A 72,089-nucleotide genomic window follows, 5' to 3' on the forward strand; every position below is an offset into this window, starting at 1 on the left:
TGTATAGGGTGGTATTTATGTGACCATCGCTTATTAGCACCGTAGTGTCCAGGAAGTGGATCTCTTGTGTGGACTAGTCCAGTACACTGTGTACTAGGGCCCAGATCCACAAAGGTGCTTAGGTGCTGTCATAAATATAAAGGGAAGGGTAAACCCCTTTAAAATTCCTCCTGGCCAGAGGAAAAATCGTCTCACCTGTAAAGGATTAAGAAGCTAAAGGTAACCTCGCTGGCACCTGACCAAAATGACCAATGAGGAGACAAGATACTTTCAAAAGCTGGGAGGAGGAAAAAAATAGAGGGTCTGTGTCTGTCTGTATGCTGCTTTTGCCGGGAATAGACCAGGAAGGGAGTCTTAGAACTTTAGTAAGTAATCTAGCTAGGTATGTGTTAGATTATGATTTCTTTAAATGGCTGAGAAAAGAACTGTGCTGAATAGAATGACTATTCCTGTCTGTGTGTCTTTTTTGTAACTTAAGATTTTGCCTAGAGGGATTCTCTATGTTTTGAATCTAATTACCCTGTAAGGTATCTACCATCCTGATTTTACAGAGGTGATTTCTTTACTTCTATTAAAAGTCTTCTTGTAAGAAAACTGAATGCTTTTTCATTGTTCTCAGATCCAAGGGTTTGGGTCTGTGGTCACCTGTGCAAATTGGTGAGGATTTTTACCAAACCTTCCCCAGGAAGTGGAGTGCAAGGGTTGGGAGGATTTTTTGGGGGGAAGACGTGTCCAAACTATGTTTCCCAGTAAACTCAGTTAGAGTTTGGTGGTGGCAGTGGAGATCCAGGGACAAAGGATAAAATTAATTTGTACCTTGGGGAAGTTTTAACCTAAGTTTGTGAAAGTAAGCTTAGGAGTTTTTCATGAAGGTCCCCACATCTGTACCCTAGAGTTCAGAGTGGGGGAGGAACCTTGACAGGTGCCTAAAGCCCAGGTTTAGGCTTGAATAGAGACAGAGTGGATGTGTCATTACACAAATTAAAATTATTTCCCCATGCTTACTTCCTCCCCCACCCCCCACTGCTCCTCGGACATTCCTGTTAACTGCTGGAAATGGCCCACCTTGATTATCACTAGAAAAGGTTTTCTTCCTCCCCCACACTCTCCTGCTGGTAATAGCTCATCTTAAGTGATCACTCTCCTACAGTGTGTATGATAAACACCTATTTTTTCATGTTCTGTGTGTATATAAATCTCCTTACTGTAATTTCCACTGAATGCATCCGATGAAGTGAGCTGTAGCTCACGAAAGCTTATGCTCAAATAAATTTGTTAGTCTCTAAGGTGCCACAAGTACTCCTTTTCTTTTTGCGAATACAGACTAACACGGCTGCTACTCTGAAACCAATCATATCTGCATTATTAGTAGGGCTGTCAAGCGATTAAAAAACATAATCATAATTAATCACACTGTTAAACAATAATAGAATACTATTGATATCAATATTTTTGGATGTTTTCTATATTTTGAAATATATTGATTTCAGTTACAACACAGAATACAAAGTGTACAGTGATCACTTTATATTTATTTTTATTATAAATATTTGCACTGTAAAATATAAAATAAATAGTATTTTTCAATTCACTTAATACAAGTGCTGTAGTGCAATCTCTTTATCACTAAATTTGAATTTACAAATTTAGAATTATGTACAAAAAATAGCTGCATTCAAAATGTTTAAAAAAACATGCTAGAGCAGTGGTGAGCAACCAGCGGCCCATCAAGGTAATCCACTGGCAGGTGCCAGACTGTTTGTTTATATATTTCAGGCACTGGTTGTCTAGGAAGCTCCTTGCCTTCAGTTAACTCTTTCCTCAGGAGCTGAGGGGAGAAGGGCTGTTCTCTGGGCTCCCATTTTAAGCTCCTTCTCCTCCAGCCTGTGTATGCCTTGCAGGTATACTGGGGTGGAGTTGGCTGAGCCCAGAGCAGCTCCTTAACCCCTTGTCGGGTGTGGGGTTTGTATACCCGCATCATATACCAGTTCATATAAAGGTGCCAATACTGTTGTCAGATTAGGCAGAAATTTACCATAGTAGTTAAGCAGTCCTAAGAATGAACTTAAATGTGACACATTCTCTGGCAGGGGCACTTGAAGATCCACCTTCACTTTCTCTGGCAATTTCCTTAGACCTGGGGTATCAGTTACATGTCCAAGATATTCAACTGAAGATTTGAAAAATTCACATTGCTCTCAGTGTACTCTCAGTCCATGGTCTTCCAAACGTTGCAAGACAGTGTCCAAAATGAAAAGATGATCCTCTCGATCCTTTCCTGTAGCAAGGATGTCATCCAAATAACACTGAACTGTGTTCAGTCCCTTCAGAATCTAATCCATGGCTTTTTTGAACAGGAGAGGTGTTGAAGTGATACTAAGAGGCCACTTCTTGTAACAAAACAAGTCTTTTTGCATTTTGATTGTGACATATTTGCAAGATGCCAGATCAATCTCCCTTTATAGGTATACATTGAGCAAATCCAATTTATTGATATATTGTCTTCCACTAAGAGTAGCAAGCAAATCTTCAGTACGAAGTAGCGGATACTTGTCTGCATATAAAACTGGATTCAGTGTCACTTTGAAATCTCCACAAATTCGGACTAAGCCATCCTTCTTGATCATTGGTATGATGGGTGTAGCCCATTCACTGTGTGAAATCAGTGACAAGACTCAGAGTTCATTAATGGTCCAATGGTTAGCTTCTACCAGAGTCTTCAGAGCATAAGGCACAACTCTGGGGATTGCAATATTTTGGTTGGCTGGCAGACTTCACAATGAGCATCACTGACACATTACTCATCTGCTCAAATTCTTTTTTAAAAACTTTGGAGTGTCTGTCCAGTATTTCCTAAAGATTTTGAAGTGCTTTTGTAATTGCCTTGATCTCAGACCAATTCACTTTGAGTTTCTCAAGCCAAAGTCTGCCAAATAATGGTGAATACTTTCCTTTAATCACATACAAGGGTAAAACGACTGATTGCCCATCTAGTTGAACTTTCACCTGGAGTATTTCTTTTGGGACTAACTTTTCTCTGGTATACATTTTCAAAACTGTGGTGTTTTTTCCCAGAAGAACTTGTGATAAGTTTGGTGATAGGTATATGCAGAAATCAGTCAGATGGTAGATCCATTATCAAGCTCTATTCTTGCAGGAACTCCCTCAATCATGTGTGTGATCCAGATGCCATCTCTGACTTCAGCCTGTAAAAATACATGTAGAGCTAGGTCTTGGTCACTGTCACTAGAACTTTTGTCTTTTTCCACGTTATGAATTCATGTTTATCATCCTTTCTTAGGTTCAGTCTTCGTAGGTGTTATATTGAATATACAGTTTCTCTGTGTTGCTGATAATTGCATTGTACGACAGCTTATAGCAATATGTCTTTTCTTATGGCAATTCCATCTAGTGACCTGGCATGCCCAGCAATCTTTTTCTGCTTGCATCATTTGCAGACAGTGGCCACAAAGAAATTCTTTATGTTCCCATGGTCTTGCTGATTCAGGAGGTTTACTTCTTGGTTCACACTAAATTCCAGAAAATTCTTCTCTGTGATTTCCATGGCCAAAGCTACCTCAAAAGTCTTCTTGAATGTAAGCACTGATACAGTCAGTAACTTTTTCTTGATTGGTCACTGCATAATCCAGAGACAAATTGGTCACACACTGCATCACTTTTTTGTCCGGACTAACAATGCTTTGATAACTTACTTAGAGCAGAAGCAAACTGTGCTACCGACTCTTCACTTCCCTGATGTAACTGATGGAACCAATATCATTCTGCTATCGTTGATGGGGCAGGAGAAAAATGTTGCTGCATTGCTTCAGTAATTGCAGTGTATGTGGCAGTTCCAGGCACAGTTGCAGACAGAAGGTCACATAGCAGTCCTTATGACTTTGGACCCATCACTGTCAGTAAGATTGAAATTCTTTGTCCATCTGGAACGGAATTGCAAGCCACAAATTGCTCAAAGCATTTGAGGAATACCACCTACGATCCGTGATTTTTGAAAAACTCACAAACATTGCCCAGAAAGGTTACTATTTCTCTGCTCTTCTGTTGGACTTCATGCCCTCCCAGATATCATCTCTGCACAGGGAAACTGTTGTTGTTGTTTTTTACTGTGCACTATCTGCGCCTGATTTCCTTCTACTGGTTATGTGTCTGTACTGCAGAATAGAAACAACAACAAGGAGTACATGTGGCACCATAGAGACTAACAAATCTATTTGGGCATAAGCTTTCGTGGGCTATAACCCACTTCATGGAGTGGAACATACAGTAGGGAGGTATAAATACACAGCATATGAAAAGATGAGTTGCCTTATTAAGGTGGGGGGTCAGTGCTAATGAGCCAATTCAATTAAGGTGGAAGTGGGCTATTCTCAACAGTTGACAAGGCCAGTCCTCACATACAGACAGCCCTCCAACCTGAAGCAAATACTCACCAGCAACTACACAACACATAACAAAAACACTAAACCAGGAACCAAACCCTGCAACAAACCCCAGTGCCAACTCTGTCCGCATAGCTATTCAAGGGACATCATCATAGGACTTAACCACATTAGCCATACCATTAGGGGCTCATTCATCTGCACATCTGTAATGTGATATATGCCATCATGTGCCAGCAATGCCCCTCTGCCATGTACATTGGCCAAACCGGACAGTCTCTACATAAAAGAATAAATGGACACAAATCAGACATCAAGAATTATAACATTCAAAAACCAGGAGGAAAGCACTTCAGTCTCCCTGGACACTCAATAACAGACTTAAAAGTGGCAATTCTTCAAAAAAACCCATCAAAAACAGACTCCAATGAGAAACTGCAGAACTGGAATTAATTTGCAAACTGGACACCATCAAATTAGGCCTGAATAAAGACTGGGAGTGGAGGTACCACTACAAAAACTAATTTCTCCCTGCTGATACTTATATCTTCTTGTTAACTGGTTGAAATTGGCCACTTTGTTTACTTTGGCTTCATTAGCACTACAAAAGTGATTTCCACCCCTTCTTGTCAACTGTTGAGTATAGACGACTTCCACCTTAATTGAATTGGCTCATTAGCACTGACCCCCACTTGGTTAGGCAACTCCCGTTTTTTTCATTTGCTATGTATTTATCCTCCCTAATGTATGTTCCACTCCATGCATCTGATGAAGTGGGTATTAGCCCACAAAAGCTTATGCCCAAATAAATTTGTTAGTCTCTAAGGTGCCACAAGGACTCCTCGTTGTTTTTGCTGATACAGACTAACACGGCTACAACTGCAGAATAGATCTTTTCTGGTACTTAGGCTTCCTCTGTTGGCTATAGATGATCAGTGCAGGCTATAGGCTGTTTCTCTTCCTGCTTGTACATGGTCAGCAGTATCGCGTTTACAATGGTGGCACTGGTGCCATGGTGCCGTGCCCAGGCTCTGAAGGGCCCTGGCCCAGCCCGACCCACTCTGCTTGGGCAGCACTCTGAGGTCCTGCCAGCTCTTCTCCTTCCCCTGGCCCACGGCCCCTGCCCCTTGCCCACTCCTGTTGGGTCACAGGACGGCCGAGGGTTCCTCTCCGCCTTGGAGCTGGATTCCCATGCTGCCTGGCTGGGGATGCTGACACCCGCCCCGCAACTCCGTGCCGCTGGGAGCTGGGGCTCCCCTCCTCTACTCCCCCAGCTCCCCGCGCCGCAGCCAGGGGCTGGGGCTGACCCCTCCGGCACCTCAGTTCCCCACACTATTGCCAGGGGCTGTCCCCCAAACCCACCGCCCCCACTGAGCTCCCCGCACTCCTGCCAAGGTCTAGGGCTGACACACACACCCTGCCAAGCTCCCCACACTGCTGTCAGGGGCTGGTCCCCAACCCCCACAAGCTCCAGTCTGCACGGGGCTGGAGCTGAACCTCCAAGCCCCACTGCCTGACACCTTGCATCTTCACCTCTACATGCATGTTCCTCCATGCTCCTCTATGGGGGGGGTGTACCTGACTTTTTTGGTAAACTGGGCATTTGTTCATTTGCTCTTGCCAACTGATGAGTTGGCAAGAGCAAATGGGACAAATGCCTGTTCTTGTCAAAAAAAGTCGGGACAGAGCTTAAAAAGGGAACTGTCTGCCAAAAGCGGATGTATGGTCACCCTGCTTCCAGCCAACTGGGTCCTGAAAGAGCCTGGCCAGGGTGGGAGCAGACCCTGACCTGGCTGATCGCACTACTTCTGGAGCAGTTCCCTGCTCTGGCACTAGACCAGCCCGGCCGCCCTGCCAGCTCAGCCTGGCAGTTGCAGTCACCTCCATGCAGGGCATGTGAGTGTGGCCAGGGGGAAGGGTATGAGGAAGTGGGTCTGTGGGGCTGCTGGGTAGTGGGGGAGGTTTGTGTGTTTTGGGTGCTAGGCAGTGGGGAGTTTGTTGGAGGGCAGTGGAAGAGGTCTGTGTGTTGGCATGCTGGGCAGTGGGGGGTCTGAGTGGGGTGCTTTGTAGTTGCAGTGGTGGGGCTGTGGGGAAGTGCATTGGGCGGTGGGGCTGTGAGGGGGTGCTGGGCATAGCAGTTCCAGGTGGCGCTGGGCATAGGGAGTCAGGGCTGTGTGGTGTGGCATGGGCCCGCTCCCGAGGGGAAGGGGCACGCTGGAAGCACAGGGGTGGGCAGGCCAGTGTGCATCTGGCAACTACAGGTTTGTATTCAGTGCCCTTGCACTGGGCTGGGCGGAGCTGGGCCACCCCCGCCATGCCATCCCTCAATGCCGTGGCCAGTCCTCACTCCGGGGACCGACCTCCCGGCACCGTGCTCCATTGCCCGCATGGGGGCTGACAAATATGTTTGCCGATGAGTATCCTGAAATGAAAGAACATAAATTTTATATCCTGCTCTGTGTATGTTGTAAAGTGATAACTGTATGCAGTCATGGATTGTTATGTGGGATTACATGTGGGAGTAAATTTTCAATAGCATCTAAATTACTTATTTACTAAATTATATTTTCAATAAATGAGTGAGCAATTTAGAGCCTCAATCCCATTGAATTTCAGTGAAACTCAGGCTCCCAAATCACTTTTGAAAATTGGATTTAGGCTCCTTAATGAATGTGGCACTTTTGAAAATTTCACCAGTGGTCTTTTTATCTTATTTCTGGTCAGTTTTTTGAGCAAAGTTCCTCCAAGAGCTGTGAGTTTTGCTTGAAGTTCTGTACTGAGGTCACAAGTACAATTTTTGGATCCCTTGTAGATCTTTCTGAAGATTTGGTCACAATCTAAATCGGCAACATCTGAAGAATACTGTTAGTTTTTTCTCTTTGGACTGCTTTCCATCTTATCACTGTGGAATAAGTTTATTTTTGTATAAATGACAAAATTATAAGTGCCGACATTCCATCCAATGTCCTTTCTAGAGGTTTCTCCTTTTTGCTTTAGTCCTCCCATCCTGATCTAAGTGTTTTTCCAAGGAGGCTGGTTCTGACTTGCTGCAGGACGAGTCAGTGCCACTTCTGTATATAGGATACTTAAAGGCTCCATTCCACATAGTCGATGAGCATGTTCCTTCTACAGAGTTTTTAGATCTTGGTTTGTGGAGTGAAAGATAAGAAGGAATCCTGTATTTGGATTCTGTGTGTGGCAACTCAAAGGTGCCAGTCTGGCCCTATGTCCTTTATTGCTCATTATTTTTATAAATGCCTCAAGTATTGCTTGCAAGTGCTCTAATATTCAGCTTCATGCAAATGACACAATTATCTTTTAGAATGGTCATAATTTATATGACAGGTTTCAGAGTAGCAGCCGTGTTAGTCTGTATTCTCAAAAAGAAAAGGAGACTAAGGTGCCACAAGTACTCCTTATAATTTATATGATTATTCTGTCATTTGCAATGTGATTTTGTCAATAATTGCAGCTTATAATGATTTGTTTTTACGTGGTAAGGAAAGGTAAGGAAAGGTGCTTCACCATTATTCAGCTGTGACTCAACGTTGGCAACATAAAGTGGTAAGGAAAGGTGCTTCACCATTATTCAGCTGTGACTCAACGTTGGCAACATAAAGTGATTTTCTTTTAGAATTTCCCATAAGTCTCCACTTATAAAATGTGTTGATGAACATAAACAGTTGAGCATCTGGCTGAACTTTTGCTGAAGGAACCATGCTATAAAAGGTTATTAATGTAAAATTTGGTGCTATTTGGACGGGAGAATGCACTGCAAAATATATTATAGAGAATACTACTACACTAGCATTGACTAGATGACATAATATGTCTCTTCCATCTCAAGCTCTCTTCTAATTCGTTGATACTGGGGATTACATGTGTTCTATTATTAATTGAGATCTATATTACAGTATAATATAATTTAGTTAAACTGTGAAATAAGTTTTCAAGGTAGGTTGTAGAATCCCTGTCATTGGAAGGTTTTAAGAACAGGTTAGACAAACATCTGTCAGGGAAGGTCTAGGTCCTGCCTCAGCATTGGGGGCTGGACTAGATGACATCTTGAGGTCCCTTCCAGCTTTACTATTTCTATGATGTTCATTCAGTCCTCAGCAATTGACTCTCTAAGTTTCTGTACCACATGCTTCACCAATCATGTCTGATGTAATTATAAATCACACTAAGATAAATAATTCTACTACAGTACATTATTATAGTCAAGAAGACTTAAATGTAAATGCCCTGCAGGAGGAATGAGTCTTTTGTACAGGAATTCAAGGTGTTATCCCCTGTGTAGACCTTTAATTTTTGGCTCAGCATAGTAGCAGGGCCATGTCTTTCCTTCCATCTCTTTGTGCTCTATGCAGGCATACAATCGAATACCTAAGGTATATAAAAACTGATCTTTAAAATCTCCTTGGGTTTAAGAGTTAATATTGCATTGAGAAAAATAAGGATATTTCACACATATTGAGAAGTTATTTCAGTCTTTCTGGGTGTTACTTTGGTTCACATTTTTAAGGTTTTCTTTGCAATCAAAAGGTCTAGAAATTGATTTATTTTTAAAGCATAGAATATTCAGCAGAATCTGATTTTGTCATCAGGACATTACAAATTCAACAAGCAGGCTAGATTTGGCCTGTGGAACTGGTGTTCATCACCAGTGTTCTACTTAAACCCTGAAACACACCTTAGTCATTATTTTCTTCTGTGTATAGTCCTGTAGTTAGAAAATTGTTCCATGTTACCAAGTAGCATCACTTGAATCCCAGTTTATTAATGTATATCCTGATTAAAAGATGTGAGCAGTTTTCTAGTCAGACTCTGAGGAGGGAGGTGTTAAACACTTCATGTGAGGCCTTCATTTTATCACACAGTATATATAACATGATGATTTAAGGTGTTCTGTCATTCAGCATCAGTGATCATGGAATCATTTTAATAATTCTCTTTATGCCATGCTAGAAAATTTGCTAACTTATTAATATATTATCTTATAACCCCTTCCTGGAGTTCTGAAATTTTGTGGGAAGTAATTCATTAGAATTGCACGGTATCATTTTTATCTTTGAAGGTGTATTAGAGATGAACTATAAAATCCTATCACTTTTTTGTTAGTAGTAGTTGGTTAAAGGAGAATTATTGTTTTTAAGACTCTTAGTCATTACTATTTCATTAGATATACCTGAAAAACCACACTGAATCCTATTTCAACTTCTATAAGCCAGTAGTCAGTGATAAGTACTGTAGACTTCAAGCACAAAAGAATAAGTAATGCTCAACTGAAATAATCCTGTTTGAGATGAATGAAGGATGACATCTTCAATTGCAATATGAATTACCTTTTTGAGTATGAATGTGTTTTAATGGAAATCTGATACTCAATAAGCCAGACTTTCTTTGTGATTTGTAACAGCTATCTGTAGGTGACCCAGACTTAGTGGGATACATTATTTTCGGACATGCTCACATATAACAGATCTGAATTTGGGCCATAATTCATTGACCATCAATTGAAAGTAACAAAAAAGTGTCTGTGTTTTTTATTCTGATTCTTAGCGATGAAACATACTTAGAGTGATGTTTGGATAAAATACAGCTCCACAGCTGCCCACTCTTATTTCATTAACAGTCTGGGTTACTTTAAGAAATAAAGGGACACATAGATTTCCAGCATTGTATGTGCATGCAGGTTGGTAAAATTCATTAACTTTTGTTGAACCTTAGACTGTGGATAACACAGAACACTGAAAAAAGATATCACTGAAAATATTTTCAGGCAGGCTACTGTTTATATTGTATTATCTGACCTTTGTGCTTTAACAGTACCTGATCTCAATTTCAGACCCCGATCTGATCAGAGTTTGTTATATATAGTACTGTTACAGCTGCATTAGAGTTTCTACTTGAACTAAGAAGAGACAAACATAACTATGCACTTCATAGTTGGGATGACCCTATTCTAGGGAAAAAAAAACAAAAGAAAGTAGTTCAATTTGCAAGTTACAGGTGCTCAGGGCAAAGTGCCTAATCTATTTTCTTGCAACTCTTATTGATTAAAAAATAGCTCTTCCACATCTTCTTTTAGAGCAGTCAGAAACTTTGATTTTTTTTTTCCTGGCAGTAAGCAACAATATCAAAGCAAGTTACCTCTAATAGTGGAGACTCAACCATGCCAAGCATATACATTATGCTTTTTTAAAAACAAGTGAAAAGACTAAGTGGCATATTTATTAACTTAAAACCCTTTTTTCACCTTCCTTATTTGAGAATGCTTAAGTAACTATATTACCCAGCTCTTTGAGATATAGAAATTGCTGTCACTCCAGTTGAAATTCCTTGAGTGTGTGTGTGTGTTCTTATAGTAAGTTCTAAAGTAATGGTGATCAGTTGCATTCAAAAATTCTAGTGTCTACTCTAATTAAGATTGGCACATTTTTACTTACTCTTAAAGGATTCTCCCATGACATATACATCTGGGTTTTTTTGTTTCTTCTGTCAACAGCACTCAACTTCTTCTTACAGCTTCCCTTATAATAGAGAGTGCAAACTGCAATTTGCAAAAGATTCTGGCTATTCTCTATACATCCACCATGTATAGTGTAAGCAAAATTCAAACTGGCATCACCACATGCGTATTATTTGGCATCAGGAAAAAAACTTTAATTAACTATTAGAAATGAAATGTTGTTCGTTACTTAGCTCTGCTGCATAGGTTACAACATATCTTAAGTTGAATGGAATAGGGCTTTTGGTCCTATTGATAGTATGAGTAAAATTATTATTGCCCATAATATTAGTTCTGTGGCTGTGGGTCTGCAAAACAACCTGTTCTTGACCTCATGGTTGGAAACAAAGATTTAGAGCAACATTTTCAAACCTGGGTACCTAATTTTAAGCTCCTAAATCCATACTTAGGCATCTACATGCAACTGGTCTGACTCTGAGAAATGCTGAGCCAGCCATCTCAATGAAGTCATTGGTAGCAGTAAGTGCTCATAACTTTTGAAAATTAAGCTACTTTTATTTAGGTGCCTAGATGTGGATTTCAGAGCTCAACATTCAGCACCCAGGTTTAAATTTCAGACCTTTCCTTCTCTCACAAAGAAAGTATTCTGACTTCCTTATTCCTGAAGCAACTGGCATATTGTATTGATTTATAAAGTAATACGGTAACTCCACTTATTCAGATACGTGAAGGCGCCAATACTGCTAGGCACCGAAGACCACCTGCAAGGTGTTGAGATCTCTCAGCCCTGAAGCCAGTGGGGATGGAGCAAAACACATTGCATAAAGTGCTGTGTCGGCATCTCACAGCATCAGGCCTCTAACTGGGAATCGGGATGACTTCTGTATTGGGATGTTTCCCAGGGAATCAATTTGGCCTAATGGTGAAGCTGAATTGCTGCTTCTTAATCAGGACAGAATTAGCATAAAATCTGCTTAATAGGAATACATTCCATTGATGCCCAGTTGTGTCTAATAGATGTTAAATGTAGAGCTCCAGTCTTATAATACAGTACTAGTATTGGCACAGCCCATAGATTCTATGGGAAACAATGGTTTTCAGCAGTTAATTGCACATCCAAAATTAGAGGTAATTTTCAAACTGGAATATGGAATTACATTCCTAATGTTGTTTAATATTTTGGCCGTAAGTACCTGGGAACTGGTGATTTAATTGATTTTTCCTGTGTTTCCAAAATCTACGCTTTCCTAAAATAACTCCAATCTAATTTGTCTTCATTACACTTATGTGGGCAATGAAGAAATTATCTTCATTTTTTTAGACATTCATTATAAGTATCCACAGCTACATGCAGGTATTGAACATTATAATCCAAGGCACATCTGTATCCTCAGTTCTGATTATTTGACAGTTCAAGGCATGGATGATACTGAACCATTTATTTTTTGAGACAGCAGCAAATACAGCATACTCAAAAGCTCTGTGATGTCATCCATATGCTCCTCATTATCTTTGTTGCATTTGGATTTTCCTTTATTAACTTATATGCACTTTCTGTAATTACCTAGAATGGATATTTGTATGTTTCCAACTTTAACAATATTCCATTGAATGTCCAAATTCAACACTTACATGGTAGATTCACATGAAGAGAGAATCTAATTTCAATAGCTCAATTTTAATAGTCAAATGAAAACATTGCTGAAATTTCTTCTCAGAGGACTGGATGGTATTTTTCTAACTTGTGAAACAGACATGAAAGAGGTGAATAGTTTTGGCTGAGGAAAAATGATTTATTGAAATTAGTGGTCCTTGCCCCTCCCCCAAATTCTCCAGGAATTCCTGATTCCTGCAGGGTGCAGAGCTGGTCCAAAACTGTGGAACCGTCACATGGATGACCCTGACCAGCTGCTGATGCCTTAGGGTCTAGAGAGATAGGGGAAGCCCCAGACCTTTTCTTTGGAGGTTAACCCCACCACGCCAGTGAAATGATGTGGGGGAGTCTTCCAGTGGGAACACCATGGATTTTTTTTCCCTGTCCAATAGGGCTGATATGGAAGAGGAAGTATCAGTCTATGTCAAGACACATGGGGAAAATTGACTCTGCAGCTTCTCAGTCTTATGAAAATGAGACTCAGAGAGACTTAGAAAAATTAAATAACTTAAATGAAAATAAATTATTGTTTATGATGAAAGGTTTTCATGACAGCTATTGGGGGGTTGGATGGGTGGGTGGGTGGGAGGGAGAGGCACAGGCGGTCTCTCCAAAGACAGTAATAGACCTCATTAAAGTCAAAGGCTGTTCAAAGCATTCTTTTCTCATCCTCATGGTAAACAACTCTGCAAGGCCCTGAAATATGACTACCCACTCAGAGTCATAGAGTTTAAGGTCAGAAGGGGCCACTAGATCATCCAGTCTGACTTTCTGTATATCGCAGTCCACCAACACCACATAGTACCCACAAATTAAACCCAATAACTGAAAAGAGATTCACAGGTGTCTAGACTATTCTGTGCCACAGGCAGAGATTAGGAGGGATGGAGGTGCACCAATGTTCAAGGCCCCTGCTATAGAAGGGAAATGATTAAGTGAGATACACCTAGATAATTTTGACAAATGACAAGTGACAAGTTCCTTCCTGAACCCACATATGGTAGATGTGGTATATCTTGACTTTAGTAAGGCTTTTGATACTGTCTCACATGACCCTCTCATAAACACAACCTAGATGGAGCTACTATAAGATGGGTGCATAACTGTTCCCAGAGAGTAGTTATCAGTGATTCACAGTCAAGCTGGAAGGGAATATCAAGTGGGGTCCCGCAGGGATCAGTTCTGATTCTTTTCAATATCTTCATCAATGATTTAGATAATGGCATAGAGAGTAAACTTATAAAGTTTTTTGGATGATACCAAGCTGGAAGGGGTTGCAAGTGCTTTGCGGGATAGGATTAAAATTCAAAGTGATCTGGACAAAAAGGAGAAATGGTCTGAAATAAACAGGATGAAATTCAATCAGGACAAATGCAAATGCACTTAGGAAGGAACAATCAATTGCACACATACAAAATGGGAAATGACTGCCTAGGAAGCTGTATTGCTGAAAGGGATCTGGGAAACACAGAGGATGATAGGTTAACTATGAGTCAACAGTGTAACACTGTTGCCAAAAAAAGCAAACATCATTCTGAGATGTATTAGCAGGAGTGTTGTAAGCAAGACACAAGAAACAATTCTTCTGCTCTACTCCACGCTGATTAGGCCTCAGCTGGAGTATTGTGTCCAGTTCTGGATGCCACATTTCAGGAAAGATGTGGACAGATTGGAGAAAGTCCAGAGAAGAGAAATAAAAATGATTAAATGTTTTAAAACATGCCCTACAAGGGAAGATTGAAAGAAATGGGTGTATTTAGTCTGGAGAAGAGAAGACTAAGGGGAGACATGATAACAGTTTTCAAGTACATAAAAAGTTGCTACAAGGGGGAGGGAGAATTTTTTTTCTTCTTAACCTCTGAGGATAGGACAAGAAGCAATGGGCTTAAATTGCAGCAAGAGTGGTTTAGGCTGGACATTAGGAAAAACTTCCTAATTGCAAGTGTTGTTAAGCACTGGAATAAATTGCCTAGGGATGTTGTGGAATCTCCATCATTGGAGATTTTTAAGAGCAGGTTGGACAAACACCTATCAGGGATGGTCTAGATAATACTTAGTCCTGCCATGCGTTCAGGAGACTGGACTATATGACTTCTCGAGGTCCCTTCCAGTCCTATGATTCTGTGGTGATCAGTTAGATCCTGAGCATGTGAACAAGAACCAGTCAGCCAAGTACCTGACACAGAGAAGGGTTGGTGCCATTTTAGAGCCTTGGTCCATGCCACATCTCCAGTTGTGGCAATCCCTGATGCTTCAGAGTAAGGAGATTAAAAAAACCATCCTAGAATACACTGGGGAGAATCCTTTTCTAACCTCTGCCAGTGGCAAGCTGAATACCTGAAGCATGAGCTTTAGGAGCATAAGACATAAACTGGAAGTGATCTGAAGGGCTGTTGAGCCCTGCACCCCAACATCACAAGCAACCCTGTCATACAATTGCACTCTTAAATTTGTCCAACTCTCTCTCAAAACTAATTAAGTCATTTTCCTCCACATCTCCTAATGGCATGCTGTTCCAGAACTTCATCCTTCTGATGGTTAGAAACCTTCTTCTAATTTCCAGACTGAATTTGTTAAAGTCCAATTTATATCTATTTGTCCTTGTACCAACATTGTCCTTTAGCTTAATAACTCTTCACCCTCCCTGGTATTTCTTTCCTAATGGTTTTTATAGAGAACAATCATATTCCCTCTCAACCTTCTTTTTGCTAGACTAAATAAGACAAGCTCTTCCAGTCTCCTCAGATAAGATATGGTCTCCATTCCCCTGATCATTCTAGTACAGGGGAGAGCAACCTTCAGCATGCGGCCCATCAGGGTAATCCGCTGGCAGACCGCGAGACACTTTGTTTATGGCCTGCCGCTTCCCGCAGTTCCCTTTGGCTGGAAACAGCAAACCACGGCCACTGGGAGCTGTGCGGGGCCAGGCCTGCAGACGGTCAATGTAAACAAACTGTCTCATGGCCTGCCAGCGGATTACCCTGGTGGGCTGTGTGTCGAAGGTTGACGACCCCTGTCCTAGGAGCTCTTCTCTGTACTTGTTCCAATGTAAATTAATCTTTCTTCAAGATGGGTGACTTGGCCTAAAGAAGGAACAATATTCTAAAGTAAAAGTATAATTGACACTATGAATAGTTTCAAACTGCACAAACTCTGTGGCTTTATATATTTTTTTAATGGGCCCAATTCTACCCTCTGATACTATGTGATTTCTATTGAAGTCACTAGAGAATGTTGTCTGTGTAAATAGTACAAGTTCTAGACAAATAACTTCAGTGAGTGTTGTTTGCATATATCTACAAAGAAACTATAACCCTTAGTAAAGGAGGTAGCATGACTTAGAGGATAGGACACTCATGTCAAGGTTAGGAGACCTGCTTTCTATTGCTGGCTCTGCCACTAATCTGTTTTGTGACTTTTGGCTTGTCACTTCATGTTTCTGTGCCTTGTTATCTTTCACACTTTGTCTGTAGGATACCTCAGTGATAATTTGAAAAAACTGATTCAAGCTTGAGAAGCAAATCAGGACTTTCATTCAGACATGCAGAGCTTTCCTCAGTACAAATCATATCTTGCAAGGAACAGCTGAAGCTCTAATTATGATATCGTATCAGCTGCAAGATAGCTAACCTTCCATCAATATGAAGGAGAGAACGAGGGAAAAAAACAACCAGCAGAAGACAGTAAATGAAAAATCCTAAAAATACTAGGAATAAGAAAGCAATTTAAGGTTAAACGACATACTGCAGTATTTCACTATCCCTTTTTCATGATGCATGGTCTTGTTGAGGTTAATAAAATAGTAGTTCTTTTTAAAATTTGTAACAAATTAGCCATTTAATTCAAAAGGAAATTCAATACTGCAGTGATATTTTATACATATAATGGTCAAACTTTTCCTGAACGAGTTAAAAGAAAAAAGAGTGTAGATAATGCATTGGAATAAAGACAATTTGACTTAGGTAAAAAATTGGAATAAAGAGACCAAAATATCGTTGTTTATATAAAAGAAAAACTAGGTCAAAATTCACAATATCGATTTCCATGATAGCTGCCAGTTTTCAGTGCTTCTAAAAATCAGGCCGTCTATATAGGTGACCAAGTCTACAATCCTGTAAACACATAAATGCTTAACTTTATACTTATGAGTATATGTAAGTAAATGCTAACGTTGCTGTGACTATTTAGATGTAAATTAAAGCACATTAATAATTCTTCAGAGGACTGGAGCCTAAATATGGAATTTGGTGTCTAAGTTAAGGCGTCCACATCTGAAACATTCTGTCCCTAATTAATAGCATCTCCATAATCAAGTTTCACTTCTTGCCTTAATTCAGAATATCACTTCTCACCTCATATCTCAGTTATTTAAAAGTTTTCACTACATGTATCAATCATATGTATTATATAAGTGCATGGGAAAAGTGTTTTAAAATACAAAAATGGGGTAAGATATATTACTTCTGAATGTTTTTTAGGACAACAAACAAAGAACACATTTCTGTCTTTCCATCAGTTTTAGAAATATTTACCAAATACATGGGTATGGGGAGAGGGTACATTATCTTTTAATGCATTCACATTTGCAAGGTTTTAATCCCTGAAACAGATACATTACTGTGGGTATTCTAGAGGAAAACACCGTTTAAGACATTTCATTGTGAAAGTTGACCATGCATATATTGTGTTTTAAATATGTTCTGTCAATACAGTAAACTGATAGTTCGCTTAATGAAAAACTTTTCTGTGTGGGAATATTTTACCTAATGTCTTTACCACAGAACAAACTTTTATATGATCGTAAAACACATTTTTATAGTAGGTGTTCCCTCAACTTAGGGATGTTGCCCATGAATAGTGTCCTTATTATCAGTCAACAAGGTGATATTAAAGTATTTTACTGCAGGTCATTATTTTTAATGGAAACTTTATGTAATATCATCACTGGAACAAAATGCACTTTAAAGTGGTTGAATTGTGGCAGAACAATCTGAAAGTGTGTTCCATTTCTTCATTTCATTTCACCTGATTATGGGCCAAATCCTGCTTTCCTTGCTCACATGAGTAGTCCAATTGCTTTTAAAGGCTCTATTTGATTTCCATTTATAGAACACCGGTCATTCCACATGATCCCAAATTATTATTTAGTTTATCATTTAGTGTATGTATACTGCCAACAGGGCTTTCCAACTTCATGAGGTGAAGATAAATATATACTTATTCGTGAGGAATCAGGTCTTTAGGTTATGGCAGCCATTTTAAGTACCTAGGTAGAGACAGTTTGAAATAATTTATAGACATATAAGAAGACAAAGTCTGTGTCCTGAGGAGTTTTTCAGCTAAACAGATAAACACAGGAGAAGGAAAGGCTTGTAAGAGATGGAGAGAGATCTCCATAATTTTTCTATGGATTACTCTCTCATACTCACATCTTTACAATAGGTTAGGGAGGGCTGAAATGAGCAAGCCAGGTTTTACAGGCCTTCTTTAAAAGTGCATTTTAAGGAGAGATTTGGAAAAAAAGAGGAGGATTGGGTCATAGTGAACTGGGTCAGGAAGAGAGTACAGAGCCGTGTGGAAGGAGACTGGCGGATGAGAGTGGGAGAAGAACACATAGGGCCTAATCCAAAGCTCACTGAAGTCTTTCCATTGACTTCAATGGGCTTTTGGCCAGGTCCAAAGGTATAGCTAGCCATGCATTTTTGGCAGTGTAAAGAGGAGAAAGTGGCAGCTGAAAGAGATAATGGCAGAGAGATAGGCAGGAACCAGTGTAGGACTTTGAAGGTGAGGACAAAGAAGATAATATTTGTTTTGGGCAGTGAGGGAATCTAATTCACTGCAACATTGAAAAAAGTACGGCTTTCTTTCCTTCCTGCTTTGTGCTGACTCTGCTGGCCATACTATTGGGGTTTGCTAGCTCTGATCTCTCTTCAAATCATGTTAAAAATAGCGATTTTTTAAAAAAGTCCTCCATAATGAATTGCTTCATGGCTGCTCATAGTCCTGGGTAGTAGGCAGATGCCATCCTCAGTGCTCCTCATGGGAACACTTACTACAAAAGTAATGCTGTCATGAGTGGAAGCAGTAAAGAGGTTAAATGTCCTTCACTCCTGCCTATTGATGGTCATTTGAATTTGCATCATGTACAAGCCATGATAGTGCCGTCCCCCTAATATTTTAATTTCCTCAGTCAGCATTCTCTTGGTAGACAGATGAACCTTTTTGGAATGTCATCTGAGTAATATAAGGGAGCCACTGAGATTCATCAATTGCATTTCATGTCAAATGCAAGCAGTCATCTATCTTGTCCAATTTGATAGTTTATGTCTGAAGCCTGAACAGTGATGCTGGTAGCACCAGTATCTTATCATACCAATCAGCACTTTGACAGTGGTGTGATGCTCTTTCAACATGTATATTTTTCATCAGTTTCATCAGTACTGTGCATGAGCTATTCCAGGGTCAAATCTCAGCTATCAAATCTGGATCCAGAGATGCACAGAAATCCAAATTATCTCAGATACACACCTGTTTCATATATGTTTGAAAGATAATTTCTTTCTATAGGCTATTCCAGAGTTATTTTTTATTCCCCACTGCTAACTATGCTGTCACAAATACCAGTAAGTCTTTCTCACTGACTCCTAAGTACAGTGTCACCTTTTTACTGATAATCCTGAATTCACTTCAATAATACTGCTATCCCAGACTGAGTATTCACAGAAAACAGGCCCTATTAACTTAGTCTTATTCCTACAGTAGAAGGAAGTATTGCTCTCTACAGTATAATTTGCAATGTTTTCTGCAGGCTAGATAGCACTAAATTTAACATTAATACATTTTTTATAGCATGGGTTTTTTTAGCAAAAGTTGGATGTTCAGCCAAATGTTCAGATGTTTATGTTCATCAGCAAACCCAAGTGGAGACTTATGAAGCTGGAAAATACTAAATGCTATGTTGCCACCCTTGTGTATCAGCTGAATAATGTTGAAGCAGTTTTCTTACCACTTAAAAATAAATCACAAAACCATCTCCAAACATTGACAAAATCACATTGTAAATAAGATGATAATCATAAAATTAGGATCACTCTAATAGATAATTGTGTCATTTGAACTGAATATTAGAGCACTTGCAAGCACTACTTAAGTCATTTATAAAAATGGAAGATGGCGCACTTCTGCACTCTTTCATTTTTCAACAAGAAATATCCACTCCAAATGGTAATATTAATAAGTATTTTGAGCAAGTAACTGAAAAACTGAATGGATTTCAGTTATTGTTGCTGGTGCTCATCATTTCACGGGATCGGGCCCTTAGTTACCAGCAAAACTGCTTAAAAAAATTAGCCCATATTTCTCTTTAGATGCACAGGTGCCTGGCTTGCACATGACTCCAGAGGAATTAATGTATGTGTTCAAAGACAGAACTGGGCCCTTAACTTTTACACAGTTTCTTAGCTCTGTGTACCTTCATTATGCTTGTTCTCTGTTTAAGTTCCTGAATCTCTCTCACTCTCTCTCATAAAGCCCATTCCTGGCCCTATTAAAGTCAATGGGACTTCTGTCATTGACTAGTGAGGGGAAGGATCAGGCCAGAATATCTGCCTCTGGTTACATCATTCTTTTTTTTATCCTCCTTCACCCTAACCCTTTCCTGGCAAAACAAGATCAAGTTTTGTCACTTGGCTCATCAGACCCATTTTCATAATATAGTTAAGATACCTAATCATGCTAGCTGACCACAAACTCCATCATTGGATATTTTTAAGAGCAGGTTAGTCAAACACCTGTCAGGAATGGTCTAGACAATACTTACTCCTACCATGACTGCAGGGGACTGGACTAGATGATCTTTTGAGGTCCTTTCCAGTATTATGATTTTGTAAAACTAACAGGTTTGGTTATATGTCATGGCTTATGTGTGTGACTGAGTGAACAGTGGAAAGGATAGCCATGCATAATTGTTTTAATGTGAAGAAGGATTTTATCCTTTTTATTCACTTTTTGAGCTCTCGAGCGTTACTCATGCAAGTACTCTTAAAAATTGAATTTTAAACTTGACTACTCAGATTCATCAAAAGTGAATTTAACACTATACGGTTTCCATTTATGATATGCTGATTAGTATTGCAAGTAATCAGGTATTGTTCCTCTTCTCTGATTGGATGTCTGATGTAACCAACATGTATATTGACAATTGCAAATATTAGAACCAAGTACCCAGTTTGAAATTCTAGGTGTGCTGGTTAGCTATGTCAGTTATCCAATAAGAATGGAAACAATACCATGTGACTTACATAACTAACCCTCAACACATGAACTACAAATATGAATAATGCCCTGATCATTAACAAACTTCAGACCAAAAAATATTCAGATGAATTTGTGAATATTTTTGAATAATTAGTCTAATTCATCCGTTCTTTGTGGACACTAATTTGTGTGGACACAAACAAAGGCAAAATTAATTGAATTAACTATTCCTTGAAAATTAATTGCTATTCTGCTGGAGTGGCCATTATAGTTGTTGCCTTCTTTGTGATAGCTGGGACCTATTTAATTATGCTAATTTCTCTCTCCCTGGGTTTCATAGATTCATAGATATTAAGGTCAGAAGGGACCATTATGATCATCTAGTCTGAACTCCTGCACAATGGAGGCCACAGAATCTCACCCACCCACTCCTGCAATAAACCTCTCACCTATGTCTGACCTACTGAAGTCCTCAAATCATGGTTTAAAGACTTCAAGGTACAGAGAATCCTCCAGCAAGTGACCCATGCCCCATGCTGCAGAGGAAGGCGAAAAACCACCAGGGCCTCTTCCAATCTGCCCTGGAGGAAAATTCCTTCCCGACCCCAAATATGGTGATCAGCTGATCCCTGAGCATGTGGGCAAGATTCACCAGCCAGATACCCACGAGAGAATTCTCTATAGTAACTCAGATCCCACCCCATCTAACATCCCACCACAGGCCATTGGGCCTATTTACCATGAATAGTTAAAGATCAATTAATTGCTAAAATCATGTTATCCCATCATACCATCTCCTCCATAAACTTATCAAGTTTAAACTTGAAGCCAGATATGTCTTTTGTTCCCACTGCTCCCCTTGGAAGGCTGTTCCAGAACTTCACTCCCCTGATGGTTAGAAACCTTCGTCTAACTTCAAGTCTAAACTTCCTGATGGCCAGTTTAAATCCATTTGTTCTTGTGTCCACATTGCTCCAGTGGCTCTGCACCTGGTGGAAGAGACCCTGAACTGATGCTATTCATCAGTGGGGCTTAAATCTGCCTCACACCCCCTTTTGTGCCAGGTATAGAACAACAATGATTAAGGCTCTCAGTTGTCTTATCTGGAAGTTCTTTCCTGCAAACAATATACATTCTTTCCTTCCCCTAGGGGAAAAAATGATTTGACAAAAGTAACTGGTGTGTATGTGTTAGAGCTTCCTGTAACAGATGTAACTATAATTATTTTATATGCCATTGTCCTTTCTTATTTACTCATGGGGATTACAGATCTAATCTTGATCTTGTGCTCTTCTAGCGAATTGATCCTATTAGCCTGCCTTAGGTTCAGTTACTTTATATTTGCAGTAAATGCAGGAACATTTCTTAGAATTCATCACTATCCTTAATCTTGCCCAAATATTGTATACCAAAGGCATATACAGTAAACACCCTTTACCCACCCAGGGAGTGAAGGGTTAACAAAAATCAAATTGCAATATAAAGGGAGGGAAAAAAAGTAACCCTAAATGTTATCAAGTTAACCTGCTTGTGCAGCAATTTTGCTTGCTCAAAACAAATTATATTGTATTTCCCCAGACACTTAGAAACTGAAGCCTAGTTTCCAGAAAGGGATCATTTATTTGTTCTAATTGTTATGCATAAATGTATATTTTTGTTTACTTTGAACTTTTATTACAAAGTTTGAGTAATAACTTGTAATGTCTATGTTCATAGAAAGCCAGCACCTACCTTAAATTGATTTAATGTTTGTGAAAGGTGTTGGACTGACAGTGCCGATGACTGAATCCATATATTCAGCCACCAAAAAAAAAAAAAAAAAAAAAGGAAGGAACCTCCCTACATTTGAAATACTGACCTGGCAGTGAAAGGATCCATAGACTGTAAGTGATCAAGGGCTCAAATCTGTGTGGCTCTGGGAGCTGATTTCAGTGGGAGCTGTGGGACCATTAGTATCTTGCAGGTTTGGTCTCTTAAGTCACCTGAAAACAAACATATATGGAAATAACAACTCAGTTCAATGTTATTAGACTACCAGTTTCATTTACTAAAGAACTCCGTTAATTATCATTAGCAGGGAGTCTGGTGGTTAGAGCCATGGGCTGATAGTCATGATTCCTGGAGTCTGTACCTACCATTTTCACTGAGTCACAGTGGACCTAATTCTGCAACTCTTACACATGCTGAGTAGTACCTTATTTTGCAAGTACTCTCAAGGTTATTAGGTACCCAAATTGATTCATTTTATTCATGTCATTCAATGGGATGGGACACCTAACTTCCTTTGACACCTTTGAAAATCTCAGCCTATATGGCTATGGCCAAGGTTCAGTCTTCCCTATGTTACTGATCATAAAATAGGGATGAAAAATTACTTCCCTCATAGTGGTATGGGAAGACGTAATTATTCATGTTTGTCAAGTGCTTTAAAATACTCAGGTGAACATTGCTATGCAGATCTAAAGCATCATTGTTGTGAGAACTGTGCTCACATTTGAGAGTATAATATTTATATATATATATATATATATATATATGAGAAAGGTCATCCATTGAAACTTCACTTGACCACTTCCCCTCCCCATAAAAAATATACACATTCCTACTGCAATATACCTCTCAAAAATCCAGCTCAAAGACTCTTTAAGAAATGATTTTAATTACTACAGTCCTGTGACAGTTTTGTTCAGGATCTCCTTGTCTTTTGGAAGAGTCATACAAATTTAAACAGCCATTTGTTTGACTAGCTGAACAAAGCTAATTTATATTCATATTTCCTTTTTTTTCTTTGTAAAGAATGGTTAAACAGTTAGCACTCAAAATTCTGACTTGAGCTCAACTAATGAGTATAATAACTATAAGGCAGCATTCCTGCTTGCAGTAGCAACATATTTATATTCAAGGCAATGCCTGGGACCTGTCATTATTTGGAAATGGTTCTAATTAACTTATTCTCCAGCTCCAGGATTGTATTAAGTAAACAAAAACTAATTATGAGCCTGTTACAACAGAATTAATCTCACCCATTTCATTTAGTGCTCTTCCTTCTCACAGAGTAACTCACTTTTACCAGGCAACAAAGATATTTCAAGAAAGCTCAACCCCCTTCCTAAACCTTCAAGGACAGTATCTTTCTACTTTTCTTTTCAGGAAATAAAAACCCACTTTGAATCTTGATAGCTACATATTTCTCTGGAATAGGCAATTTATACATTTTATAGTCATGGGTTCTTTGTTCCTACATTATACTTCTTCTCACTTATACTGAGACACTTCCCCTCCCTCAACCGTTCTAACTTGACACAAGTATTTGCATGTGATACAGTAATAATGCATATTAATCATTAACTATGGTTGAGCAATAACCCAAAGAAACCTGTGTGGGTCAAATTTTGCTTTCACACTCATTGATGGGCTTTTAATTTAGATTCTTTGTGTATCAAGCTTGAAACAGACACAAATAATCTTATCTATCCTATTTGCTGTGGCAACAGAAAATTCTGTACACCTTTTCTCATTCTGTAGGTCTGTAGGCACGGAGGGGTCAGAAACAATGTAGGTGAAAACAATGATGAAAATGGAATTTATCATCAGGGTAGGGAAGGAATTATCTCTTTTTCTTTGCCCTCACAAGCTTGATGTAGATACCTCTTGAATGTGTCTTTCCTTTTCATGTCATGTACCTTTAAAATATCTAGTATTTTTAGTGGTATCACGACCCTATGAAAATCACTTTATTGGCCAGGTTACCTTACTACATCCTGAAAGAAATCTTTCATGAATTCCTTCAAACAACCTCCCCCCACACACACACCTTACCCATAATCAGAAAGAAGTTCCCAGAGATCAGGACATACCAACTCAAATTGGCACCAGATCCTGACAGACCAGACACAAAAGCTACAGAAATATCTCCATTGCTATGATAATCAGTATTCTCCACAATGCACCTTTCAAGATCCAAGGATCCTACAAATGCCTATCACATCATGTGGTGTACCTAAGTTTGCCAGTTTTGGTTGGACGTATTCCTGGAGGTCTCATCACATGAAATAATCTTTAATTGAAGATTAATCTTTCATCCCTGGAGACACCAGGCCAATCCTGGAGAGATGACACCTGCAGGAGTACCTAATCCAGTACACTAAATGTTCCAATAACAATTATGTGGATGAAACTAGAGAATCACTACACTCTTGAATGAACTCATACAGAAAAATAATAAAAGACAAATACACACTATCACCTATGGGTGAACACTATTCACAAAACGATCACTCTATATCTGACCTATCAGTCCTCATCCTGAAAGGAAACCTGTGCAACAATTTCAAAAGATGAACCTGGGAGCTTAAATTTATAACTCTGTTAGACACCAAAAATTATGGAGTTAATAAAGACACTGGATTTATGGCTCCTTACAACAATCTGAAACCCACAAACCCTTCTTTGTCCTACGACTATAGAGATGTTAACGGCCAATTCACCTTGAATAGTCTCTCCTTATCTGTTCATCATATTTTCTCCTTATCTTTTCCACTTTGTATTTAGCTGTGATACATATGTTTCCCAGATCTGAAGAAAAGTTCCATGTAAGCTTGAAAGCTTGTTTCTTTTACCAACAAAAGTTAGCCCAAGAAAATATATTACCTCAGTCACCTTGTCTCACTAATTAATTCAGTCAAAGATTAAAGAAAATTCTGTAGTGTACAAAGGGAATTTGGTAGTGCAAAATAGTGGAAGTACATCGAGCCAAGTTTTGTGCTGACTTGTCCCCTATGCAACCTCTTTAAAGTCAGTGGGGTTGCAGAGGGGTTTAAATGAGCAGAATTTTGCTCCAAGTTTTTATTGTCCCTTTTTTGTCTTAAAACTGACTTGTGAATGTTTCACACTGTCTTGACTATGCTCATATTAGCTCTGACTACTACAGGTTGGCTGCTATGTAAGAGTCCCCCATCTGTTCAGATAGTAAGGAATTATGCAGACCATACCATGTGTCATCACCCCTCATTTGGCACTCTGACTATTCCTGGACAATAAAATAATGGGCAAGTCTATGAGTTCTCATTTTGTAAAGCATGAAGATTTCACAGAAGGTCAAACACTACCAACAACCACAATATTCATTTTCTCACAGAGAAAAATTGCACAGTTCTCCAGACTATGAGCCAAGGGGCAATGTATAAGTAAAGAACACACACACACCAAAAAAACCCTTTCCAAAATGCCTATGTGACCTCAACACCTACACACTATAATTTTTCATCTTCAAAGCACTTTGCAGATATTAACCAATGCATCCTCTCCCCTCCCCACCCCAAGTCTTATTATAGCATCTTTACAGATGGGGAAACTGAGGCAGAGATTAACAGTGATTTGCTAGACAAACACACTGCATCAGGTTTCAGAGTAACAGCCGTGTTAGTCTGTATTCACAAAAAGAAAAGGAGTACTTGTGGCACCTTAGAGACTAACCAATTTATTTGAGCATAAGCTTTCCTGAGCTACAGCTCACTTCATTGGATGCATACTGTGGAAAATATAGAAGATGTTTTATACATACAAACCATGAAAAATGGGTGTTTATCACTACAAAAGGTTTTCTCTCCCCCCACCCTACTCTCCTGCTGGCAATAGCTTATCTAAAGGGATCACATTGTAAGGAGAGAGAAATATATGCTATTAACAATATATATTTTCTCCATTCCAATATCTGTTTCTGGCCAGCCAGACAAGTGTGATTTTTTTTTTCATTTTAAGGAGCTACTTGCCACTGGGGTAAAGGTGAAGTTTATGTCCTGCACCTGTAATATACCATCACTGAAGGCAAGGGATCTGCATCTATTCCATTCGGAAGCAGTGTCCAATTTATATTTGGCCAACTTAGAAAAAATAAAACAATATAGGGAGGAAGGATGATCTTGTAGTTAAGACATCAGATTGGGTCTCGGGAGATCAGGTACCAATTCCCAGCTGTGCCACAGACTTCCTGTGTGATCTTGAACTAGTCTCAATCTGTGCCTCATTTCTCCATCTGTAAAATGTAGATAATGCTCCTTTTTTCTCACCTTCTGTCTTGTTTATTAGATTGCAAGTTCTTCAGAGCAGTGGATATTCCTTACTGCATGTTTTATGGAATTTTATAGAACACTCACAGCTAGAGCCTCTATTAGCTACCATAATGCAATGAAATATTCTAATTATAAATGTCTTTCCATTTAAACATTTACATTTAACCTTCTTTGGCTGAGTAACTCAGTTTTTGAAGACTGAGGCCTGGTCTATGGTACAGAATTAGGTTGATGTTAGGAAGTTTACGTCAACCTAATTATATAGGTGTCTACGCTACAATGTTCCTCCCGCTGCTGTAACTCGCCTGCTATTGTGACCTAATAAATCCACCTTGGTGAGAGGTGTAGCATTTAGGGTGACATACTTAGAGCAACACAGTGTCAGTGTAGACACTGTGTTGCTTACATCAACTTTAGTGGACTCCAGGAGCTGTCCCACAATGTCCCACTGTGACTGCTCTGGTCACCTTTTTGAACTCCACTGTCCAGTGCACCCTCTCCCCTTTTAAAGCCCTGGGAATTTCTCAAATTCCATTTCCAGTTTGCTCGGCATAGAGAGCTAACATAGAAACTGCCCAGCTGACCATGCTGGCTGCACACAGCAAACGCGCTCCTGCCTGAAGTACACCAGAGGTGGTGGATCTCCTGGGTCTGTGGAGAGAGGAGGCTGTACAGTCACAGCTTCAATCCAGCCATAGAAAGTTAGACATCTATGGCCAGATTGCTTGGGACATGGTGGAGAAAGGCTATGACAGGGACATGCAGCAGTGCCACATCAAAATCAAAGAGCTGAGACAGGTGTTCCAGAAGCCAAGGGAAGCAAACTGTTGCTCTGGTGTGAGCCACAGACATGCTGCTTTTACAAGGAGCAGCATGTCATCTCAGCAGTGACCCTACCTCCACCACCAAGCACCGTGCGGATACTTTGGGGAAGTTGGAGTCGCAGGGCACTGTGGTGAACCCTGAGTACCAGGTGCTGGATGAGGAAGAATAGGAGGACTATGGGGGAGAGGAGACTGGGGGATCCAGTGGCGTGGCAAGCCAAGACCTGTTTTGATTCCTGAGCAGTCAAGCCACTCCCAGCAGTCCAGCAAGCCTGATGCAGGAGATGGAACATCTGGTGAGTACTCAGTTTGCTTCAATATAGCAGGGACAAATATATTTTCATATACTTTTTTTTAAAATCAGGCTAGAAGAGGTAGTGAAATAACCTATGGAGGCATAGTTGCTATCTGCTTCTGTCAAGGTTCCTTCCCCACTCTGAACACTAGGGTACAGATTGGGGACCTGCATGAAAACCCCCTAAGGTTATTTTTACCAGATTAGGTTAAAAACTTCCCCAAGGTACAAACTATTTTACCTTTTGCCCTTGGACTTTATTTGCTGCCACCACCAAGCGTCTAACAAATATATAACCGGGAAAGAGCCCGCTTGGAAATGTCTTTCCCCCCAAAATCCTCCCCAAACCCTACACCCCCTTTCGTGGGGAAGGCTTGATAAAAATCCTCACCAATTTGCATAGGTGAACACAGACCCAAACCCTTGGATCTTAAGAACAATGAAAAAGCAATCAGGTTCTTAAAAGAATAATTTTAATAGAAGAAAAAGTAAAAGAACCACCTCTGTAAAATCAGGATGGTAAATACCTTACAGGGTAATCAGATTCAAAACATAGAGAATCCCTCTAGACAAAACCTTAAGTTACAAAAAGACACAAAAACAGGAATATACATTCCATTCAGCACAGACATTTTATCAGCCATTTAAACAAAACAGAATCTAATGCATATCTAGCTAGATTACTTACTAAGTTCTAAGACTCCATTCCTTTTCTGTTCCCGGCAAAAGCATCACACAGACAGAATGAGCGTTTGTTTCTCCCCCCCTCCAGCGTTGAAAATATCTTGTCTCCTCATTGGTCATTTTGGTCAGGTGCCAGCGAGGTTATCCTAGATTCTTAACCCTTTACAGGGGAAAGGGTTTTTCCTCTGGCCAGGAGGGATTTTAAAGGTGTTTACCCTTCCCTTTATATTTAAGACAGCTTCTCATTCCCCTGATCAACTAGCTAGAGGGGGCCCTGCAGAGCTGTTTGTTTATATGTATGGGGATGTCCCATGAATCCTCCATAGAGATCTCTAGGAAACTTTCCTGGAGATAGTCTGCAATTCTCTTCCAAAGGTTTTGGGAAGGGCTGCCTTATTTCTTCCCCCCGCGGTAGGACACTTTACCAAACCAGTCAGCAATTGCTTCAGCAGGCACCATTGCAGCACACATGCCCTAGTAATGCAAAAAGAGATAAAGTGGTCTGAGAAGTAGGAGTCTCTGAAGATAATGGTTGGAGATCCGAGTTCACTGAATTTAAACTTCCAAGTGAAACTGCTAATTAGCTGCTACCTCCTGTGAACACACTGTGCAAGAATGAGTACAAGGTTCAGTACAAGGTTCAGTTTGCTTGGCCCATACCAGCCCTGGGCTATTTGGAAAAGCGTAACTGGTAGGCAGAAATTTCTGATGCAGTATGAAGAGAAAAGGAGTACTTGTGGCACCTTAGAGACTAACCAATTTATTTGAGCATAAGCTTCCGTGAGCTACAGCTCAGTTCACCAGATGTATACTGTGAGTAGTATAAGGGCCCTACCATCAATCAAACCCTAACCCGCCCCTTGGCCTATCAGCCCCGCCCCTTGACCCCCTAGCCCCACCCACCGGAAGTCCCGCCCCATGAGGTATTACTTCCGGGATCAAGGCTGCCACGTGACCGGAAGCAAGGTGTGTCATGTGACACCCACCCACCTCTTGACCCCTTAACCCCACCCCTTGACCTCTGCCCCCCACCGGAAGTCCCACCCCATGGGTTATTACTTCCAGGGTCAAGGCCGGAAGCAAGGTATGTCATGTGACCCCCTCTAACAACTCCTCCCACTGCCCTCTACCAATCACGATGGGTTTTGCCCCTGTAGGACTTCACCCAAGAGGAGCTTTGACCAACCGCGGAGAAAGCGCTACATCAGCGACAGTTCCGAGGAGGAGGAGGGGGCGATTGAGGGGAGCCCTTTGGCCCAGCCATTGATGGATACCCCGGAACCTGAAACCCAGCCGCTTGTGGGGCCCCGCGATGAGCATGATGGCCTCTTGTTGTCCACCCCCCTGGAGGAGGAAGGTGATCACAGCTTGGGGAAGTCATTAGTGGACAAGATGAACACTCAGGTAAATGAATGCTTAAGAAGTGACGGTCGGGGTGGGGGTGTAACGGGGCTAGGAACCAGGGATTGTGTAAATCAAAAACCAAACAGTGGGGTGCTTACGCTGTTTCTTTTTTGAAAAAAATCTCTCAACAGCTCGATGATGCCTTTCTAGAGGACCCGGAGACGCTGGACAGTGTTGCACCAAGCAGCGAAGATGAACCGGCCCACCTTGTTTTTGCTCAACGCCCATACAAAATGTTGAAGAGGACTCCGAGGATGACGGCTATGGGGAGTTTAGGAGGAGGCTTGGCATGGAACTGACTGAGCCAGTGCCACGTCGTGAGCGTAAAAAAGTCATGTGGACTATTGTACGCGTTGCTGTTTATTCTGTTCTTAATCACTGTCTTAGGGAAAAGCTTTTTGAAGATTGTGAGGGCTGTGTCATAGATGCACCAGGCCAGTGGCACCATGACTGCGTGACTTGGACTTCAGTGGATATAAACTGCAAGCTCTGGGGCCAGTGTGATGAGCTGTGTTTGGAAAGCTTATTAAACACTGTTATTGCCATAGGTTATGCTATGCAATGTCTGTGCCTAACCCAAGAACATTTAGCACAAGGGGTGACCTTGATAAATGCTGTGCAATTCAGTTGAGACCCTGACCACGATTTAAAGAAAATGACCAAACCGGAAGATGCCTGCTTAGAGCGTTATATTGAACGTCTGATGCCTTTCTGGAGGCCTTTGAGAACTTACACATCGGTAGCCCTGTGGGAGTAAATGTATCATGCATCAGCTGTTTTTGCTCGTGTCTGAGACACAGATCTCAAGAGGAAAAGGACAAAATGGAAGAATGAACCAGCACAGACACCCTCATGTTAGGAGTCATGGCGTCCATTTTTACAGGCGGTTGTAAAAGGTTGTGTTAAACCAGGCGATTAATAAAACTTATTTAAATGTGTAAATATGAATGTTGTCCCCCACCCACACTTGTGTTAGTAAAAGATGGTACCAGTAACAGTCATGTCTCCACAGGCGGCTCTGTTAAAGAAAATATATTACACCCCCGGGGAAGTTGGGAGCTTTGGCGGGGTGAACCCTCTTTTTCAAGTGGCCAAAAAGCACAGTAAAACTTTAAATAGAAGACAAGTAACAGCTTGGCTTTCAGACCAGGATGCTTATACTTTACACAAACCGGCTCGAATACGTTTTAAAAGAAACAAGACCATTGTTTCAGATGTGGATGCGCAATGGCAGGCAGATTTGGTGGATATGCACCAGTTCTCCAAACAGAACAGCAATGTTAAGTACATCTTAACAGTGGTAGACATTCTATCCAAATATGCCTGGGCCTTAGGCCTAAGAGACAAGATGAGTGGTGAGGTATCCAAGGCCTTTAAAGCTATTTTTAGCGAAGGGCGTGTGCCTCAAAAATTACAAACCAATCGGGGGAAAGAATTTTTAAACAAACCCTTAAGCAGATTGTTAAAACAGCATGGCATTCACCATTTTGTTACTAATAATGAAGTCAAAGCAGGGGTTGTAGAGCGGTTTAACAGAACTTTAAAAACTAGGAGGTGGAGATATTTTACAGTCCATAACACCTTTTGCTACATCGATGTGTTACCTGACTTTATAAAGAGTTACAACCAGAGCTTTCACAGAACTATACATACCAGACCCGCTGATGTTAACCCTTCAAATTCTCTGAAGGTATGGAAAATGGTTTATGGAGATAATTTTAAAATAAAACCGGTTGTTGCCCCTTTTCGAAAAGGCGACCACGTGAGACTATCTAAAACCAAAGGAGCTTTTGAAAAAGGTTATGAACAGACATTTACCGATGAGATAGTCATAGTGGATGAAACCTTAACCAGGGGTCAGAGACCTGTATACCGATTAAAAGACTACAAGGGTGAGACAGTTACTGGATCTTTTTACCCTGAAGAATTACAAAAAGTAAACCCCAAACGAGACAGGATTTACAGGGTTGAAAAAGTTCTAGCGGAGAAAGGAAAAGGGAGAAAAAAGCAACTACTGGTAAAATGGTTGGGGTGGCCTGATAAGTTTAACAGCTGGGTGAAAGCTTCTCAACTCTGTGACATTTAGACGCAAACAACAAACAAACAAAAGTTATTCCTCCCCGCAAAGTCAGAGAAGATGAGCAACGGCGGGTTTTACATTACTTTGCCTAGCAGTTTTTCCCCAAAACACAAGCTCGAACTTTACAATACGGCTAATTAAGCCCTTGGATCTCCGGGGTGCCTGGGAGGTGGGGTTAGTGGAAATACAATACCCGCACAGCTGGAACACTATCAACGAAGACACCTCTTTTGAAGTCACCTTTGGAGATATGGCATGGAGTTTCATCCTATGACGAGGTTATTACGCGTCCATACCCGAATTACTGGATCATATGAACAGTATCATAGCTCGTCACCCCGGACCGCCTGAGATGGTCATGAACTATGACTCTGTGGGTAGAAAAATTAGACTTAAATCCGCCGCTTTTACTTATATGTTTTCTACCAGCGGGGAGCTAGCTAACATTCTGGGCTTGGGCCCCAAACACAGCGTCCAAAAATTCCCTTTCTCAGCAGACATTAATTTTTAATTCCTTGTATCTGTCATAGATATCATAGAACATCAGTTTGTGGGGGACTTTTCTGTTCCCCTGTTATGTTGTGTCCCTGTCCAAGGAAGGAACAACGAGTTTGTCACCATCACCTACGATAAACCTCATTACATCCCTATCAGTAAACACCACATCGACACCATTACCATTGAAATAAAGACAGATCAGAACAAAAGCATCTCATTTCGCTTTGGCAAGGTGATCATCAAGCTACACCTACGCCCCCGGAGAGAGCGAGTTTTCTAAAAAAGCAAAACAGTATTATGGCAATCCTAAAAAATTACGGCGACCCCAATGTCTACAGGAACTATTACAAAGCCCAGGCGGGATACGCCCTTCCTGGATATCATGGGGCCCCCGTGATGTATGGGGCAGGCGTGGGTGGAATATTCCGTAGCCTCTTTCGAAAAGCCGTACCGCTTTTGAGGAGGGGGCTAGAGATTATTAAACCCCACGTAAAAACCGCTGCTCAAAACATAGCTAAATACGTGGTAGGTCATGTCTCCCACACTGTTCTGGAGAAGGTGGGGAACACAGCTTCACAGGAAGGATCAGGGCTGATGTACATTAAAAGGAGGAAGAAGAGAAAGAGAAATGCGTCATACCCGCGACGCACAGGTCCACCGAAACCCTTTAAAAGAAGGGCTTTGACCCGTAGGGTCGGCCATAAGTGAAAGTCCAAGAGGAAGCCTGGGCGAAAGAGGAAACACTCACCAGCTGATACGAGAGATATATTTTAATCAACATGGCTTTCGTTCACTGCGGGTCTGAAGAATGCACCAAATCCGAACTAGACTTGTTCCAAATAGCCCCTACGCAGACCAGCATTGAGAAAAGCATCTACATCGAGGTGCCACCTCTGTCGGCCGTTACGGAGTCTGCCCCCATTTACTTTTTTATAGCAGGGAATGGCATAGATTATATGGATTTAAAAAACACACTGCTGTACCTGTGTTGCAAGATTGTAAAAGGAGACAGAACTGAACTCGAAGCGGACGCCGAGGTGGACCTGGTGAATTACCCAGTGGCCTCTATTTTTAGTCAGCTGGATGTCACGCTCGGAGACCATCTTGTAAGCCAAAGCAACAACTGTTACCCTTATAGGGCCTTTATAGAATCGGTGCTTAATTACAGCAACGACACCCTCACCACAAAATTTTCTGCTGGTGTCTTTTACAAAGACACTGCCAGACAACAGGAAGACACAGACTTGGATGGCGAGAATCTAGGGTTTGTGAGGCGTGCAAAACTGACCACTCAAAGCAGAACAGTAGAGCTTCTGGGTCATCTACACAGCGACCTGTTTTTTCAAGAAAAACTATTGTTGAACGGAGTGGATGTGAAAATTAAACTGACGTGCAGTAAAGATCCTTTCTGTTTAATGGGCAGCGGAACCGAAGGCTTTAAACTGCGCATTCTATCAGCATCCCTTTTTGTGAAGAAAGTACAGGTGGCCCCCAGCGTTCGTCTGGGGCACGCCGAGGCCCTGCTTACCGCTAATGCCATATACCCCGTGGACCGTGTGGGAATGAAAGTGTTTAGCATCCCTGTGGGCAGCAGGGTCAGTAACCAGGAGAACCTGTTCTTGGGACAGTTGCGCAAAATGCTTGTCCTGGGGTTCGTGGATAACGATGCCTTTAGCAGAAGTTACGCTAAAAATCCCTTTCATTTTAAGCATTATGATATTAATTTTGTGGCCTTGTATGTGGATGGTGAGCAGATACCGACCAAGCCTCTGCAACCAGACTTTGAGGCAGGATGCTGCGTGAGAGAATACATGAATCTGGTACAGACACATGAAAGATCTTTTAGCTGGTAAACACATGAAAGATCGTTCTCTGTTAATCGACCGTGAGGAGTTTGCACAGGGTTACACCCTGTTTGCCTTTGACCTGTCCCCCGACCAGTAATGCGCCGATCACTATTCCCTGATTAAAACCGGGAACCTGAGAGCAGAAATTCGTTTTGGGAAGGCTTTAACCATTACCGTCAATATGATCGTGTATGGGGTTTTTGACAACGTCATAGAGATAAATCAGAGGAGAAATGTTCTATTTGACTACATGTGAACATGGACACCGTGCAGCTCTCACATGTCTTATCAACGGACCCTTACACAAAAAAGAATTTCTTAGACGTCTTTCCCTGCGATTGGCTCCCTGGCGGCAAGCTGTCTCAGAGACCCCTAGGTTTGGTGGTCAACACGCATCCACACAACCGACCGGGTGAACACTGGCTTGCCGTGTATCTGGTGGAGCGTAACCTTGGAGAGTTTTTTGACTCATACGGGCATCCCCCGAACAGTGTGTTCTTTCCTAAAAGCATTATGAAATTTTTAAATAAAAATGCTATAGACGTGTTTCACAACAGACAATTACAAGACCCCAGCTCCGTTACCTGCGGCTATCACTGCGTATTTTTCTTACACCATCATAGCAAGGGTTTATCTTTTGACCGGATTTTAAAATTGTATTCTAATGACTTAGTGAAAAACGACCGGATGGTGATGAATTTTGTAAAAAATAAATTTAAATACTTGGCCATGCCTAGCCTTGCTCAAAGCATGTTTCAACAAGCCCAGACATGCGTATCTAGCAACGATTTTCATAGTCATGTTACCCAATAAAGCACACCAGGTGAGGGGTTTAAAGACAATCGATGTTTGGCGTGGTTTTTAAAAAAAAACCCAAAACACAATGACCCAATTCAGAAATGTTTTATTTAAAGCAAAACATTACCAATTTTAAAAAAATAGAACGTGAAAAAGATCACAAACTGAGCCATTCGTCTCTTTTAGCCAATTTTCGTTTTTTAGATGGCAAAAAAGGGGTCACTGTTTCTTGGTCCACACCGGTGTCGGCGATCGAGGCCTTGAGGTGTTCCAAAAGATCTCTGTTGGTCGCGTTGCCCATGACAGAAGATGGTATGTTCAGTTCCGCCATGGCATTCATAAACACATCCCATCCTTTAGGTATATGTCTGCTAGGAACAGAGCGCGTCTGGATGACGGCCCTGACTAAGTCAAGCATGTTAGAACCATGAACCACAGAGCCTTTGTACACAAAAGACCCTTTATCAGTCCATGAAGAAATGTTTTTATCTTGGCCCAGCTTATTTAGCAATACTGATGCATTTTTCTTATAACACTTATTCACGTTATCCAACACCTCCTGAGCAACAGAGTCTGAGGGTTTTGGTGTTTCGGAGGGTTTGGCAGTCACACTCTGTTCCTGTTCTGGTAGAAACAGACTTATTTTTCCTTTGTCCACATCGCTCTGCTTCACGTATGTTAGGTACCTTTGAAGCACGGTGCTGTAAAGTTTAGCCTTTTCATATTCACCTAAGTCAGTTCTTTGAAGAACAGATTTCATTTCAGCATCCAGTAAGCGTGTTGCGGTCGTTCTGATATTTTCCTCTGCTGGAGGGGGAGCACTTAATTGCTCCAACTGCCGACTGGGCACCAGGTACATTTTTTCTGCATATTTCATTATCGATTAGTTAAAAGCCCCGTTATCAGAGGGATAGCAAAACTTAACAGGGGTCCTATAAACCCCCCAGACTGCTTCACCAGATGCTTCTTTCTTTTAAGTGAAACCCTTTTATTACACAAAGTTTTTATAAGCGTGTGTTTCTTTTTCAGCACACGCACTTGCTTTGGTGTTAAAGGTACGTTTCCTTTTAAGGTGTTGAGCGCTATTTCTGAGATGGCTGCTACTAGATCGTCAGAGGCCGAGCACAGTATAGCCCTCCTTTGCTGCGGAGACGATTTGCTAAGTAATTTTAAAAGGCCCAGGTTTCTTTTCACGCAGCTAGACATGTTTTCAGTCAGCACCCCCGGCTGCTAAAAAGGGGGCTGCCAATAATTCATCTCTTTTTATACCAGGCTGTTGTTCTTTTTAAAGTATAAACTGCCGGCCAGTCTGGGGGGAAAAGACCAGTTCTTAGCCGATAAGCTTCTGGTGTGGAAGCATTTAAATCCACCACCAAGTAGCCATAAGGCCTTTTGGTAGCATCCTCAAAAGCTTCTATAAAGAACTGAGCTTTGCCGGGGTACATTTGCCGAGCGAGTGTAGCAATTTGTAATCTGTCCCTGGGGTTTTTGAACAGAACCATGTATTTTGTGTTTAGGTTAATAGTGCGACTCTTTTTTCCCTGGCAAAATACGTTCTGAACTATATACATAATGCCCAGGTTCTTGTGATGCACGTACTTGGTAAAGGCTTTCTCGATTTCATCGCTTTCACAAGCGGAGTTCATCAGATCGTCTATGATAATCATGTTCACTTTATTGGTAGGAAACAAACGGTCATCGTCAAAAGCATCAGGCAGACCCTCCACAAAATTGATAAAGGGGTATTTACAGAGCAGTTCTTTATACAGAGGTTGCCAACAACTGTAACACCACACAATATTCTCAGGCATAACAGACAATGTTTGGCATTATCCAATATATTTTTTATAAAGTAACTTTTCCCGCAGTTGCTAGGCCCCGCGAGAATTGCAGAAAAGGGGTGTTTCCACCTCGTATCCATTTTTCAAAAGCCGTAGGGCAGGGTTTTAAACCCTTCTCATAGGACCCTCTTGTTGTAAATGACTTTCTGTGTTTTTTTAAGGGTTTTTGTCTCTATTTGCCACTGATTTTTGTTTCTTACAATAGAGGGTTGCTGCACCTCTATCTTTTTTGAGGGGTTCTCTCGCAGACCCGTGCAATAGTTCAGGACTAGATCTTTCAAACTGTCAAAGTTGATCTTTTCACAGTTTGCTACGTTCAGGGTAATACCTTTGACCTTCATACAAGCCTTTCCTCCCGACAGTTTATACCCGTATGTTTTTGGGCCTGCCGACACAAACTCGGTGAAGTGTTGATCTGGTGGGATCTCGCTCGTGAGGTCCCCTAAATAATCCCCCAGAGGGGGATTCCAGGCCCCCTCCCTTTTCACAAATATCACAGAGTCAGTGTCGTGGTACAGGCACCGCTCTTGCAATCCGTCTAGGAGGTTGTATAGTTCTAAGCAGGCATAAGCGGTGGTGAAACAGGCTATGAAAACATTGGTATTGCCAGAGACAGAATAACTGTCTTTTGCGTGCTTCCAAGATACGCACGCTGTTTCATCGTCGATAAACTCACAGGATGAAACCTCGTAGTTGGGGGAAAATAGGTACTGAAAGAGTTCGTCGGGGTCTCTCACGATGCTGGTATTGGGTAGGTTGGTTCTTTGGCCGAATTTACCCCACAGAGAATTTAAAAACAGTTTAGCAATTTGGTGTTTAGCGGGGTTTAGCCTGATCTCGTGTCAGCGTAAAAGCACGCCTTCCTTCTGGTAGAAATCATTAACATACTTATTTTGTTTGTCTTCGTCTGTGCACCAGCTGGGATACCCTGAAGCCTCTTGTTTCTGGCGGAGGTGTAATTTTATGCACTCCGAAAAGAGTTCATCAGATTTTTCATTAAACAGCCAGATTTCATAGATTTTAGCCACCACGTACCCCTTCGCTATGGCTGCGTTCAATTCCACAGTGCACCAAGTCCCCAGGATGGCCCTCTCCTCGTCAGTGTGGGTGCACGTCTCCCACTGCACGGTTTCCGCGCAGGTTCGGCATAGCGGGAACATAAGCTTGCCGCCCACTCTGACAGGTAACAATGGGGAAAAGAGGCCTCGTGGGGGGTACACTTTAACTTTTGCAAATCCAAAATAATTTGCAAGGGGTCCAAATTTGTCATAAACTATATCGGGGTGCCTGATAGGGTAGTCTTTGGTTTTGTTTACAAAAGGGTACAAGCTGGTAAAATCATAATAGTGGATTTCTTCGCTGGGCTTACGTTTATAATATAGACAGATGGCATTTGTCCTCCCCCCAAAAAGAGCATCCCTAGGCATGAGAGGCTGGGGTAACTGGGCTTGGTTAAGAAGCTCACAAGCTCCCTGTCTGTTTCTTTCATCACCACCCACTCGTGCTCCCAAAGAGTCCTCACTACAAACCAAGCCTTTTTAGATAGTCAGTCTTGAGCTGCGTCTTGTAATTAAGAAATCCAAAAGTTGTACCCATCATAGGGTTTTGTGCTTTTTCACAATGACAGGCGACACAGCCATGAAAAAAACACCCATTAAACTCAAAGGCTGTGTGTACCCCATCAATATTGGCATAACCGTCTAAAAAGTAGGGGCCTACCTGTAGTTCCCCACCCTGTAAAGCATGCCATATTTGTATATTTTCTTTTTGAGAGATATACAACAGCCACTGGATAGATGGGGTCGAATATCTCTTTTTCTGTCTGTGATAGTTGTCTGGAGGGAGAAGAGCTACCGTGTTAGGCTCCAAAAACATAAACCTGTACATAGCCATGCAGATGGATGCCAGCGTTATGTACCGGAATGGATCTATACACAGTTTTATCTCGGTGAATTTACTGGGTTCTCTTTCTACTAGATCGACCTTCTCCGTTATATTCAGAATTTCTTTTCTCTATAGGATACAAGCCTGTCTCAAAATTTTTACATCCTGCTGGCAGTAATACGCAAGCTCTTTCTGCAGGTCAAAAGTCTCAGAGCTATGGTCTTGATACCAGTCGAGAAACTCTGCTTTTTCCCTGGGCATCATGCTTTCTACACCATAGTGCTCCACACCGGGCATAGGCCACACATAATTTTGATTTTCTAAAGTGTTAAAAAAATGTGGAAAATACCCTTTGCAATCTTCAAACCCCATCGCCTGTGGGAGCTTGCTAAGCTTCATGGGCAAGAAGTTTAAAGAGTCTATAAAACTAATGCCAAGGGCCTTAACTTCCACACACATTAGTTTACTGCCCTGAGTGATCAGTTCTATGCACATCTTTTCCTTCAGTAACTGTCTAACGCAGAAATATGCATCATAACCTTTGGAATTGTGTGCTAGGAACGTGTAGTCCCGGAACTCTTTGCCAATAAAGGTCTTAACAAACATAGAAAGACATTCGTCACCCTTAAATTCTCAGGATTTTTCCGGCTTTAGGGACATCGCAAAAATATAATTGGGAGTGTGCAACCCAGTCTCCTGCATGCATTCAAAATCATAAAAAATATACTTTTCTGATGATTCAGGCTTTCTAAGGCTGTCCATAAAACAGAGGTGAACGTCTACATCTCCAACGATCAAACCCTGACACTGCTTACAGCGCCTCCCTTTACACCTGTGCCGCTTGTCCACGTACGCCTGACATTTATCGTACAAAGTTTTAGACAGGCATTCAACTTGGTTTTTTGACGCACAGTTGACATGTCTGTCTAAACACTCTTTGGACCGACAATACAGTTTACAGCTAGGACATCTCAGCCGCACACCCATGTTGTCAGAGCATGTTGCGCCCAAGCAGAGACGGCAAGGATACCTGCAAGAGTGGTCGTGACTGTACACTGTGTGGCAAAACTCACAGTAATTTTTTTGCTCTGAACAACTTTTTCACATCCGGAACCCCATAGTAATGTTCGTTGTGCAACAGGATGAAATAAGTCTTAGGGTACACGGGGCCCCCCGCTTTAAAAAAAACCCAGCCACCTTTCACCACATACAGCACCACCTGTATGTTAACTCTTAAATGCTGTTCAAACTTTGCTACATCACTGAGCAGAACCTTTGTTTGATCTGACCACCCTAGTTTCTCGTGCAACTTTCTCGCCTCTGCTAACAATTCTGCATCCGTAGGTTTATGACCGGCCATGACGGCCAAGAGCCCTTCCGCAAAACATAGATTGGTACCGGTGTAAGTCAGGTCTACTAAACATTGTCTCTTTTTATGAATAATCTGACTACTAAGGATAGAATTTAAAACTCTTTGAGCTCCCCCACCCCTATTTTTTACAACTGTCACAACGAGGCGCGACGTCCCATCGAGATGCAATTCTCTATTGCTCTGAAGCAGCTTTGAGGCCTGGTTTAAGAAATCCTCAGCAGACAGCTCATCCCTAGTTCTTCTGACTGAAAAGAAAGGGTTAGTTAAACGACGGCTCTCTAAATGTAACTGTACGTAATCATCAGGGCCTACCCTACCATTAACGTCATCAAGAACTAACTGTATCCCTCTGTGTATGGCTTCAACAGCCTGTTGAGCTGAATTTATTTGCTCAAGATGGACAAAACGAAACTCCTCACAATACACCGACCCCCCAAATCTGGGTAATTCACATTGCCAACTTCTCACTCTCTCCATATGCACCTCTGCATTTTCAGGGTTACTTGGGGGTTCCTCAATGGAACCATCAGTGGCATCTTCTACATCCGATACTAATTGAGAGTCAGGTTTCAGAGTAACAGCCGTGTTAGTCTGTATTCGCAAAAAGAAAAGGAGTACTTGTGGCACCTTAGAGACTAACCAATTTATTAGAGCATAAGCTTTCGTGAGCTACAGCTCACTTCATCAGATGCATATCTGAGACGCCTCCGTGAGGGTCATTTGGAGTAGATGGGACTCCGTCTAGAGAGCACTCTGGGGAATTTTCTAAACCAGAGTCTGATTTCGCCTCCCCATTTTCAGACATACCAGTTTGAGAGCCTCTGGTAGGGGGCATCTCTTTTTGGTTTTTTTTCCCTCATTACCTCTTCAGCCCTTTTTAAAAGTTTTACAGCAACCCTGGCCTGGAATTTTTTGGCAGCCATCTGTTTATCCCCCAAGCGCCGTCCGCCCTTTTGTTTACACACGAGCTGATGTGCACCCTTGAGGGTACCCCTTTCCACACCTAGTCATGACTGATCAGAGCCACCCTTTCCCCCCGCCCCTTTCTTTTACGCCCCCTGAGGATTCAGCGTCCATCAGTTTTCTGAACAAAGAGTCGTATTTTTTCCAAATATTTTTAGAATGCCGTAGTTTTAGACACCCCCCCCCCCCGAGGATACAGCGTCCATCAGTTTTCTAAATGAAGCATCAAACTCTTCCCAAATACTAGAATATGGGGGATCTTTGTCAGTCCTTAGTTTTTTATTCACAACCCCTAGAGCGCCTGCTCTGGGTTTGTGAATGTGTGTGTTTCTGCACACGTTCAGAGCCCCTAGAGTGCCTACTCCGGGTTTGTGAATGTGGACGTTTTCGCTCACAGTTTTCTCAGGGCTTGGTGTGGTGGTGGCCACTGAGGAACTGGAGTTGTGTTTGCATGGTTGCAATACCTTGGCATCGCAGGTGTTTTCAATCCTTGTTTTTTTATTCACAATCCCTAGAGCACCTGCTCCGGGTTTGTGAATGTGGGCGTTTTCGCTCACGGTTTTCTCAGGGCTTGGCGTGGCAGTGGCCGCTGAGGAACTGGAGTTGTGTTTGCATGGATGTTTTTTACCAAAATGTTTTGTTTTGTCCTTGGGTTTGACGTAAATGAGGTTTGGACTGGGCTGATGCTTCATCTGCACTCTTGTGCTGTTTTGCGTTGTTAAAGGTCTCAAAGCAGATTCCTGGTTCTTTGGTGGTTCTCGGGGAGGGGTCCTTGTAGCTCCCACTACAGCCTTGTCAGAAGGGCTGCATATGCCTGCTTGGGGCAGGTGGGAAAAAAAAGCATTTTACAAAAACGTAACTTTGCCAGCTTTCTCACCCACACCTATGTATGTACTTAAAATACAAAACCTCATAATTAACCAGACTAATAAGCAAAATATATTTACCCGGCTTCATCCATCCATCTGTCACTGATACTTGTGAATTTTTCTTTTCAGTTGTCTCTTTCCTTTTTCTTTTGAGCATTTTTACCCGCTCATGTTTTGACCGTGCTGTAAAGCAAACAACATTCTAATAAAACACATGAAACTGTCTAGTAAACTTTAAAATAAAATAAAAAAATATCCATTAGGGTGTTTTTTCTATTTAAAAAAGTCATAGCTTTAAAACAAAATAATCCATTTCAGGCTGTACAACAAACACAGGTTTTGAGTTTATTTCTACCACTTTGAAAACAACCCCCACAAATATTTTTTTTAAAAATACATCTCATTTTGCAATGTAAAAACCCTGTTAATTGGAAACACACCATCACCATCAGTTTGTAGACATATACTTTTTAAAAACCACCTATGTTTTACACACACATAGAGTTTAAAACACTGTTTGCAACAAAATACTTTTCAATAAACCCACATGCTTTTAAAAAGACCCCTGGTTGTTCTGGCCCCCGCCCCGCCCCAGCCATGTGTGCTTGGGGTCTTTGGGGTAAAAAAAAACAAGCCAAAATGTTAGTTAGTATTAGCTCCCAAATCCCTATTCAACCTATGTTATACCTGAAGTTATTAAGCACAACTACAGTTAAAAATGGTTTTTACCTTGGCCTGGTAATGAACTGCAACTTAAAGTTACTGGCTCCATGCTAAACAGATCACACTGCAATAAAGATATGCACCATTATTTACTAAGATAGCATGGCCAAAAAATGGCATTATATATATATATATATATATATATATATATATTTCAGAGTTAAAAAAAAACAGGGAACATACCTCCACTTGCAGTCCAGCAGCAATTCAAGAGAGTTTCTGTTGAAAGAGACAGTCTCCAAGCTACCTGAGGTTTTGGGTTTTTTTTTTTACAGCATCCTAACTCTTTTGTTTCAAAATAGTTAGCAGGTTGATTGGATCACCCCTCCCTAGCATTCCCTTTTGTGATCGGTGGTGGGGAATAAGTTTTCTGCACAATTGGGCTGCTTTTCTTTTTTTTTCTTTTTTAAGTTCAAATACTCCCCCCCACCCCCCCGGAAGGGCCTTCTTACAGTAACCATTTCAAGTGAGGGGCCCTTTGCCGATATCAATGAATGTCTTGGGGCTTGTTTTTGTTTCTAAAAACATATTTCTTTCATGCTTAAAGTTTGGTGGGGCAGGGGGTGATTTCTAGAAAAAAGTGCCCCGTGGCCTTCAACCAACTCCTGGGCCATATTTAAACTGGCCTATAGCATTCCACCAACTCCAGGGGTTATATTTAAACTGCCCAATAGCATCTGCAAACTCCTGAGGTTTTATTTCATTTCATATTAATCAGAACTAACCATCCTCACCCACCCACCTCCCTTACTATGGGTGCACCCCCATCAAAATTAACCCTATGGCAACAAGGGTGAGTAATCACAGTCACCCCTGGCTATTCAGTGAGGGGGGTGGTTAAACCTGTTCAGTTCAACAGAATAAGTCAGCTCTATTGTACTCAACCACATGTCTGAAACATCCCTGTTTGTTTTATTGTAAACACATTTTTAGGATATTTTTCCCCCTCCCACAACATATATTTCAGCTTTTTTTTTTTTTTTTTTGCTGTAAATGGGTCTCTCTTACACAAAAGACACAAGAACTAGGTTCTCACAAACAATTTTTTTTTATTTAAAAGATATACAGCTCCTTGAAAACAAACCAAGATGCTCCATTAAAAAAAGAAAGAAAGAAAAAAAAGACTTTAAGCTCCCTTAAGGACCAGAGACCTTTTAACAGAAATACAGATAGTCACAAAGCCCTTTTCAATAGATTTTTTTTTAAATTTACAGCTACCGAGTTTTATATCGCATGTTTGGCCCCTCACCATTTTCTAACTTAATCCTTTTAGATTTCTTACAAATAGCTGCCTCAGCTCTTTGATTTTGATGTGGCACTGCTGCATGTCCCTGTCATAGCCCTTCTCCACCATGTCCCAAGCAATCTGGCCATAGATGTCTAACTAGCTATGGCTGGATTGAAGCTGTGACTGCACAGCCTCCTCTCTCCACAGACCCAGGAGATCCACCACCTCTGGTGTACTTCAGGCAGGAGCGCGTTTGCTGTGTGCAGCCAGCATGGTCAGCTGGGCAGTTTCTATGTTAGCTCTCTATGCCGAGCAAACTGGAAATGGAATTTGAGAAATTCCCAGGGCTTTAAAAGGGGAGAGGGTGCACTGGACAGTGGAGTTCAAAAAGGTGACCAGAGCAGTCACAGTGGGACATTGTGGGACAGCTCCTGGAGTCCACTAAAGTTGATGTAAGCAACACAGTGTCTACACTGACACTGTGTTGCTCTAAGTATGTCACCCTAAATGCTACACCTCTCACCAAGGTGGATTTATTAGGTCACAATAGCAGGCGAGTTACAGCAGCGGGAGGAACATTGTAGCGTAGACACCTATATAATTAGGTTGACGTAAACTTCCTAACATCAACCTAATTCTGTACCATAGACCAGGCCTCAGTCTTCAAAAACTGAGTTACTCAGCCAAAGAAGGTTAAATGTAAATGTTTAAATGGAAAGACATTTATAATTAGAATATTTCATTGCATTATGGTAGCTAATAGAGGCTCTAGCTGTGAGTGTTCTATAAAATTCCATAAAACATGCAGTAAGGAATATCCACTGCTCTGAAGAACTTGCAATCTAATAAACAAGACAGAAGGTGAGAAAAAAGGAGCATTATCTACATTTTACAGATGGAGAAATGAGGCACAGATTGAGACTAGTTCAAGATCACACAGGAAGTCTGTGGCACAGCTGGGAATTGGTACCTGATCTCCCGAGACCCAATCTGATGTCTTAACTACAAGATCATCCTTCCTCCCTATATTGTTTTATTTTTTTTAAGTTGGCCAAATATAAATTGGACCCTGCTTCCGAATGGAATAGATGCAGATCCCTTGCCTTCAGTGATGGTATATTACAGGTGCAGGACATAAACTTCACCTTTACCCCAGTGGCAAGTAGCTCCTTAAAATGAAAAATTTTCACACTTGTCTGGCTGGCCAGAAACAGATATTGGAATGGAGAAAATATATATTGTTAATAGCATATATTTGTTTAAAAGTCTGTAATTCAGTTACCTTATCTACCTATATCCAACCAACATTTCCATGGAAACAGGATGAAAAAATGTAGCTAGCCAGCAGCTGGAACTAGGAAACTTTTTGTTTACCTCACCTCTTGGCTGCCTGCTGAGCACTGAAAAAGCCAGTTTGCAAAACCCAGCTATAAACCACTGGCTTCAAAATGTGTAATGCTTTTAGTTCAATAATTATAATAATATGCTTTTAAACATAGTAATATTTTCCCTTTAACAAGCATAATTATTTTTTATCAGGTGAACTGGCTAAGAAGTTCTACACTTTCTTGTTCAACAAATGCCATCACAGTAACCCTTACCAGATAGAGTTTTCCTTCTAGAATGTTAGTTTATAATTAACTATTTACTCTATTGGATGAAATGAGAATTACTCATGTATAGGATCTATGACACACTATTCAGGGCTAATGCAGAATCTGCTTTGACTCAAGGGGTAGGGAACCTGTGCTTTCTCAGCAGAAGGTTTTGAGTTGGATCCCCACTGCCACGATGAAGTTCTGAGTGGCCGTGTGGTTTAGCGTAATGCCAAGTGCAAAGTCCTATACTCCCGATGGCCAAATGTCTGGTATAATATATACACTTTTTGACTGTATACTGTAATCGTTCTTAGAATGGCGAGGTAACCAGATGACAAATACATATGAAACAATCTAGATTACATTGTTATGGTCAAACCACTTTGCTATCAGATTAAAATTGTGCAGTTAACTGATTTCACCAATACATATATACATACTGTATTTTTAAAGTACTACCAAACAGCATTAGAGTTACAAAGTGAAGCCCGCCAAGTGTAGCATTACCAAAGTTAAGTTTGAATGAGACACTTTAACTCTGATCCCTTGTGTATATATATGACAATGTAGTCTTTACTTCCATTATCACATTATTTCCAGAAGACCCTGTCTCTATATGTGGGCAGGACAGATGGTTGGATAACCTAATGTCTAATGGCACTGATACTGCAATGGAATCTGCTGTTGAGGATTCCTAGGGCTCTGCATGAATAGAAGGGTTCATACTGGTGGATCTATTTCAAAGGGATAAAAATTTTGAAATATGAGATAGGCCCCAATCTTGCAAACAGAAGTACTTGTTTAAAAAAGTATGTGGGGGGAAGGGTTGCAAATAAATAGGCATAATTTTAAAATTTATTTTTTTCATTCACTACTGTTTCCACTGAATCTTTAAAAATAAATTGTCTTCAAACAGAGGTCAGATATTTTCATCCTAGAAGGTGAAGGTTTGGAAAAGTTATAAGCAGCTGTAAAGGGCCCTTTAAGAATCTAAGCACTTAGGTGATCTTAAAATAGCTCTTGTTATACACTACAAATATAGTTCTAGAATAGTCTGAAGTAATTTCAGTACACAAATACCATTGTTTTCTGCACTGATGAATGAGGTAAATAGATTCACATGGTATCAATCAATCATCTGGCCAAATTACATCTATTAAAAACTTTTTACCAGTCACAAATATTTTTCCACTGCTACTAAATTACCCACTCCTTCATATAGTGTTACTTTCCTCTACTGGAACAGCACAACTCATGTGTATTCAATGAAGTACATATACTTAAAAAAAAAGTAAAGCACACAAACCAACCCATAACAATCATTTTTATTTTATTTTATTTTATTTTACATCACATGCACAAGGCTATCATTTGAAATTCTGTTTGAAAATATAGCCAATAAAGTTCCATCCTACAACTCTTCAAAATGAATGACAGTCATATGCATACTCCCTGACATAAGGAAACATGTCTGCATCATCCTAATCAGAGTCAGAAGACACAGGAACATAGGAATTGCTATACTGGATCAAACCTGTTGTCCATCTAGATCATCATCCTGGCCAGCGTCAGGTACTTAAGAAGGACAACACTTAATCCCTGGTAGTTAACACTTTGTTTAAATCCTGAAGGATCAGGTTTAATATCTCTCCCAAAATTTGTTGGAATTAACTATATCAATTTTGTGTATTCTTGCTGTGAATATATATGTCTGATTCCTTTTTGAATCTTGCTAAATTCTTCACCTTAATGTCATCCTGTGGCAAGATGTTCCATAATTATTCATTATGTGAAAGTGTTTCCTTTTATTAGGTTTGATTTTGTCACCATTTACTTTCACTGTGCCCCCTTGCTCTTGTGCTATGAGACAGAGAGAACATAAACTCTTGATCTATTTTCTACGCCCTCCATTATTTTACATAACCTTATAACGTTCCCCTTATTTGTCTCCTTTCAAAGGTAAACAGTCTCTTCACCTGAGAGATTTTTCCATGCCCCTGCTGATAAATTGCATAGTCAATTGCTTGAGTACACTTTGGTTCATTATGACATATATTCTCAAGGTCAAATAAACTGTATCAGTCAGGTTTATTGCTAAAAGCCAAGAATAGTATATGAAGGAAAAAAGGCTCATGCCATACCAGTTTTTGGGAAGCCATCTCGTGCAGCATTTGCTAAATTTCTTTAACATAGACGTAAACAGGCTTATAGAATAGATAGGCCAATTCAGACCACACAAGATAATGTTGATATTGTGTGCATAATGCATATCAGTATATGTGGGGTGAATAATTCATATTAATAATGTGATATATATAAAATATTAGTCCAGCATATGTTGGTCAGCACCCTAATAACATTCATCACCTTTCTCTGAACCACTTCTAAGGATGAAGGGTTTTTTTTTGTGATGAGGTGACTTGTACTGCAAAGAGTATTTTAGATGGGACTGCAACATTGATTTATATAATGGAATTATAATATTTTTGGTATTATTCTCCATCCCATTCCTTATGCATCCTAACACTTTTTTGTTTTTGTTTTGCCTGCCATTGAATGCAGAACTGACAGCTAAGACTGGATTCAGCTGTATTGGGAGTTCTGCCTCAGTAATACGTGTAGATTCAGGTCCATAAAGATGTGACAATTTAAAGTAGTTGTAGCTGTCTTGCTTAACCTGAGGAGCCTTTAAATCCGCATTCTCAACAACCTAGGTGATATAGCCAATGTCTAGATAAGTAGTCAAAATCAATAGATTTCGATCCGTGAATCTGGCTTACAACTTGTAGTCTTAGCTAGACCATGAAAACCTCAGAAACTTGTCATAGCCATGGGACAATGAAGTGTCTCTAACTTCAGGGTCTGATGCTGTGAGATGCTGAATACTTCGACAAGCTATTATTGAAACTTTTGGTAGCTGAGAGTGCTGAACACCTTTCAGGAGGCATTTAGTACACTGCAGTGCTTAGACCCAATGTTCTTCAAGAGGTTTATTTTAATAATTGGACATTTCTCTTTATGAGACTTAAACGTTATACCAACAAGTGAGAAATAAGACAAAATATAAAAATCAGGCTAAAGCCTGAGTCTTTACTAATCTTTCAATTAACTAAGTGATAATGACTGAGGTGTAGGTTGTTTCTTGGGGGATTATTTAGAAACTCAGAGGTGCTGATAGCTGTTAATTAACCTCAATTGATTATTAATCCCCAGGCAATCCCAGGAGGTTTTTATTGCTGTTATTAATTATAAACTTTTTACAAACACCTATTCAGCAACTTTTGTGAGATATTTAGACAATTTCCTTTGAATAATGTCATGTTGCATGTTTGACTATATCAGTTGTTCTGACACAATCAGTCCTTGGTATATTAGACAATTGCACTTTGTGATTTCTTTTCCAGCTTTTCATTTATATGTATCTTAGAGACTACTTCTCTCCTATCCTAGTAGCTGATGTCAGCTGGAATCTATTTAGCTATATATTTATCACCTAAGTATGTAAGACTCTAAAAGACTTACCCATTTTACTGATTGGGAATTGAGGCACATCGATTTTAAACAATATGCCCAAAGAAGTACAAGGAAATGGCATCTAGAAGCAGGAATTGAATACGTTTCTTTCCTCACCTCCCATCCCATTTCTTAACCACAAAAACATCCTTCCTCTTGAGTTGTTCAGGTTGAAGGTCCTTAGGAGTCCAAACCAAACCCCCATTAAGGTCAGTGGAAAGGCTGTTGTTCCAAGTGTTGATTGAATCAAGCCCTAGGCTGTATGTCTAGATTCCGCTGGCAGGTTGTTTTCAGTCAAGAGCCCTTAGCTGATTTCAAAGACCCAAATCTCTCTCCTTTAAGGCACAAAGCAAAGCATTCTCTTTACTTAGGCTTTATGTGAAAGGATGTTCTTTGGGTTTTGGTCATGACGTTTTTTACAGTCGTGTCAATATAATTTTTTTTAATGCAAAGGTATATATATACACACACACACACACACACTCATCATGCATCTACAATGTGGAAAATAAAACAAAAAGCAAATCAGTATCTTTTAGTTTTACTGTTTCCAGAATGATAGCTTTATTTTACATGATTTCTAGGTACCCTTTCCTAATACTATCACTACAACCATGATGAAATATATATTTGTGGAAGTTGTGATGATAACATGCTGCATTCACTTGTGATTACTTGGAATCTAATTAGGATGATTACATAAAAAATGCCTGGGTAATTTACAGTCAAAAGTAGATGGGTCTTTTCCCAGAGAGGAAAAGGAATGATCTTATTTATTTTTAAAGTGTAAAGTCATAGAACAAGTCCTGATCAAGACATCATTTCCGCCACTCAGTCATAGGGAGAAGCTAGGTTCCTGAAGATCAATATTTCCTGCCTCTCTTCTCCCCACAACTCTCACCACACACGCCAGCTCTTCCTTTTTATGAGAAACTGTTCCTATTCTTTTAGAAATCATCTGTCATTTTTTCTCTCTGTACTTCCCAAAATTCTTCTCATCCAATCTATGTCAAGAGTTTAAATGGCACTTTCCTATTCTTCTTTTTAAATGTCCTTGTGTATAAACTTCAAATGGTGGTGGTATCACTCGCTCACGTACACACTCACAAGAACCCAAAGTGGCTGTACAGATGGAGAGTGTGCAACTCTTTTGTCACTGTGGTAAAACAGACTTTATGGGCTGGGCTTTAGGTGTGTGGGGGGCAGGGAAGAGAATTACAACTCCAACGCATATATTTTAGTCAAGGGTATTTTTAGTAAAAGTCATGGACAGGTCATGGGCAGTAAACAAAAATTCACAGCCCATGACCTGTCCATGACTTGTTCTATATAACCCTAACTAATACTTGGGTGGGTACTTGGGGGGAAGGGGCAAAGGGTGCCGTGGAGTGGTCCGGGACCCCACTGGTGCTGGACAGTGGGCAGGAGGCATAAGCCTGGGACCCCTACTATTGCAGGGAAGGGGGGTTTGGCGGGGCTGGCAGGCTCCCTACCCAGTTCCACATGGCTTCCCTGAAGCAGCAACATGTCCCTCGACATGTCCCTCAGCTCCGCATGCTGGGAACCACAGCCAATGGGAGCTGTAGGGTGGTGCCTGCGGGCAAAGGCAGCACGCAGAGCCACCTGGCCACACCTCTGCCTACGAGCCACACCTCTGCCTAGGGAGGAACATGTCACCACTTCTGGGGAGCTCCCCCAGGTAAGCACCGCCCAGAGCCCTCACCCCCTCTTACACCCTAACCCCCTGCCTCAGCCTGGAATCCCCTCACACACCCAAACTCCTGCTGCTGCTGTGGAGGGCACAGTTGTCTGAGGCTGCCTCAGCAGCGGCTAGCCCAGGGGCTGCCTGAGTTGCTCAGGCAGCTCCTGGGCTAGCTGCACCAGCTACTGCAGAAGTCATGGAGGTCACGAAAAGTGACAGAATCCGTGACCTCTGTGATAGACTCGCAGCCTTACCCATAGGGTATAGGGCAACTCTCCAGGTCCTGGGCTGACATAAGGACTACTCTCCTTACTCAGGCACTTTGCATTAAGGCTTGTGGCCACCTGAGCCACATAATCCTTTCCCCTGTATTTACTTCTTTATATGTTTTGTGGGTGTGTGTGTGTATCACCCCAATGCCATTAATTCTCCCCTACCCTGAACTATGTGGATCTACCATAAAGATTCCTGATTCAACTTTCACAGAAGGCTCATTGTGAGATACAGTTGAGGGTGGGGGAAGATACTGTAGGACATCTGTTCTGACTTATATGATATATTGTATAAGCCTTTGGAGGAGCTGAGGTTATTGTTATTGTTGCTTTATGTAAGTGTTGTAAAGTGATTACATGATGGGATATGAATGAATTCATAACTAAAAAAAGTGAGTGCCTCTTTAAAACATTATTGTAATTTTTTTTGGTAGTTTTAGTTTATTTTAGAGTTTCCGTGTAGCTTTGTGGATGCAGCAATAATGCAACAAGGAAACCAAATAAATACTACGTCCTTTGTGGAAGTGCTGGTGGGTTTGTGTGCGTGTGTCCATGCTTGTAATTTTTTTTTTAAGTAATTTGACAGCCCAGCTTTCCAGGAGTTTGTAGTGACTGTGAAAAGCAGAATTGTTGGAGGATTTATTTCTCCATTGATTTTACTGAAAGACATTCTGTACTTTCTTTAGGGTCTTCTAATGAAGAACTTTTAAAGAAAAGGATAGGAGGAAATACAGGTCTTTACAAACCAAACAAAACCAAATCAAGATACTACTTTAGTTTTAGAGGCTACTTTCTTTTTTTCCTTTCAGTTTTGCACAGCTATAGAAGCAAGTCACTATATAGTAAGGTTGCATCTGTTTTCTGTTGTTTGGGATAAGACTTTTTACTAATCTGTAGATATGGCCTTCTGTAGGATTCATGCATTTTCATAAGAACATAAGAATGGCCATACTCGGTCAGACCAATGATCCATCTAGCCCAGTATTCTGTCTTCCCACAGCAGTGAGTGCCAGATGCTTCAGAAGGAATAAACAGAATAGGACAATTATTGTATGACATCCCTTTCATACAATCCCAGCTTCTGGCAGTCAGAGGCTCAGGGAGATCAAGAATATAGGGTTGTATCCCTGACTATCTTGGCTAACAGCCACTGATGGGAATATCCTTCATGAACTTAACTAATGTTTTATTTTGAACCCAGTTATACTTTTCGCCTTCACAACATCCCCTACTAATGAGTTCCACAGGTTGACTATGTGTTGTGTGAAGAAGTACTTCCTTTTGTTTGTTTTAAGTCTGCTGCCTATTAATTTAATTGGGGAACTCCTGGTTCTTGTGTTATATGAAGGGCTAAATAACATTTCCCTATTCAGGTTCTCCACACCATTCATGATTTTATAGACCTCTATCATATCTCCCCTTAATCATCTCTCTTCTAAGTGGAACAGTCCCAGGCTTTTGAATCTCTCCTCCTATGGAAGCTGTTCCATACCCCTAATCATTTTCGTTGCCCATTTCTGTATCTTTTCCAATTCTAATATATCTTTTTTGAGCTGGGTCGGCCAGAACTGCACGGAATATTCAAGATGCGGGTGTACTATGGATCTATATTAATGGCGATCTTATATTTTCTGTCTTATTATATATCCCTTTCCTAAAGTGTCCTAAAATTGTTAGCTTTTCTGACTGCTGCTGCACATTGAGCAGATGTTTTCAGAGAACTATCTGTGGTGACTCCATGATCTCTTTCTTGAGTGGGAACAGCTAATTTAAACCCCATTGTTTTGTATGTATAGTTGAGATTATGTTTTCCAATATGCATTGCTTTGCACTTATCAACACTGAATTTCATCTACCATTTTGTTGCCCAATTACCTAGTTTTGTGAGATTGCTTTGTAACTCTTCACAGTCATCTTTGGACTTAACTATCTTGCATAATTTAACATTGTACTGATTGTTTGGCCTGTTTCTGATTTTTTTTTTTTAAAATTGCTGTTAGTATTTGTGTCTTTCGCTATTTGCTCTTCAAATTCTTTTTTGGCCTGCTGACTTATACTTTTACACTTGACTTGCCAGAGTTTATGCTCTTTTCTCTTTTCCTCAGTAGGATTTAACTTCCAAGGTTTAAATGATGTCTTATTGCCTCTAACTTTTAGCCATGGTGTCATTTTTTGGTCCTTTTACTGTACTTTTCTTGTTGTTTTGATATACATTTAGTTTGAGCCTCTATTATGGTGTTTTTTAATAGTTTCCATTCAGCTTCCAAGCATTGCACTCTTGTGACTGTTCCTTTTAATTTCTGTTTAACTGGCTTACTCATTTTTTTCTTTTTTTTTTAAGTTAAATACTACTGTGGTGGGTTTCTTTGATTTTTCCTCCCTCCGTGGATGTTACATTTAATTACATTATGTTTGCTTTTACCAAGCAATTCAGCTATATTCTCCTCTTGGACCAGATCCTGTTCTCCACCTTGGACTAATTCTAGAATTACTTCTCCTATTATGGGTTCCAGGACTAGCTGCTCCAAAAGCAGTCATTTGTGGTGCCTAGAAATCTTACCTCTGCATTACATCCTGAGGTGATATGTACCCAGTCAATATGGGGAGAGTTGATATGCTCCATTATCATTTGCTTTTCTGTTTTTGTAGCCTCTCTAATATCCCTGATAATTTCACAGTCATCATCACCATCCTGGTGAAGTGATCAGTAGCTATTCCTATTGCTATATTTTTCTTATTCAAGCATGTGAATAATATATACAGCACTTCTATGGTACAGTTTGATTAATTTAAGATGTCTACTATATTTGACTCTATGTTTTTACATATATTGTCACTCCCCCACTAGCCCCTATTGACCTATTCTGTCATTCCTGTATATTTTGTACCTTGGTATTACTGTGTCAAATTGATTATCATTGTTCCACAAAGTTTCTCTGATGCCTATTATATCACTATCCTCATTTAATAGCAGGTAAAGTCCACCCATCTTAGTGTTTAGACTTCTGGCATTTGTATACAAGCACTTATAAATTTTGTCAATATTTATTTATCTACTTTCATATGATATAATTGAATGGGGCATATTTTCATTTGACTGTTTCTCTTCAGTTCCTACTTCTCCTTGATCAACTTCTATCCTCTCCTCTTTACTAGGATATAGACTATCCCTTCAATAAATCCTCCCTTAAGGGACATCTCTGTCTGAACCATGTGCTCTTCCACACCTGTCAGCTTTCCCCCAACCCGTAGTTTTATTCAAGTTTTCTTATTTTTTTTTGCGCATGATGAGAATGTAACACACACTGTTAATATAGTTGGACCCCAGCCATGATTGTGGTCTTCAGATGGTATAACAATACACATAATTAATAAAATAACAGCTGTATTATTACAATTACCTTTTCCTTCAACCAGCACCCTCACCCAATTGTTGTCATTAAAGCATTACCTAATGTCACCAATACACTCCTTGGCGACAATGATATAGTGTTCATGAAGATATGCTCTGAGCATATATTAGAAGAGAAGACAACACACAGTCACTTGTATTAGTACTGACCACCATGTGTTCTCTCCATATGATCCCGTCACTGCCTTGATTCAAGCTGATGTTGTATGGGATAAAAATGATCTCTATGTGCTTGGAAAATGCACTGTAATAGCCAGGATGTTTTGGTTTTAGCCACTTCTTCCATTAAGTTCTAGAGATGTCTGATGCAGTGGTCAGTACAGTCAGGGGAAAGATTCACACATGGATTTTTGAAGAAGCCTCCAGGAGAGAGTTAGGTGTCCACATCCCATTGAAATTCTCTGGTATTTGAGTGCCTGTCTCCCTTGAACATTTCAGCTTCATTGACTTGACTATATCGGGCATTGGATTAGGACCATGGAGAGGTCAAAAAGACAAATTCATAGTCACATATGTCCTCTGCTTATTTAAGTGAAGAAAATAGAAAATGTAGTTTATAATCAACTCATTGTCCAGCTATAACACCAGATATAAAAACCGCCAAACAAAGGTATGATTTCAATTCATTCTAAAGAGATTTTTTTCATTGCCAGTAATCTATCACTTAACTTAATTTTTAAACCATTCCAATATTAATTATTTTCAGCCCTTTAACTGTACTAAAATATTTTGTCCATCTAAAATGTTTTAATCTACTAATTAAGGCAGTGTAACTGGACCAACCTCAAATTTTGAGCTTCCAACTATAAAAGGCAAATACTATGTTTTCATTACACTGAATGGTTCTTACTAAAGTAAGGATGCTGCCTAAGTTAAATTACTGAGGTCAACAAGATTTCATTCAAGGCACAACACAAACACTGTTTGAAACCAGGAACAGCTAAAAAAGCATTCCCCACTGAATTATACAGTTAATGAAGCATGAAAATGATGACATTTAATATCTTATATGATAGCTGCTTCGGGAAACCTTTCAGCACTTAAGAACTGGTACCAGGTAATTTGAGTTTACCTGACTAAACCAACTCTGCAATATAACTGATTTTTTTTAAAACTCTTCTAGCCAGAGCTAAAGTTCGTAGGACTGGTTTGTAACATGCGAGAAAGGGTCTGTCAGAGTGAATCTGGGAAATAAGGTTTTGGAATCTGCTAACTGAAGTAATCTTGGAGCAGCCTAGATGCCAATGGCCACAAAATAGCTGCAATTCAAAAAAAAGTGAAGTCGTACTTTTAAATGGACATTAATGTGAGTAGGGTCTACACCCAACAGGAGAACAATATTTGAAGACATGTTACTTTGGTCTAATATTTCAAAACTGAGAAAAATGGGGGCTAGATCCTCATACCTCTTTAATGTCATTTGTGTCACCAGAACGGGGCAAAGGGCCTGTCAAACTGCCCTAAAGGGGCAGTTGAGGATTTTTGGACATCAAGGGATTTCTTGGATGGCACATACCTGGCTTTATGCTACTTGCCAACTCCATCAAGTGTAAGGCGGCCCAATGGAGCTGGAGTGTGATATGCTCTGCTGATCACTGGCTGGTAGAATGGCCCCTAGGGGACCATACTAGCCTGTGAAAATTAGAGCAGCTCTGTAGCTGCTCTCATTTGTGCTGAAGGCTGATTCAGTCCCTGGTTGACCAAAAGTCAGGGGAGTCATGAAAGTGTCTTAGAACCACCTTTACCTCTCCCCTTCACTCCTCTCCCACTGTGCCATGCATAAGCTCAATAAAGATAGGGAAGATTATCAAGTAAAAGAGCCAGCTTGACAGACAGACTTGAGTATCATGGGCTCCAAAGAAAAAGTAGATACCTACAAAATTTCTTCTGGAATAGAGAACCAAGGGAAAAAGTGATACATTGAATAAGCAGGTGCAGCTACATAGATGCAGTAGGGAACTCTGAATGTTTTCTAAGTAGGAGATTGCTAGCCAGAACAATAAATAGGAAAGCAATATCCCTTTTGGGGCCTTTAGTGTTAGAAGAGATACATTTGGTCTAATCAGTCTGCAAACAGGAAAGCTCAAACTCCCTCTTTTCATTAGAAGTGACACCAGGGAAGATTACTTCATGTTTGTACCTTTTGGAAGTACTGCTGACCTCCATCCAATAAAAGAAAATTTTCACCATTTTGGAAAAAAAAGCTAATTGCCATCTCAGCTTTTTCCATTAAAGCAAATTTTAAAATATTAAAAAATAACAAATAGTTCTCTGTGGAAAATGTCCTATTTCTACCTGGTGAAAATTAAAAAAAAAATTGTGCTTTGCCCAAGATGGGACATACAAAGGCATTTTGCTACTTTTACCACAAATGGCTGGAGGAAAAGAGATTACATTTTGGATCATATTTATGAGCATGGATGAAAATGTTTTGCTGTTAAAACAAATATTCACAAAGCAAAAACTGGCTGTTGCAAGCATCTTTACTACTCACTTGCTTACATTTTCATCCGTGGGATGCAAATGTAAAAAGAGGTAAGAAATTCAAGGAACACATTCAAAACTATCTGCTTTATTCATTGTTTAGTAACTCTAGGACAAGAGAGAAGTAATTCCAGGCCAGATTTGAAAGTGATTGTCAAGGTTCCTCCCCCACTCTGAACTCTAGGGTACAGATGTGGGGACCTGCATAAAAAACCTCGTAAGCTTATCTTTACCAGCTTAGGTCAAAACTTCCCCAAGGTATGAAATATTCCACCCGTTGTCCTTGGACTGGCCACTACCACCACCAAACTAATACTGGTTACTGGGGAAGAGCTGTTTGGACGCGTCCTTCCCCCCAAAATACTTCCCAAAACCTTGCACCCCACTTCCTGGACAAGGTTTGGTAAAAAGCCTCACCAATTTGCCTAGGTGACTACAGACCCAGACCCTTGGATCTTAAGAACAATGAACAATCCTCCCAACACTTGCACCCCCCCTTTCCTGGGAAATGTTGGATAAAAAGCCTCACCAGTTTGCATAGGTGACCACAGACCCAAACCCTTGGATCTGAGAACAATGAAAAAGCATTCAGTTTCTTACAAGAAGACTTTTAATAAAAATAGAAGTACATAGAAATAAAGAAATCCCCCCTGTAAAATCAGGATGGTAGATATCTTACAGGGTAATTAGATTAAAAAAACATAGAGAACCCCTCTAGGCAAAACCTTAAGTTACAAAAAAGATACACAGACAGAAATAGTTATTCTATTCAGCACAATTCTTTTCTCAGCCATTTAAAGAAATCATAATCTAACACATACCTAGCTAGATTACTTACTAAAAGTTCTAAGACTCCATTCCTGGTCTATCCCTGGCAGAAACCCGCATACAGACACAGACCCTTTGTTTCTCTCCCTCCTCCCAGCTTTTGAAAGTATCTTGTCTCCTCATTGGTCATTTTGGTCAGGTGCCAGCGAGGTTACCTTTAGCTTCTTAACCCTTTACAGGTGAGAGGAGCTTTCCCCTGGCCAGGAGGGATTTCAAAGGGGTTTACCCTTCCCTTTATATTTATGACAGTGATCTTTGCCCCAGTGTGTGGGGGGCAGAGGGAGCATACATGGGGATTTCATGTCTCCACCACACATGCTCCTTGTGCACCCTACACAAAGGCCTGTGACAACCACAGTTCCTGTAGTTTGGGGAATCCAAGAACCACCTACTCTGTACACTCTCAGTGGCACACACCATTTCAAAGGGAGTAGGGAAAGACAGACATAGATGGGCCTATGATGCATAAAAATGCAGTTGTGTTATTTTTGAGGAAGTATGTGGCTTCAGTGGGACCATCTGGACTGTCTGTTTATCTTAGATGTTTACAGCATCGTTAAACCTGTGGATTTGAAAATCGTGTCAGATCCAAAAGTTCAGAGATTTTAAAAATAGCATTTTTTTCTGGTGCTGGGAACCCTTAGGGTTCATGTTTTCAAGGGCTCTTTTAATTAACAGTTGAGATACCTAATCACATGAATCCAGGAACTGGGACTTTCAGAAAAGTCACAAATATTCTGATATTTGAAATAAAATGGTGAGAGTTGGCAATTCTGCATAGTGTTAGCACCTGTCCTAGCGACATCTAAGAATGGTAACTAACTAAGAGGATTTCAACAATGCAAATATGTATTATCTCAGTAAATAGAATCTCAAATTGTAGACCCACAGAGTGTCTTTACAATTTGCTGTGGATGTTATTGTTTTCATTTAATGTAGTTTCACGTGTTCTATTTCTGTTTGCATTAAAGCAGATTTCTATTTACTTATTATTTTCAAAATGAAACACAGAAGACAGCAACATCTACTGTGCCAGAGTGACACATGAGACAATTAAGCTAAAATAAGAATTCATGCATTTCTGATCTGCCTGGGACCAGGCAAACAGAAAATCTTGAGAGAGTCTATTTTTGCAGCCTTCCTAGTCCAATTTCTAGACCCAAAGAGGTTTGGATTAGCTTCAGATAATCATCCAAAGTTTTGGAAGCTTATCCATACCCAACAGAAATTCTGAGCCTGTTTTAGCCCAACAGGCTCTCGCAGTGACAACTCTTGTTGATGAATTGTGTCTGCTTTACTTTAAATATATGAATCTTTCAAGCCATCAATATTTGTCATGCTAGTTTCACAAGTTTAGACCTCTTGTTTATAAGGATATATAAAATATAAGGATTCAGGATAGAAAATGTGAGTTTTCTAAATGATTCTGTACTTTTTAGAGTAAGCAATGTGCAAAGTGTAACAGAAGAGACCATGTGAAGGTTTCTGTGTCAGTTAGTCTTCCAGGATTCTGAGGCATACTAAACAGCATTGCTTTAGGGTTCTTTCAAGGAACATGAATAAAGTCTGAAGTATTTATTTTCGGTCTCCTTGTTTGCATCACTTGGCTCCTGGGTATTCTACTTAGTATGGCTGGGGAAACTACAATAAGAATTTAAAATTATGACTGACTAAACAAGACTAGATAAGGGCTTAAACATCATTCTTATTCCTTGGTAACAAAGATTTTCTGGGCTGGTTTGTTAAGACTGTGGGAGTACAGACCTACAATTTGTTCTGAAAAATAATAAACACAAAAACACCTTACATGCATTAATTGAAAATATATTCCAAAGGTGCTTGCAAATATGAGCATTTACCAGCACATGCCAAAAATGTACTTGTATTATGGTTGTGTCTATAAACTCCAACCAGGACCACAAACCTTTTGTGCTAGGTCCTGTATGTATGTATAATAAAAGACAATCCCTAACCCGAAGAACTTGCCATCTAAATACATAAGGCAGACATAGTGTGGGAGAGAGAAAAAATATTATCTTCATTTCATAAATGGGGAACCAAGGCACAGAGAGGATGTAGGTCCTTGGGCAAGTCAGATAAAATATGACAAAGCTGAGAATTGAATCTTGATCTTCTCCTGAGTTCCTGTCCAGTACCTTCACCCTAAGGCCTTTCTTCCTCTCAAAATGTACTAACCTATCCTTTAGTTTGATGATGATAATAACAAAGCCTAGTATTTCAATAGCCCAAACAAAGAAATTATTTGCCATACATGATTGGGCAAGTAAAAATTTGCAAGGCTGCATTATACTTTTTGTTTGTTCCCTCAGCCAAATATACCCATTTTAAAGGTGACATATGAAAGCAAAACTTTCTTCTCTAACTTTTAATAGATGAGAGAGCTCAGCTGAGAGTCAAAGGTGCACAGAAAGTATGCGCAAGATTCAATATACACTGTAAAGATCCCATGGCAACACAAATAATCTCTGCCAAGGCAGCTGTGACAACATTGCTCTGGAATTAATACAGTTGATTAGGTGTACAGATGCCCCGTAAACAGTTGACAGCAATATTTTCAGCTATAATTAAAAATAAACATGATGGCACTAACATCTACATTTCAAATATTGACACTTCCTGCTTAAAAAAAAAAGTTTAGTGTGCCCACTTTCCTCTGAATCTCTTTCCTTATCTTGATATGACCATATAGTAGTTCAAGATGCCTTCTTCAGTGATACCACTTTTTTGTTCGGGGTAACAAGACTGAACCGATTGTACTGCAAAACTGAAGAACTGAGTACCTAAAGGTGTCTGATATTAGCAAAATGACACCATTTAACTGTAAAGAACATTCATGGATGTATCGATTTATTTTGATTTTTTAAATCATAGAGCAGTTTCATGCAATATACCTGACACTTAGTATATTCATTTATAATATGTTTCTAAGAAAGCTTTGTGTACGTTTAGGGATTATTTTAAACAGAAAATAGAGTAACATTTTTCTCTTGTTGTTTTGTTCTTTAAAGTGTATTTCATAATTTTAAAATATTGAAAAGACATTTTGATATATTTACAATTCAAAATATTTTTCAAATATAAGTTTCAGTATTTACATTAACTTCTTAGACAAATTACCCCATGAACATTCCACTCAGCATCGTAAAAATGTCAGATGTATATTGGGAAGCATAAGGCTAAAGCTAATTTCCTCAAGAATCCATTCACCCACTCACATATGGATTCCGGAGATATAATATGACACAATAGCACATAACCTGAAATGTGTTGTTGCACTTGCAAAGTTTTATCATTTTTGATCAAAACTCTTAAGTTAAAATAGTGTTTTGAAGTATACCTTCAGTAAGGGTGCATGGCTGAAAATAAAACCAGAATTTGGCCCTTTATACGAGTAAATCAATATTGTCCGGCCATACTGAAAGAAGGACAGGAGACATTTGAGATGGTTTTAATCAGTCCACAACTTTATTATTGGATGTCTGGGACTACCTGGCAGATAAAAGTGTACAGTGCAGCTAACCCCATGTTCATTCAATAGCTACCCGGGGGCTTCCTCCAGCCCCACTCTTTTTCCATTCAGATCCTCCAGCAACCCATTGTGAGGACCTTACCACACACCCCCTCGAACAAGGATTAAGGTGGGCTACAAGAATGGGGGTTGGTTCCTTGCTGGGTCAGTCATAGGAGCTCTGAACCCCCTCCCCATTCTGTTCCTTTAACCAACAGCTCCTTTTAAAGTCCTTTACCAAGCTGTTTATCCGGACGCTGTATCCCTTCCCTATGGAGCACCTGCACTGGACATCCACCCCACACTTACATAATGAGTTGTGACATATTAGCCTAACTCCCTTCATGCCTCACATCAACAAAGCCCTCCAGGAACCCACTGTGGGGAAGGCGGAAAACCCCACTCCACCTTGGCCAATCTGGTGTGAGGGAAAAAATCTTTCTCAGCCCCCCTATAAAGAACAGCTAGCGTGATGACCACAGCAGGTCCTGCCCAAACCTGGTATTTTGTTTGCTCCAAGGGGAGGGAGCATGGGGCTACTTTGCCTGCTCTGGGAAAAGGAGCTTCTCATGCCAGGGCTTGCCCCTTTTCAACTCCTCACTCCTTGTGGAGAGGGATCCTAGGGGATGAGTCAGCGTTGCCATGCTGACCCACTCCCCCTTTCTCTGGATAGTTAATAAAGTTTCTGAAGTACTTTGGGATCCTTTGGGATGAAAGGGACTTTATACAAGTAAAATAATATTATCATCATCATGCTATTAGAAGATAATCTCATTTGGTGCAATATGAATATATGAATATATTCATTTATTTAACTTCCATCATTTTTCTGCTGGTCAAGAGTTTCTAAGTCATGTATTCTCTTGACGTTCTGCAGTGTGAAACTGAGCGTATATTTGCAAATGTCATAGTTTTGTGTCTCACAGCTCTGGCATTTAAAACTGACACCAGGACATGGACAGGGAGACTAGCAGAGACATTTCAAAGCAGCAGTTTAAAGCTTCTTCTATTATTGCAAAATGTGGAGGTTCAAAACATGCAGTTCTTTTAAAATGCCACCAGCTCCCTCAAGTCTGTGTGATCCCAAGCCTGTGTTTCTCTACCAAAAGATGTGAAAAATGGCAATCCTGCTGAAAGATTCTTGAGGGATGATGTTCATAAGAAATGTATTGCTTACTTGCTTGCATTGTCTTTGAGAATAATCCTGCCTACTTCTAGCATTTACACTACTGTCTGTTCTGTGTGCCCCTTGATGATACCTCTGATGATGGTTAAAATGGAACCTTTGAATTTCTTTCAGTAGCAGTTCATAGAATTACAGCTTTTCAAAGTGGTCATGGCAACTTTGAGTAAGATTGTGAGGGCCTAACATGTACTCCCCACCCTTTCCTTCACATCTCTGCAGATGCATCTGTTTTCAGTAATGCACCATGAGAAGGAGAGCAGTTGTGAGTTCCTAGCCCTTCCTCACAAGTGCACTCCCACACACAGAATCAGCTGCAGAAGATAACAACATCAGTCTTAGAAACTGCAGATTTCTAGGGCCTGATTCAATTCTGTTACCCAGTTTTATGCTGGTATAAGTCCATTGATTTCAGTTCAATTTCTTGGTCTAAAGCTGGAGTAATGAAGTGGTGAACCAGGCCCATAAATATTAAGGAGTGGGGTTTGTAACAGAACCTAAGGGAGTTAGGCACCCCACCCCCATTTGATTTAAATATCAGTTGGACTCTTAATGCCTTTAGACTTCTTTGAAAATCCTAGCCTAAAAGAATATAGTGGAGGTTGACATTAATGCCTCTAAGATTCACATCTATGTTAAGTGGGTTCTATTTGAGCCAGTCTGATAGTAAACCAAGGGAAAGTATTTTATCTAAACATAGCTAATTCCTAACAGGCCTCTAAAATTACAGGACAGTGTGCAGAGTTGGAGCACTAAGATTAACCTAGTGACAGGTATGCAGGCAGAAATCTGAGGCAGTAGAAAAAACTTTAGAGCACATAAAAGCATCTTTCAAAATGAGAGAAAACTAAAAATTCACTGGACAACTGAAAAGAGTGTCTCTTGTTTTCTAGACTTGATGCAGTCCTTTGTAGCCTTACATTTCTATGGGCCTGTGATTTTAAAAGCTCTCTTCTTTAGAACTTCAAACAGTTCCTACAGCAAACATCCAACCTTAAACAATCAAAGACATTTAATCTTTGAACGTAACTTTAGAGGGCCACAAAATTATTAAAAATACTTAGCATTAAGAAATGTGTATAGAAAGTAATAGCTAATACAATCATTAAAACTGCAAAGTAAAATTTATGGGCCAGATCTTCCATTGACTTCAATGCAGCTACACCAGTTTACATCTACTGCGATTCTGGTCCTATGTTAGGTCCAGTTCTATAGTCCTTAGGAACAAGAAGTTTGTCCTTATGGTGAAAAAAACACCCAGAAGCCAAGGTTCTCCTCTTCCTCTAAGTAGTACTGGCAGGGGGTGAGGGAGTAGGAGGGGTGGTACTGGTACAGGAGTTTTTTCGGAGGAAAATAAGAGCAGTGGAGGGCAGTGGTGAAGTCAAGGGCCGTAAGGGTTTGTAGGAGACACAGGGGAAAGCGGCAGGGACAGGGGCAGGAGCTGGGGAAGGAGAGATAGTAGCAGAAGGAGACAGGGAGAAACTGGGCAGGGGTAAATAGGGCAGAAGGATACGTAACCACTATAGCACAGTCCCCTACAGAATATGGAATTCAACCCATTTTCCCCAAATCTTCCACTTTTCTTTGTGGTATAGCAAATAGCTATGAAAACGACTTGCAAAATGTGTCTCCATCCACCTCTAGTGTCAGGTCCAGTAGAAAATAACAGTCCTCTATAGCTACTAGTTACTCTGTTAACATAAATGGTAGAGGACTGTGCTATGAATCTAAAGGTCCAAACCCTCTTGCAGTTCCAGTTGTGTGGGTTTCATATGATCAATTTTTTGTTTTCTCAATTTTTATTTTAAAGAAATTACATAAGTATATGTTAAAAGAACATTAAGTTTGCAAAGTGAACCACTCAAAAGTATGGAAATGCCTAAATTGAAGGTGCCCATATGTATTATGGTACTGCGTACTGAATGAGGCAGCTGTCATGTGGAAAAAGGAGAATGGGATCATGTAATTAAAGATTGTTTCATAATGCAGACATACTGGAGGGCTGAATTAAGGTGCATGGGCTTTTCCTTTCTTTTGAGTGCTTGACTTTTCCGCCTTAAAATTCTTTAAAGAGTGGAGTGCTTTTTAAAGAGTCTGTAGATTATATAACTGTACAATAAAATACCTTAGTGGTATAATTCATATATTCAGTACAAAACAAGAAGCAAACTTGAAGTTGGTGTCAGCATCCTGACAAACCATTCCCTCACTTTCAAACAATAGAATTTCAGTATTCCTCCAGAATTTCAAATATTCTTCCTTTCAAATGTTTGTTTTTGATAACTACAACATTCTAATAATGTTGTATTTAATTAGCCCCTGAGTGTAGAGTTTGATCCACACAGGATTAAGTGTTCAAGATTGGAAGGGGCTTTTATGGGTAACTTTTTATGAACAACATTTCAATGAGTATTTCTGTTGCGATTATACCTTTCGTTGTGCACACACACAAATTTGAAAACTCAGTGAAAACAAATGATAAAAGGTTCTGTAGTGTAACAAACATATAGATTTTATTACAGCCCAGAGCTTCAGCTGGTGTAAATCAGCATATTGCCACTGACTTTGAAACAGCACACTGATCATGAGTTGTGTGGACTGTCCAATCTCCAGATAAAAGACTCCTACAAAATATATTTTTTAACATACAGAGTGCTTTAAATAGATTGATGTGCAGATTGCAAACATGAAATGTTCAGTGGTGGATATATAAGCATAATGGTGCTTTTTTAATATTATGGTCTACTGTTTTTTTCCCCCTAGACCTAATTGCCTAGCTGCTAAAACATTCCCCATTTTACATGTAAATCATGCAGTTCAGAAAATGGCATTGCTTTCCATAGACAGAGGAAGCAGAAAGGGAGGGAGTGTATGGAGTAGTTCTCCTCTTAATAAAAATACTGCTTATTACTCACTGTACACCTATGGTGTTTCCCTTCCACCCAGAGACACTACCCAGATTAACCTGTGCTATATCTACTCCATGCATATGTGCTTTGGGCACCCATCATTCTAAACACTTTCAGAACATGAGGACACAAACACTGTAGTAATGCTATTAGAAGCTGATGTACTGCTTTGTACCACCATTATAGAATGTCTGTATAATTTAAGGATAGGGAGACAGGAAAAATTCTACTTGTGGCTCCACAGAACTTTCCCAAAGATTAGTGGCTGTGGTGGGAAGGGAGGGAGGGACCTTGCAAAATCCCAAATTTTAATATCCTGTTATGCCTTTAGGGAAGAAATTATAGATAATCCTTAAATACCAGCAAAATTTGTGTCTACTCCATACTGTCCACTCCCCATGGGAGGACACAGGTACACAATGGCTACACAGCAGCCAATGGGTGCTATGCTGTCAGAGAAGAGTGACACTCACAGAGAAGCACAGATAGGTAACTGCTCCATTTAGGTGCCCCAGGATTTGTTAGGTCAAAGCTGTCTTTCCCTATGGATTGCACAGGCTTCAGAGACTGGGCTATATGCACCCTTTTTAGGCCATAAATTGCTTCCTCCTGTAGGGATCACTAACTAGAAACTCAGGGCCAGATCCAAAGCCTATTGAATTAATTGGAAAGTCCCTTGTGATTTCAAATTGCCTTGGGGAAGGCTCTCAATTAGTTGAACTTTAGAACTCTTTACCCCCCTCCCCCACCATGGGAAGGAGGAAGGTTAGGAGACACAATATAGCCTCTTGTATTTACTGCTTAACTTGTTAAGATAAATGAGGTCCTCTTCATTTCAAGCTATTTCTTTTAACTCGTGGAAACTATGGTGCTTCTTGCTTATGATAATTATTCTCTAGGCACCAAATTAATTATATAAAAAGCATCCACCATCAGGAGACATTTAATTAACAATCCAGAGTGAGGAATCATGTAAAGCTTAATGCACTACAGAGAGGGATGACTGATTAGTGCATAAAATATTAGATTTTCATTGCTTGGACCACCGGCTAAAAGTCCTCAGGTTTGGTGGTCTCAGGTCAGTGGAGGCAGCATGATCCAATGGATTGGGCACTGTACAGGGAGTCAGAAAATATGCCACTGATCTACTGTGTTACCTGGGGGAAGTCACTTCACTTCTTTATGCCTCAGTTTCCCCATGAGTAGAATAGGGTTAAGGATATAACCTTTGTAAACTCAGTGGAGTTACTCTGTTTTAAAACTGGTATAAATGAGAACAGAATCTGGTTCTAGTAACTGAAGCTCTTCTCTTGGGTCCAGCTGTTCTAGTGTACAAGACCATAGAATTTACATGTGCATATTCCAGTGTGGGTCTCCAAGGCATCAGCTGTAGCTGTCCTTCATTGAGTAGCCTGGAATCCATTGGACAACACTAAGGATCACTTGAAAGTGCCCTTAATTGAAGAGCAGATGGGAGATAATGCATGTTACTGTATCCCACCTAAAATGCTGAGGTGCTACTGCCATGAAATCCGGTCCAGAGATAAATTAAGAGGAAATAATTTTAACTTGAAAAAAAATGTTTAATTTATATCAATGTGTTCTGTTAATGAGATATGGCGAGATCTTATTATAATGGTACTTAATTATTTTAAAAGCACTGCAGTTTACTTTTAAGTTCCCAGGGAACATATGGAAACTAGCATATTTCATATTAAAAAAGAATCAACACAATGCTGCTCCTTGTTAGTTTGTGGTAAGTCAACGAGTGTGAGATATTTAAGAAATATCTTTCAACCAAATTTAGAAAGAAATTATATTTAATGAGATGATGGTCATGTCTATCAAAAGACATTTCCTGTTTATTTTGCTACTAAATAAATGCTTTTCATATATGGCCACAAACAATATAGTTAGTATTATGTCCAACTGGAGTATGTTATCCCATTACTACAGAATACTGTAGTCTTTTTGTAATAAGCAGCTTGTTGGCTGCACCATGCAGAATGCCTGCTGAAATGCAGCTATCTGTCATTGCATGTGTGGCAATGAAAACAGAAACACCTCTCCTTTACTGAGCTCTGGAATCATCCTACAAATTGTTTTAAAAATTTGGATGGGTTTGTCAACACATAATGAATTTTGGCCCTCATAAATCTCAGATGCCTTCACTGAGTGAAAACAAAAATTATCACAGTTTCATAGCCTAAGCTGCCCTTGCCATATGGTGAGTGCAAATGTTTCTAAAGCAGCAAATGTTCTGTCAGGGGTTCTCAGTGGTGTTTTGATTGGATTGCTCTATTATCTGAACAAGTCTGCCAAAAGGAAGCACCTGCACAATGAAAAGTGTGCAGAAGCTGCCAGTCTGTAACAGAGAAAGGAAAGTGAAGCATGTAGTGACAAGTTACCTGTCAGGGGAAGATATGCTGAATAGGTTATGATAGATGCTCCTGCATACATGATGTCTCGCAATATCTCCTGAAAAAAGGGACTGCTTTAGCTTCAGTAACCTTGTGTCTTTGAAGATGCCAAGTCATAGCTTATTGCAATGTAACAGCAGCTTAGAAAACAATGAAGTCTTCAGTGGCTTCTCATCTGGACCCTTTCAGAGAGGATATCAAAAAACTAATTAGCAGAGAAGTAAGATATGCTTTCTTTCACACACTCTCTGTTTTTTTGTTTTGTTTTTTAAGATGCCAAAATGTACACAGAATTTATTTTCTCTTGGATGATCTAGCCTGGAATGTATAATTCATTTATTGTAATTGATGGATGAATTTAAGAAGCAATTTAAAAACCTGGCAAAGTGCACATTTTTTTCTACCATGGAGAAATACATTACAGAGCATCCTTGATAAAAATCATGTACAGCCCACAGTATATTAGTCTGACTCCGAGTTGCTTACAGCGGTATTACAGGGATCATTATTCAGGTGATATGAAGAGTTCAAGTAAGGATTCACTCACGCACAATCAGGGCTAATTCAGGACCCATAGAACCCATAACTATCATCCACATCCTTGAGTTTTGCAGACATGGGCTGATGCTGTTCAAAGAACTTAGATATCACAGTTTCGTTTCAATGTGGAATGAAACCAAATCTCAAAACCTCATTTTTTTCTTCACAAAACAGATTTCTCGTTCTCTGGCCAATGCTACCTAGACTATTTTGAGTTCAGTTCTGGTTCATTTGGGGTCATGCTTTCCCCTGACTGTTCCTCTAATTCAGAAGTGTGTAAGGGAAACCTCTCTTCTCTGCAGGAAGGGCGGTCAGCACATTCTATGGCCCGCGCCATTTCCCGCAGCCTGCATTGGCCTGGTGCAGCGAACCGCGACCAGTGGGAGCCGCGATCAGCCGAACCTGTGGACACAGGAGGTAAACAAAGTGGCCTGGCCCACCAGGGGCTTTCCCTGAACAAGCGGTGGACCGGCTTTGGGAACCACTGGACTAGATGACATCCTGAGGTCTTTTTCAACCCTAATCTTCTATGATTCTATGAGTCTATCAATGTTAGTAGCCTTGTGTTCTCTATTTGATATTTTTGGCCTAGGGAGAAATGTGACTATAAGTCAGTTTGGCTTATAACCCACTTTGAAGTGCCATGTGTGGCATCCCTATATATGGTTCCTCCCACAAGCATGTTCTACTGTCACCTTTACCTTTTTCCTCTGTTCTTGCTTTTACCTTGTCTCTACACCACACCTGCTCCACAGATGGAAGACTTCCATGCTAGCACTTCTAAGGATATGCAGTTTCTGAACATGTATATCTGTGTACTTTGCAGACATGGTTAGCCCTTGTGGTCATTTTCAGATGGCACAAACTTAATTGAGTTAAAGAAGTATAGAGAAAATATTGAGGAACTCTAGAGCAACTTAACAAAAAAGTGTCTTTAACTTGGGCCTCCCACATCCCAAGGGAGTGCTCTAACCACTGGGCTATTGGCTATTTTGGGGTCTGTGTGGTTCTCTTTTTCAAGGAAAGAATTTAGAGATCTCAGTTTCATTTCAACGTGGAACGAAACCAAATCTCAAAACCTCATTTTTTTTCTTCACAAAACAGATTTCTTGTTCTCTGCCCAATGCCACCTAAACTATTTTGTGTTCAGTTCTGGTTCATTTTGGGGTCATGCTTTCCCCTGACTCCTCCTCTAATTCAGAAGTGTGTAGGTGAAACCTCTGTTCTTGGACCACAAGCACTCATGTGGTTCCTTCTCTCTCCGAAGCCATAAGTGGCCTTCAGAAAAGAAACTGCAGGGAGGAGCCAATGATACACTGAAGCTGACAGAGGAGCTGCACAAACAGTTTAAGCAGGGACTTATAGACACTGATCATATTTTCCACAGTTTTGGCTAGGCTTTCTCTGCCCTCTGAGATAATTGGCTATTTGCTCTAACTCCCCTCTTGCTCTCTTCCGTCCACCCCAACCAAACCTACCTCCCCACAAAATACTGACGTTAACAGGAATGTTTGCCACCACCATCACATTTGCTCTACTTGTGTGTTATATCCCTTTCCCCTACCATTAGTCTGACTTATCGTTGGCCTGACTTGTGTATTTAGACTGTAAGCTCGTTGGGGACAGGACTGCCAGCTCCTCTGGTGGAATGGTGACTAGTACGGTGAAGCCCCAATTTTGGTGGATTCCTAGGCACTACTGTAATAGCCATAATTAATAATGGTCCCCCTCTACCTCACCCTGAGAGGGAGACAGCAGAAATAAAAAGGATTCAAAGATAGTGACAACAATTACTCTAGGCCAGGAGAAGAGAGATTGTTTGAAGAGAGACTGAAAAAGATTAGATTTCTTCCCCTATTACAGCCCCTTTGCTATCCAAGACCTAGCCAGGCAGCAAACCAGGGAGATGCAACCAGCTCCTAAAGAGATGCCCACTCTCTTCTACACAGAGCAGATCTCAGCCACAACAGGGAAATCTGGTCCTACTTTAGAGAAAAAACAAATAAGAGATGACATGACAGAAATATATAAAGTAATGAAGAAAGTCAGCCAGGTGCTCTTGATTACCCTTTCTCACAGTAGAAGAGCAATTGGTTATCCAATTAAACTGAAAGGCAACGGGTTTATACAGATAAAAGTGAGTACATTTTTACACAACAGTTAATTATTTTGAACTCCTTGATACAAGATTTCATTGGGTCCAAGAGCTTAGCCAAATTCAGAATATAACTAGACATTTGTGTGGTTAAGGAGAACATTGTTATATACTCTAAAAGGGTACATAAACCCTCATGCTTCAGTGCATAATCTGTGGGGATTCTGGCATGTTTCTCTGAAGCATCTGATATTGACCACTGTGGGAGACAGGAAACGAGTCTGCAGTGCTCACACTTAATTGTGTTTTTTCCATTTTAAACAATTCTACAACTTTTTCTCTATTATAAAGGAGAACTTGGCTGGAATAGATATATGCCAGATCAGAAGAAACAATTGTGACTAGATTTGGGTAAATAACTGATTTTTTGGATCTGTGGCAATTCTGAAAAATTGATAAAAAAATATTTGGGTCTCTCTCTCTTTTTTTTTAAATGTTTGGTGAATTGAAAGTCTGTTTGGGGTCTGTTCAAAAGAAAGGATTTAAACCTGGGTCATCCACATCCTAAGGAAGTGCCCAAACTACTGGGCTAGAGGCTATAACGGGATATGAGTGGGACCTGGGGGAGGGGGAGCAGCACCACCACCTCTTCCTCTCTTTCTTTAGCGGTTTTGTGAATGACCAAAACTATTTTTGTCACATTTGAAGATAATTTTGAGTCAACTGAAACTGCATTTTTGGTGAATAAACGATTCATCTGAAAAATAGGGCCAGGTGGCGTAGTGGTTGTAAAGCTTGATTTCTGGGCTTTTGCTTCCGTGGTTGAGGTGCCTCATTCTTTATGGCAGTGGGGTAGGGGAACCTGGGCCTTCCCTCTCCACCAGGGCCCTGTGCAAGTTAACCCCAGAATAGGGGACCTCCCAGCAGAGAGTCTACATCCACTGCCCTGGGCTACTTCCTACCACTGTCCTACAATTTGGGGTATGGCCCCTATAATTCAAGTTGCTGTGGTAGCTTGTCTCTAGTAGTGATCCCTCATGGACATTGGGCGGTGTTCTGCTGTCCCAGTTTCCTCCAGGCAGAGCAGCTGTAAGTTTGGCTGGGCTAGAACTCCACAAGGTCTCTGTGCTTTGGTTAGCCAGTTATTCCTGAGGTAGGGTGCTCCTAAGTCTCTTCCACAGTCTTCTTTATCCAGGGAGATGGTGTTTATTTCCTGGTGGCTGCCTTGGCTGGCAGGCTAGTGATCCTTCACCTCAGGTAGGGAGGTGCCTAGCTCCTAGCCCTTCATCAGTCAGCCTTGAACTGAGCCAGGTTCTCTCCTTTTTTCCTCTTTCCAGGTCTGGCACTGGCTGCAGGTATATCGGGGAGGGACTATTTGGCCAAAAGGCTTTTTTTAATCACTTCTGTGCTGGTGGGCTGTTTCTCTGCTTTATCACAGCAA

The sequence above is a fragment of the Lepidochelys kempii genome, chromosome 2 (assembly GCF_965140265.1).
Source record: "Lepidochelys kempii isolate rLepKem1 chromosome 2, rLepKem1.hap2, whole genome shotgun sequence".
In the NCBI taxonomy this organism is placed as follows: Eukaryota; Metazoa; Chordata; order Testudines; family Cheloniidae; genus Lepidochelys; species Lepidochelys kempii.